The sequence below is a fragment of the Calonectris borealis genome, chromosome 7, assembly GCF_964195595.1.
Source record: "Calonectris borealis chromosome 7, bCalBor7.hap1.2, whole genome shotgun sequence".
NCBI classification, from domain to species: Eukaryota; Metazoa; Chordata; class Aves; order Procellariiformes; family Procellariidae; genus Calonectris; species Calonectris borealis.
The window spans coordinates 11,923,805-11,995,893 of NC_134318.1; the positions used below are offsets into that span (position 1 = coordinate 11,923,805).

General features: G+C 39.2%; 1 long non-coding RNA gene across 1 annotated transcript; it reads left to right on the forward strand.

Moving 5' to 3' along the window:
- The first annotated feature begins 7,805 nt into the window (after positions 1–7,805).
- Positions 7,806–21,125, forward strand: LOC142084131 (uncharacterized). The gene is made up of 8 exons (XR_012674260.1): positions 7,806–7,847; positions 8,584–8,709; positions 9,072–9,269; positions 10,664–11,213; positions 12,622–17,196; positions 17,296–17,359; positions 18,019–18,098; positions 18,339–21,125. It is a non-coding gene; the product is annotated as an uncharacterized LOC142084131 (long non-coding RNA).
- The last annotated feature ends 50,964 nt before the right edge of the window (positions 21,126–72,089 follow it).

The following is a 72,089-nucleotide window of genomic DNA, read 5'->3' on the forward strand; positions in this document are numbered from 1 at the left end:
TCTGTCCAACATGCCCACCTTTGTGTGAAAACCCTTTCAGTGAAGAATCGAGAAAATGCATGTTCATTAAAGTCAGAGGTACATCAATTTGCAAACATTAAAAAAAAATTCCCCTTAATATCCATGACTTATTTTAACAACAAGGAATATTTAGCACTTCAAGCTTCAATACATAAAAATTTACACAGGTGCTGTATATTTTTAGACCAGATGAGCTTTTTAGACAAGAGACAAGAACATATTGGATACAGCAAAACAAATCTACATTTTTTAAACTTCTTTTTTTGCAGTATGTTAGTTCTCACGAATACGACAACAGAGAATTGTGCTTCTCTCTCTAAAACAAAGGTAAGACAGACAGCAGATGTGCTAATATCCCCACTTTGCTCTGCCAAACCAGTCCAGACCAAGCCATATGGATGGATTAATATTTCTAAGGTAGCAGCTTTCAGAGGTATTCAGGCCTTTTCCTGTCAGGTTTAACACGACAGAAGAGCAACGGTTTATGGTAGTGATTTGAATAATTGTTCCCCAGGAGTTGAAATGTGACTGTCAAGAAACTATTAGTTAGCAGTAACTCCTTACCTGGTCTAGTCTCAAATCACTAACTTCTAAGTGAAGTGTATTCTGCAGCAAGTGATTAGAAGTGTTATTTAAAAACAGTTGTTTTGGGTTATATTATTCACAATTTGTAGTGTAATAATTTCCGGATGAAGGATCATCATTGTGCAGTATACCATATACACAGTATGAGAAATGACAGTCGTCTTCCCCTTTGGAAGGTGGGTTTCTGAGTGGATCACTCATTCCCAGGAACCGAGGAGTTCTCAGGAATCCTCAAATGTTCCCCCACATTCATAATTTTCCCTCCCTTATTCCCAGATTAAAAGACTATATTATAGGAAGGAGCAATTTCTGTTTTTTCCAGGAGTACCTCAGGTCTGCTTTCCTTATTACTGTGGGTCCCTGATCAGACAGCCAGTTACAGGTGTGTGTGATGAGGGATTTTTTCCAAGAAAAATGTAACCACAAACCAGGCCAGAACATTTTTTATCTTCTTTTGCCTTACAAATTGTCACTTCTCATCAGAGAACATGAAGAGCTTCATCTAAAAAAACATTTAATTGAACAGATTTTTACGAACATTCAATATAGACCGTGAGAAAGACACATTTCTGGAAATGTTTTGTTTTGTCAGAAACTCATTTTTTCCTGACAAATGGATTTCAGAGGAAATTGTCTAGAAGGCCCTGCTCATTGGTCTGTGTGTCTAGAAAAAAAATGAAAAGCCTGAACCAAGAGAAATAGAAATCCCAGTTTTTTGTCAAAGAAGTTAATGTCTGATGGCAACTGGCAAGGGACATAGCTAAGTCAGATACAGGAAGAAAATTTTGGACTCCCTAAATCCATGTTTTTTCCAAAGGAAGCTTACACAGGCACTTACTGCTTTACAATATTCAGGTCTGGTTTTAGGCATTGCTGTAGTCCAGTATGTCTCTACAGCTTGTTTTAACATCTCACTTCTAATTTTAACTGGAGTAGCAACATTTAGGAACTTAACTTTGACTTCTAAAAAGAATAAATCATGGTCAGGAGTTAAGCTGGGTAATTCTTGACCTGTTAAGGCAATTCATTTAGCCTGTTAAAAAAATCCTTCTGCAAACTCTCTTGACCAATCTTTGGTTCCTAAGTGAAGAGAAGTATACCTTGAAATTATGCATGGGCTTAAAGAGCTTTTAAAAGCATCTGTTTTTTAAGCCCTTTCATCCTGCATATCTGCTGCCCACTTTATCCATCTGTTTTGCAACAGGATACCTGCCATTTGTTTCCGTCATGAGAGGCTGTTGAAGCAGCACTGTGCTGCTGATAACTAGACTCCAGTCTATTAACCTCTTTGATTAAATGAATCCAAAAGGAACTAGAGACACTCTTGATATATGCATGCATTTGATCATAGAGTTGGATAATGCTTTTGATATCTGTTTGATCACATATGAGTTCTTTACGCACTCTTAAAAAGTAAAAGCAGCAGCAGCTAACTCAAAGAAGCAGCCCATAATGGCTCAGACTTAATGAGATCTTATTTTCTTATATAATGAAATCATCCCACTGTAATATCAGTCCTTTTATTTCCCCAAGAGAACTTGGGAAGATTTTAATATAGGCGGTTGTTCCCCATTGCCGTGAAACACAGTTATTTACAAAGCATATACCTCTCTTGATGAAGTGAATTTTTTTTTTTGTATATGGATGGGATGAAACATGCTTCTGCATGTCTTAGAAAGGGGTGAGTGTGTGTGTGTGTGTAGGAGGCTGCCTCAGTCATGTTAAATTTATATTAAGTAGCACTTCAAGAAATGACTGGAAAGTAGAGCTGTTGTTGATGTAAAAGGTCACAGACATTAATAGCCTGCAGAACAATTCCAGGGTACAGAATTATTCACAGCTGCCAAAATACAAAGGAAAAGAATGAAAAAAGAATGAGGGAAACCAAAAGGTTTGAAACAATGGTATCTCTCTGTTGTTATTGCTGTTATACTTTGGGGTTTTTTTAAAACACTCATCTTGGAGGGGAACCAGGGGGTTAATTTTGAGCTGTTCTCTGCTTTCATCTTTTAAATGGCAACAGGAAATATGTGTTTTTTGACTCTGCTTTTATTGCATTTTGTGTCCTGTTCATGTAGAATTTTTTGTGGAAATATGAACTACAGTAAATATTGATGAAATGTATGCTCTTCTGACTGAGAATATTCTCTGCTGATGCCTTTTAAAGGGAGTCCAGTCTGTTTTTTCAAAGGCTCTAGACCAAGACAGAACAGGTGAAGGGTCAGAAAAGGGAAAGGCCTGAAGGGGAGAGGAGGAAAGTTAGAAGGAAGGGAGGATATTGAAGGTTCAGAGAAGAATATGGACTATTCTTCTGGATGGAAAATATTCTGTTGCTTAAAGAAAATCAAATTCCTCTCTTTTTAAGGCTGGTCGTGTACTAGCTTGTGGCAGAGGCACAGAAGGGAAATGCTTAGCTCTTGAAAGCCATTACAAAAATGAAACGAAAAGCATCAGCAATATCAAATGGTAAGATTGTGTCTGTGCTGGTCTACCTCCCTCCCTCTCACCAAGACACACCCCCCCTCTCATTTTCCTCGCAATCCCTTGCAGGCAGCTAGGGGCTCCAAGCAGGGGACAGAGAATAAGAAAAATGTCCGTATTTATAATAATTGGTAGCTGATATGATTTGAGGTAGCCAATGATAAGAAAAATCCTCATCTGTACACACTAGCGTTTATTATGCCAAGAAAGTCACAGATCAATTATTTTCATCTCTGCTGCTGACAGATCAGGTGTAAACTTACAGCAAGTGAGGAATTGGGCAGATTAGAAGCTAGGTCTATTATTCTGATTATAAATCACCAAGTCTTTGATTTGTTGAGTAGAATAAGAACAGACATTTTCTCTTTTTTCTTCCTGACTGAAAAACAGAATTACTGTTTTATTTTTAGCCACCCTTTCCTTTCCCACCAACATTCCCCTCCCCTTCAATACAGATCAATAGTTCTGTCCTTTCCAACAGATATATTCCACCAGTCTGCATGCTCTCAGCCTGTAAAAGCAGAAAGCCCTGGTCCTTATCTGCATCCTCGCAATCTGACAACTATAGTCCTTACCTGTTTCTATCTGTGTTTCATCCATTGTTCCTCCTACAAAGAAATCTTCGCAAGGATGGCTCAGGAGACTGCCAATGGTCCGTAACATCTTTCCCTCCTGAATTTGCTTCCAACAGCGATTATTGTCTTGCGTCGTTCTGGGGAAGTAAGTTCTCTTCGTGTTCCTGGGCAGATAAGTGTCTAAAGAATAGGATTCATTGCATTCATTTAGCCTTAGTCTCACCAAGGAAGCAAATAACGGAAGTGATAAGCCTGGAAATGTAGTGATGGTGGTCTTGGGAATGTAATGAATGTGGTCTTGGCCAGCAAGGGCTGAAGGGCAGTAGGTGTTGTGATGCCACTGCCATTTCTATCTGTTTTCTGGAAATACAAAAAAGAGTCAGTCTGCTGGTCTGTCAGTCTAGTGTGAAGTTCACTTCAAAAACGGAAAGATATTTTATTTGAAGCAATGATTTTCTTAAGTGAATGAAATGGCAAGAGATGTTTGAGTCCAAGAAAGATATGCAGAGATGACAAATTCAATATTTTCCATTTTAGCCATACTTCTGGCAGGAAGAGGGAACATGTCATGGTCTTCACTTGGGCAAAAGACACATAGTCCTGCTTCCCCATCTGACATCTCTCCAAGGAGTGCTTAGAACAGGCACATGTGCAGAAGAAATCCAGGCTGGTGTGACAGTTAGTCACAGGAGAGCCGGTCATGCAAAAGTACAAGAAAACGGATGGTAGTTACTTGAGGTACTGGGGACAGCTGTAGTGTAATATGTAGAATTGGAGCTGATATTAGCTGCCTAATGCTTTGAGATATGTATGGGCCAAGTGCCACTTCCAGGAGGTATTTGAGGTTGGATAAAATTCAGTAGCTAGTGGAAAATTATTGTATTTTCACTTGTAATTTTTTTTTGTCTACCCCATACAATGGAGCTGCAGTGTTTGAGCTGTCTGTGAATTGGCAGAGAGTTTGGTGTGTTGTTAATAATCTCAGCAGATATGGAAGCATGAACTAGCCTCTAATGAGTATAACAGGGTCTCTCCAGATTTGGGCAGAGACTGAATGATCTAGTGTATGGATTCTTAATCAAGAACTTTTCCTGGGGACTTGTAATCAGATGCCTATAAAAACAAAACCAAACAACCTCCCTAAGCTAAAACAGCTAAAATAAACATTACTGCTAAGGACATAAAGAAAATGGAATAGTTTGTAATAGTTTAGTCAGTGAGTCTCTAACCTATGCTTTTCACGAGGAGATGTTCCTGCCATAAATATATGCCTAGCGGTATACATTAATGGCCCTAGCGGTATACATTAATTTATCCAAACTGTTGACATGCCACACAGAATCAAATGACTGTCACCCTGAATGAAAAAGGAAAGGAGGTGGAAATCCAACCCAGCAAATCCTTTTTCTTTTAAGGGAGAGAAAGAAAGAATCTGTATTTCTGTTATGTGACTGCTACTGGCGGACAACTCACCCATCCTGCCCTTTCCTTTCCTCTGGTCACTGGTAAACAAAACAGCCAGGGAATCTGAGACAGGCTTGATCGGGAATTAGATCACATGTAAATGTTGGCAGTGGAGGCTTTTATGATAACAGAGGAACACTATCTATGAAAAGCAAAGGAGCTGTCTTTATTTTGCAGAGATGCCATTACATGTGCTCACTTTATTTTGTATATCAGTTCACACCTTGCAAGGTAATGAGATCAGCACACCATCTTCTACAAATGCCAGATATTGTGAGGAAAGAAAGAAGCAAGCTAATGCCTTTCTGTGACTATATATTTTTGTCAGGAAAATGCTGGAGTAAAGCGCTAGGGCCAGATGATTTGTCTAATTCTGAACAGCTAGATAAAGCTTGGGTTTGAAAACTGAGATAAACAAGATTGGTATTTTATTCCTTTTGACAGCCTTGGGGGACATGAAAAGTATGGAGAGGGAAAGGAGAATGGAGATGGAGACAGGGATTTTTTTTCCTGTATACCTGTTGAAGAAGGTTGGAGAATTTGTTACTCAACTTAGCTCCTATTAAAGTGGCTGCTGTTTGTTTGAGCATTGATGTTTCAGAAGACTGTTTCTTCCTTGAATGATGTTGGTACCTATGGCGAAACTGATCTCCTGACACTAACACTGTTTGTCTTTGCCAGCTGATCCTTCCAGAAATAAGGCTGAAAAAGTACATTTGCTCATGTCTGTGGCCATAGCCCTAGTTGTAGGGGGGTGGGTGTGTGTGTGTGTATGGGACATGCAGAAGTGGTGATGGCAATCTCAGATAAAGATGGTTATCATCTAAGGAGCTGAGGAATATTCAGGGATGGTAGTCAGCCCTAACGTTTAACTTATGTGAATTAGGACAAGGAGAGTTCAACAAATCCTTGAAGATCTGTTCTCTGCATCAAGCCTCCACTGAGCTTCATGTGGGGTATGTGGATAAAGATACCTAGGATCAAGCGATAAATACCATCACTGAGCGGTAGAGATTTCACCACTGCTGGCAATTAAATCTTGGCTGATTATTTATGCAAAAAAGTTATATAAATGTTACCCATAATTCAACTGTCTCTAAAAGTGTTCTAAAAACATCCTATAAAATGAAGAAAAACTAAGCCACTTCTGCGAACTTTGTTATTGCTGCCTCTGTTGTGTATCTGTTTTTTGAAGTAACTGAGAGCTGGTTCCAGGGGAAAGATCCTGTGGCAAATAGGCTGAGGTATATCTGCACAAATGTCAGTGATCCAAGTGCTGGACTTGGTGTTATGTGAAGTGAATGTAAGCACAGACATAGCAGAGCGCAGCAGACATTTCTTGGGGGGGCAGGAACCTCGTGCATTTAAAATGGTTCTGCTTTAGCTATCGCACAAGCAATTTTTAACTTTTTACTTCATATTTCTCTGTCATCATGTCAGAAATAATCTCATAACAGTCCTGGTGTCACCACTCCGAGCTCCAGACTCAGCAGTCCCAAAATTCTGATGTGCTGTTTGCCTGAGCTCAGAGACAATGGATAAAGAAGCCCTGAGGATGTGTAGGCACCACTCACCAGGAGCGATGGGGATTGCAGGTGCTTTTCCTGCAGCAGGATTTCCTCCTTAGCATTTAAACAAGGGCAAGCAAACTGGTGAGATTCAAATGTACAGTTCAGCTGGGCTGCAAACTTTCCTTGCAATGTTAGTATTTGAATTGCTCAGTCCAACAAGCAAAGTCAGATTCCTTAAAAAAATCTTTAAGAAATTTCTGGTGATTCACCTCACTGGTCTCTCTCTTTGTCCTCAAATCTGTGGAGGTTTGCAACAGCTGATTTAGTTCTTGAAAATACTTTTCAGCATTTAAGTGCCGTAGGCTGTGCTTGAAATGGCCTTGGCTCATGCTGCAGATTCACTTCACTTGCAGGGAGAGTCCCTTCTGCTGTAACTGGGCATAGCTGCGCTTATTCCTTGGAAGGCATCGGTCATCCTCTACAAGACGGATGTCACATGCTGCATGCCCACTGCTTTAATGTGCTCCCATACATCTATATCTGAACAGCAACAGAAATACTACAGCTGACCTTTTCAAGCTAGAGTCCCATGAAGTTCACAGAAAGAAGGACCTGTATGTGACAGGAAAGGCTGTTACTTACTTTTGCATGCGTTATTGCATCCTGTCTTTCCTTGTTTTGCAGAAACCACGAGTGTTAACAAAATTTGGAAAAGGCAGAGTCTGACGGATTACATCCACCCATCTTGAGTCCTGCTGCTGCCCATCCTGTTCCACTCTTTTCTTTCCTGCTTTAGATTGTAATGCAAGTCTTTTGTGATAGTGCTTTTGAAAGACATAAGGAGGGACAAGTCTTAGGTAATGGTTTTTATGTTTAAGTTTCATTGAAGTTTCAGCTTGCTTGATTTTGAAATTCATGTTAAAGACAATCTGATAAGAGACAAAGGCATCCATTGCTTACTGTCAGTATTTCATACTACTTCAAATTATTGCAGGACAGGGTTTGAAACCCAGCTGACATCTTCCTGAAGTGTTGACACTGTTTGATAGTTCTTCACCTCTGTGAGATCAATAGAGGGGGAATAGTAATTGTATGTTTTTCTTTTTCCTCTGGCACGTTGATACAGACTTTCTGGTTTTGGAACCACGTAGTGCAGCGGGCTGAGCCACTGGAAGATGTGGTACAAGTATTTTGAAAGCAACAGCTCTCCGTAAGAGAGGTTTTGAGAAATAACCTCATTTGGAAATAGCTCCGTCTATAACATACCATCTGAGGCATTGTAGGGTTTGCATGATATGAAGGGCATTTTGGTTTGGATGACAGCCTCCTTTTGCAGCTACAATACCCTGGCTCATTTTCAGGAGCTGCATAGCCAAAGGGCTCTGAGAGACTGACCCAGTCAATGGCTATCCCATTCATGCTCTTTTCCTTGTGCACAAACCTGTGTGGCCTCACTCATCCCTTAGCCTGGCAGAGCCAGGAGCCAAAACACAGGTGCTTCAGGACGTCCTTCTCTGCCGTGCAGAAGGCAGGGTTGGCAGATGTGAAATATCTTTTTGAGATTGTCTTTCTGTGCAGGCGCTCTCTGAGATGGGTGACCTCAGGGAGACCCTGAAGACAGTAAAAGGCAGAAAATCTTTCAGCTGGTGCCATTTAATAATGAAAACACGTTTCAGCTCCTCGTTTGCAGCCACGTGGATGGGCTGCCTTTTTCACTTGAAAAAAAAATTGTCCAGAAAAGGAGAATTAACTTGATTTTGAAAGAAGAGTTTTGCCACATCAGCTGTTACAAACTGACAGCACTATAGAGCTATTTACAGATGTGTAGTCCCAGACCAGGACCCTCAATAAAAGCTGATGAAGTAGATTTATTACATGGATTTAAGTTACCTTACGTAAATACATTGTTCCTCTGGGAAGTCTGGCTCTTTTTTTCTGTTCTCTAGCAGTTCATCCAAGCAATACTTTAACACCTGAATTATCTCCCCAGAGCAATGGAAATGGGGAAGGAAGGGAGTGTCCTTGATGCTCACATTGGCACTAGATGGGAAGTGACTCTCTGATAAACTAAGGTGAAGAAAATTTCTTTGGAGTGCTCTTGTCAGTAGCATTTACAGACCCTCTTTGGCTCTACCTCTTTCCACATGAAGATACTAAACTGCTGACACACGCTAGTTACGAACACCTCACAACCTTCCCTGAGGTACATTTTGGGAATAGAAGTAGTGAGAAGTTTCACTGATTTCCCCCTCTTTTTTCCCCTTCCATCTCTGGCAGGGATGAGAGTAAGCCCATCTTCCTTACTTTCAGTACTTTAGTTTGATCACTAGACAGTGTCCAGCTGATTTAGCTGCTGAAATATGCCTTGTTAAAAATCTGGATCCCTCCTGTTCTTGAAATGGGGCATATTGGACTCTCTTTGCTCCTTTCACAGAGGTCCGTCCTTCCTTATTGACAGAGCTGGGGAAAGTCGTGCCGCTGGCAGCAGTACACGTCTGTTGGCGTGGACCATGACTGTGTAGGCGTCCCTCCTGTTCTGCCACCAAGATGCTGCATGTCCGCATGAAGATAAGATGCTTCTGCTGAAACTGCTGGTCAGCATGCAATGAGTGCCTCCTGCATTCGACACAGCGTATGTGTAAAGGCCACAGGATTTGCAGGTTGTGCATTTTGCATGTAAGGTTTTGCCCAGAGGTATAGATATAATGTCAATTCTTTCAGGAAGAGAGTTCTGTGACTGGGAAAGTGGTAAAATGATTATCTTAAATGTCTAAACATTGGGCAAGTTACTAATAATGAGATACATTTGATACAGTGGCCCACAGCATTGTCACATCCAAGGCTTGCTGTGAGTATTATAGTTCTTCCAATATATCAGTGCAGAATATCATATTTTTCTTCTGTTTAAGTGTGTGGATATAGAGAATAAAGAACTTTTGGCAATCCACTGTTTTCAACTAAAGGAATGCCATGCTATTTAGCAAAGAGCTACAGCAAACCGCTTACCCCACCACTGAAACCTAGATAATGCATTTCTCAGCAGAGGAGCGTATCTTAGTAAACTAAATCTTTCATGTGACACAGAAGCAACATTGATTAAGAAATGAGGATGTTTTATAGCCATGTCTGTTTACACAGGTCAGAGGGTCTTTGTTCAATATGGCTAATGAAGTTGATTCTTGGAAATTTAGAGGCAACATGAAAAGTATGCTTGGAGGAAATGTGATGACGAGTAACAATAATTGGGAAATTGTGCTGCACATCACACCTTTCCTTTGGTTACTAAGTGATTGGTTTTGCACAAAATGTTCACAGTGTTTACCTGAAGTGTGTGTGCAAACAAAGGCCCAGTCCTTTGGAAGCTCGCTGGAAGGGCAATTTGGATGTTTTGTTGTTGCTAAAACCCTCCTGACTGAGTTTATGATAGTATGTACCAGCAATTCAGAAAGATACCTTCTGCCAGAAAGAAACATTTGCACTTGGAGCACAAGGGAAAAATCAGTGAAAAACATGATAAAATTTGAATTGTAGAAAGACTATCACAGAAAGATTTATTTTGTTCATTCAAATCAAAGTTTTGTACTTGGTTTTGTGTATAGTTCTGTTCATATTTCAGGTATCTTAAATTCTCTTTTTTAAAAATATGTATGTATGCATACAATGGAGGTTTACCTACTTGCAACAGAATAACTATATGAGTAAACAGTTATGTGTGGTTGCCCTAGTACATCCTGTGAGAAAGATGATAGGGCAGACCCCTGGGTGAGCATGTGTAATGCTTTTCGATAAATGACCTGAATTTGTGGGTAGCCAACAATAAAAACTGGCAGATTTACATTCCTTTGAGCACTCAAGAAGTCACCAGGGAATATGTCCAGCTTAAAGCATTTCAAAATTCATGAGCCAGACCCAAAATCATTGTGGAGCTTGTGTAAAGTAGTGGTCAGAAAAAAAGTTGTGATCCTTTGCTTTCTGATACTTTAAGTTGTATATAGCCACATTTTCTCTTTTTTTGTTTTTCCGCAGGAGCTGACCACTTGCAGTTTGTCATAAGGCTCACGTCTTGCATTACACCCTATTCCAGCACCAGAGGATTTAAAAACATGAGTGCTCATGGTGAAACTCATGAAAAAGTATCACTATTTGGTCCTCTCCAAAAATTTGGGGAAGAGGTTATCTGCTGTTTTGAAGAAATAAACTCTAGAGTCAACCCCTAGTTTTAGCATGTGGCTTATTCTAATCAGTGAGACATTCATGCTTTTCACCTTTGCCTAAAGCTTGACATATAATCTTCAGCTCCCTTCTGACTACCAGCCAGTGGCAGGAGACATGACTGGAGCATTTGACCTAGACAAGTGCAAATCTTTCTGTACTAATCTTATCATTAATCTTTTCAGCCAAAATTTCCCAGAAGATCTAAGTCTATAACCATCCTGACTGTAAGAATGAGATGGATTTCAGTTGTGCCCCGGTTTGCACTACATGAGCTGACTTTATGCAGTAATAAAGGAGACAGGAACAAAGGCAAAAGCCCTCCTGGAAATCTTGTGGGCTGCCACCCTGCCTTTGGTGGCAGGTTAGTGAAAAGCTTTACTGTAACTGGTGTGATACTGCTCTGGGGCTGTTCCAGGAGCCTGCACATTTCAAAGCTATTTTGGTGTTACATTCCCTACTCCACGCCGGTCCCTGCGCGACAGCTTCTTGCGGTCACTTGCTGATCTCTCTTCTAGCATTTACCTTCCTCGGTGCGGGAGCACGCCGGCCTGCCTTGGTGTTTCCCACACGCATTACCACAAACACACACTTGAGGGCCACAGATCTTAAGTTTAGCAGCTCCTGCCTTTATCAGATTTATTCACTTGGAGAGGGAGTGGGATTGCTCTGTGTCCCTCTGTAGCATTAATTTTCAAACACAAGGCAGACTGATCAATAACCTATTCTGCTGGCAGTTTTACTTAGTTTATTCCTGTTTCAGGTATCAGTTTCCTCAGCAATTTTATCACCTGTAAGTTTGATGTTATCTATTCAGTCTGGCATGATCGTACGCCTGTCCCTGACAGTGTGGCACACTAGATTCTCCATGTGGCCCTGAGCCACAGCGTAGCTTGGCGTGGGAGGTAAGGTTAAATAATTCTGATTTGCATGCAATTGGCCATCCCTGAACCAAGCAATCATCTGTGATCCATCTCAAAGGGTTCAAAAAATACAGCTATTTCCATTTACCTGTACAGCTGCAATTAAGGTAAGGAGCTGCAGAGTGCAAAACAAGCAGTAGGGAAGCAGCCTACACACTGTGTGGCACTGCACTATAGGCAAGGAGGTGCAGGAGAAAGATCTGCTTTCCTAAAACCCAGTCATTGAGTCATTTGTACTTAACATGGAAACCAAGCACTGATGCTTCAAGCGACAGTACGTGCTGTGGAGACAAGAAGCTCAGGTCTGCTTTCTACATGCTGCATTGTGGTACGTTACTCATTTGCTGGAAGAACTGCAAGGTCAGATTTTGAGGCACTCATTCAGAAAAGCTACATAAAAAGTGTCTCGCTAGTAACAACACAGGTTTGTTTTTTGTTTTATCACAAAAAGGAATATTGTCAAAGGAAAACCACCTGAAATTAATGAAGGTAAGACCTTAGGGTCATGAGTTTAGCAATTTTCCTGAGTTAGACCGAACTCAGCAAAAGTTGCTAAAGCCAAACAGACCAAGAAGAGTTCCTTTGCAACCATCTAAAACATGGGCTGTGCCTGGCAGAGGAACTGCATGTAAATCTGCCTTACCAGCTCTGACCAGGGATGCTGTCTGTCCCTAGTGCTAGGTCTGCCATCTAATACTGTTTTAAACCACATACTGTAATATAATGTTGTGCTGTTAAGAAGCAGCAGATAGACAATGAAAGAAAAAAAATGACTGCGATTGCCTGTTAGAACAATCACATTTTTGTGGCAAATATTTTCTGTATTTCTGTTTCTCTCTTGTTTTTCAGAGTATTTATGTACAAGGAAGAGGATCTCTGTTTCCAGAGAGATCATCTGTTCCTGCTGCTTATTCCCTGTTTAATGTCATGATCTTGGTTGCTGTGGAAATGATTAAGCTGTCATCAACAGGATTCAGATGGGGAATAAGCTCTGGGAGAAGATGATACAACATTCCTTCTTTTATGCAAATATGTGCAGTTAAGAATGGCAAACAAACAAACAAGCAAAATATAGAGGCAAACACCCTTCCCCCTCCCAAATCACTATTCAGACTGAGCAGACTGTTTTAAAATAAGTACATTTTTTCCAGGGGGTGTCTAGAAAATGTCACCCACTGTTGTGGAAGTGAACATATCCTTGTCCCTTTGGTTTGAAAGGATACAAATTCCAAAGTAGAGGCCAAACTCCCTTTTGTCCTGTGCTTTGAGCAGGTCGTGGCAGGTGCAATATGTTGCAAAAGTAAGAGTAGCACATTTTTTATGACTGCAAATGGATATGCAACATGCAGAGCACCAGAGAGCAATGTCCTCTGCCCTTAAGTAGCTGCCCGGGGTTGTGTAAGCACAGCAATTCACAGTGGGAGGAGTAATGCTCCCAGACATTAGATGAGGTTATGTTGACTCAGGAAAATGAAATGCCTCCCAGAAGTACCTTTGGATTTAATTAATATGTGTTTAGAGTTGATGGCAATTCTCCAAAGAGGACTTGTGCTAACCACCAGCTGATTGCATCTGGAATTTCATGGGGTATCTTTCAGTATTTGGTGAATATACATGGGAAGTGGGTCATCTAGGTTGTATATTTGTAGTTGTAATTAGAAAGACAAACTGTATGGGAAGAGAAAGTCAACACTGATCTTGATAATTAGTTTAATACTGCTATGCACATCTGTTGTTTTTTGAAGTCTGCAATGCTGCTGTCTCAGTGGTGGGTGTAAATGCCTTACAGTAAGTCAAATCCAGTTACTATAACTTTCTAGAGTCTTGGCAGCACTAATGTCTCTAACACAGTCTATATTCAGGAAATGGGGAAAATGCCCAAGTGGAAACAAATTAGGGTTCTTTTCTTATTAGAGAACTCTCCTAAAAATGTGGGGGTTTTGCAGGATCTCCTGGTACTGTTGATCTGAAGCTCTGAGTAGTCTGCTCTTTACCTGCAGCTAAAATTATAGACACAGCATAATGAGCAGTTGATATGTGACTAAGCTGCACTCTTTTGCAGACATTGATAGGATGTTATAAGGCATCGGAAAAGATTAAGGATGATAACAGGAAAATCTTTCTGGAACTTTTTCCATTACTACTGATGCTTCATGGAACATATTGAAAGAATTTCCATTCAAAAAAAAAGTGCTGCTTTTTTCTTCTTTCTGATGACAGCTTCTCAGAGAGGGCACAGCCTGGGCCATGTTTCGAATTGGGGAGTTCATGATCTTTGGATGATGCTGTAAACTGGCACAGAGCATTAATTTTGTATGTCATTTTTGTTACCTCGTTTCTGATGTCATTTGGTGCCATTATGGGGATGGTCACAGGTTTTAAATAGCCACCTACATCTTACTTTGTTGCCCCACTGAACACTTTTTTCAGATATCTCCACAGCAACTTCTTTAAGTGCCAGAATGTTGTATCGCATAGTAGAAATAAGCACATGCACAAAGAAGAGCAGATGAAACTAAACATCAGGCTAGATTATTCCTTGCATTTCTAAACAATAGCACACAACATTGTAATATCTAAATTACTGCCTCTCTCCAGAGTTAAAGGGGACAAATTGTTTCAGTGTGTTGTAGAATATTGTAACTTGTCCATTACCCCTCCTCATACATATTCACATGCAAACATGTACAAGAGCAGTGAAAGATAGATGAACGCAAATATACAGACTCAGGAGGGATCTCAATCTCCTGACTCAGTACAGCACCTTGGTTTCTGGTGTCAACTCCTGAGTATTTTTCTCAGCAAAGCTCCTCTGTACAGCCATGTAGAGGTGACGTCTTGCTCATGTGTATGAATATGCAGTTCATATACACACAATACACACAAACATGATATTAGCTAGTTACCAGGCATCGCTGACTGCAGACATAAGAAATACATTCTCATTCAATAGCAAGATAAAGCAAACTTTCCTCTTCTTTGCTTTTGACAGAGTCTGAAAGTAGATTTAATCTTAGATTTAGTCAAAAGTGCAAGGCACTATCTGCCTTCTTGTTATACACTATACAATCTCTTCTCTTGCAAGTTTTATAGCTATATAATTCCACTGACTTCAGGGGAATTCTTTCTTATTTACGGCAAGCATAAGAGAGGCAGCAAGGTCATTCTCAGTGATATCTGGAAAAGCCAAAAAAGTATGAGGTGGGCTTCTCCTCAGGAACTAGTAATGTTTTTCCATTAGAAATATCACAGGGATTTCTTACACCACCTCATTGTTCTCATTGCCTTTTAAATGCCACACTGCAGTTCTTGGTTTAGCAATGAAACATACTTCCTCTGACATGCTGGAGAGCAAAGAGTTATCACTGGCATGAAATTACAGTTAACAAGGAGAAGCTTGGTCTGTTGGCAAGGCTACAAAGTGCCTTATGTTTTAATGACAATGGCTGTCAAACACTGCACAGATATGCCTCAGAATGAATATATTAGTAGTTAGCACAAGAGATCCTTGTCCATGACTAGGAGATGCGGTTACAGAAATAATGCAAATATTGACAGCAATTAATCGTGGGGATCTCAACGCAGTTTCCCTTTTCCCTTGTATCCTTTTTTCTGGAGGATTTTTTTTCACAATGTAATTTCTTAAAAAGATCAGTGGCTTCCATGATAAGTTTTTGGACTTGAAAATTTTATCTTCATCGTCCTTTCATCCAGTCTTTTAGACCTTGGGGGTATCATGACTGCCTTATGTAATACATGCTTCATGTGCTTTAGAAACTTTTTAGTGGATGAATTCAGAAGCATAAGTTCACAAATTGGAAGGGAGAGGTCACAACTATGTTGTCATCCAAGAGACTGAAGGACACGTAGGTCAGTTTTGATGAAGTAACTTAGGCAAAGTGGGGTGCTTTGGGGGGCTGTAGACCTCTCATGTTCTCCTCCTACAGAGAGGATCCTGGCTAATGCAGGACCGAGTTTGCTACAAGTAAGAGAAAAGCTCTGCTGCCACCCCCTTCCATGGACAGTCTATGGCCATTCCTCATTTAATCATCTGTCAGCACCCTGCCAAATGGCAAGGGGAAGTATTGTTTTTCACCTGTGAGAGAGTTGTGCCTCAACAAATGCTCATCTTATCTCAGAGGCTGCATGTTCCGAAGGAGAAAAAAAATTAGCAATGTCAAATCCTCTGCATCTACTTCTGACTAAGTCCTCAGGTCTGCATATGTATCTTTCTGGTCAGCTGACAGATTCTCAGTGCCTCAGCGTCCCTGTTCAGAGCAATGAGCATGCTTCACATGGCAGGATTACCCAAAACCAGTAAGTCTGGTACCTCTGCTGCCTGCTTTTTGCATCATAGGGGAGGCTTGATGGATTGCCTTTAATTCATACAGTAAACACATCCCATAAAAATCAGTCTTCTGAATCTAATGTTTTCCTAGTAGATTGCTTTCCTCACATCTCAACATATTTACCTCCTAGTAAAGAGTTTAACCCTCCTTGGAGACTCCCTGATACTTGGCATCTTCTTAGCATGATTAGAAACACAGCCCTTACAGGGAGAATCTACTCTACTGAAGCTGTTTTGTCAGATGTTATTCATGCCCTGAAATTGGAGGCTTGATCAGGTTTCCGGTTCTGAGATTCAGGTTGAAGAGAGGAAGGACTTAACCGTTTTCGTTTTCTGCAGTCTTGTATTTCTGTGCATTCTCTTCTGCTTGGGTTCCCGTTACCTTGCACCAGAGGTAGAGCCTGGCAGCAAATGCGCATGAGATAGGTCATGTACCAACTCTGGTAGAGCCCTGTGGGCAAGAAGCTGGCAGAGCTCCACTGTTTCTCTCTTTTTCTCGCTCTTCCCCTCCCTTGCAAGAAAAATACCCATTGGAATCCATGTCTGGCAGAGAGTTGGTGTTACCTCTGGACTAGCAAGACATAGGGCAAGGGAGATGAATTGCTAAAATACAGCCTGAAGGCAGATAGGGGCTTTGACAAGCTGTAAAATTGTTCAACATCTTGGTTGGGGCTGAGAGACCTTTAGCAACACAGCACTGGGGACTGACAGAACTCAGCAAATGCTGCTGTGTGTTACCCTGTTTTTAACATTCTTGCCAGGTAAGGAAAGAAATGTTTTGAGTGAAGGACTGGGAATCTTAGTAGTATATAAGGCAAGTAGAGACATCTAAGAGCACAGTCCTCCTTCCTGAAGCACTCAGAGATCAGCAATCATCCTCCAGAATTGTTGGGCAGGTCCTACTACTCCGGACTTTGAAAGTGTTCTTTTTTGTTTGTTTGTTTGTTCATTTTTTCATTTGAAGAGAATCTTAAAAAACATAATATTTATTGTTCTGTCTCTATCTCCATTTTAAGCAACAGCAGAGATGGGTCAATTACATCAATCCCCCTCAAAGTGTGGAGCTTACAAGATAGGTAAAGAATTATCCAAGGATTTTTTAATCAGAACAAAGTAAATTCCCTCCCTTCAATTTCTTCATTGAAGCAACTTTTTTTCTTTCCTGTGTGACTCAGGTTTACTCTGTGCTGATGTACTATTTATCTGAATCTCATCTCCATGGGGTTTCCTTGCTGTTCTGTAAGTATAAGTATGTCCTGTAAGGGAAAATTTATCCTGAAATTTGATATTTTGAAGACTGAATCATCAAACCATAGCTTCCATGTGTTCAGTGTAGCATCCTAGCCCCATCAGTGTTATGAATGCTTCATTCCAGGCAAAGCTCAAACAGAAAATAAATTATTCAGACTGAAAGTCAAAGAAGAGTAAGTTTCAAGAGTTGCCAGAATTTGATTACTTGTTGATGCCTTTATAGAGGCAGTGTTCTGGGCACAGAGTTTTTATGCAAATAGTCTCTCCTTCAGAGTGCTGGAGGCTTTAATAACCCACCTTCTTCCAGGTGAAAATCAATACATTTGGTTTCTGTTTTTCTGGTTTCTGTGGGCAGTAAGGAAAAGTAAATAGAAAGACTGATACAAAAGAGAAATGAGAGAAAAACCACAAAGGACCTCAGCACAAGGGAAATTTATGAATTTTAAAATGAAGCTCCAGATGTGTGTTTGTTGACCGAGTGAGTAGCGAATATCTCAAGAAAGCCAGAAATTCATTGATTATGTGCAGATCCAGAAAGCCCTCTGAAGTTAAAAAGGAAAAACAAAAAAAAAAAGATTAAAACATACCCTTCCCTTACAATCTTTTTCCTGGCTATTTCCACCTGTGTTTTGTATGCTTCATTTTAGGCTTACTTTCCACAACTGAAAATGCTGAAATGAAAATCAAGAGATTGCTTAGCAAACACCTTGCACCGGGTTCAGCTAAGGTCAGTGGATTTGGTGGTGTTCTGATCTGTTTTGTTGTCAACATCTGAATCTGATGCTGAATTTTTTGGCTGTTCATAATCTATAAAAATCTGCTGCATGAGCTGTGTGAAGGGGGGTGTATGGGTATGCAGGCTGGCAAATATATACATCATTTTTATTCTGCTAAGCGGATATTCATGTGGCTGCAATGAAACAACTGATAACCAACTCCCAGCTGATTCCACACTCCTACCCCCCAGGTGCCTGCAGGATGCAGTGGGATTCTGGAGTCCAACGGAAAAATTGTGGTGGCTTCTCTCATTTCATCTCATTGACGTTGCTACTTTCAAAGTTTCATCAGGCACCAGAGAGATCCCTGAGAGCAAAGCAGAGAAACTCCAGAGATCCTTAAAGAAATCATTCAGATCTGTATGCTGTGCCCAAGTTAATTCTGCATTTGGCTTCCCTGTCTGAATCCCCTATGCACGCTCATAGTTTCCTCTGGTGCATTCACCTTCAAATGACTGTCTTGATGCAAGTAAGAGAACCATATATAACCTGTCAAGTAATCTAATAGAGCAGAACATGAGCATTGTCTGTGGCATGTTTAGCTTTAACAGCCTGTGCTGAGCCTTTGTATGTTAATACACAGATAATGTTGTCAGTTAAGTTCTGTGCATTTCCTGTGTGAAGTCAACATTGAGATTAGGTGGTACTACAAAGCCTCAAAAACCAGGCTGAGATTTTTGTAAGAGGACTTATGCATCTATCTCATATTGAATTTTAGTTGGCTACAGGGACCTAAGTTCCTTAACAATCTCAGTCCTAAAGGATTACCCTTCCTCTTATTTGTTTTTTTACTCCAGGCAGAACGGATACAGGCCTCTGACAAAGAAATAGCTGTTTTTAATTTTAAGCAAATCAAACCCTAAGATATGAATAAGCCTATTTGTTGCGGATGAGTGATTTAGATCGCTTAAAGAATCACTGTCAAAGGTATTAGAAAAGTGGTTTTAATATGACAGTGCAAAAGTGCGACTTAACGAAGTTCGATGGCAAGGGTAACTCTATTAATTACTGCATAGAAGAAACATACAAAGGAAAATTAAGTTACTCTCAGGTTGGAATCATTCGCAGAGAGACCGGGGACGCAAAAGGGTAAGGAGGACCCTCCCGTTGAGTCACGAGGTTCAGAGTGGACCCCCTTGCTTTCTAAACTCCTTCTCATAGAGGAGTCTAGGTGCGGCTAGGTCCAAACGTAGTCTCAGACTTGGTCAACAGTTTATGTCTAAGGGATTATATATGCAAAATTCACATAATGTTTCATTAGCATCAATTCAGCATGCAATCAAAGTTACCAAGACAACATCAAAGTTACCATACTACAAGGTTATGCGCGATATCGGTCACTTACCAAAGATCTGCCCTGGGTAAAAGGTCTCTCTGCCTCGAGGAGCAACCTTGAGAGGTGTCCCAGCTCCAGGGGAGATCACCGCCATGCAGCCATGCTGCCTGGCAGGGAGAGCTCAAAGAAGGCTCACCTAGGCTGTCATATTTGTGGGATACAGTGGTTGGCTCGTGGTCAAATTACATGTGATGGAAAAGGTGTGCATGAGACTCCTTGTACCCACAACTTTCTTTGTTCCTTGATAAATGAGTCTTGGAAAAGCCACCCGTTATTCATGTGTTAATTGCAAGATCGATGTTCCAAGCTCATACGCACTCTGTTCCTTTGTGGGTTTTCAGAGAACAGATTGAAACTACAGGAGTTCATGGCCTGCTACAGCTCAGGCCTTTACCTCCTCCGGAGCCTGTACCAAACCACCGCCAGCCTGGTTAAGGGATCAAGTGCATCCATCACGCTATTTTGGAAGAGTTTGAAAAATTATACAGAAATGCTGTTAGGATAAATTCCTTATGTACTGGAGAGAAGCTGTTATGTTTTGTGCTATTTTAATGACTTTTCCTTTTAATGACTGAAAATTGCCTACATGTATCTTTTTATTTTAAATAATTTCTAGGATTCAGATTGGTTAATGTACCATTAAAGGAATTTATTTGCCCAGAAATCAGTAAATGTACTTTTTATTTCTTTGGAGTCATTTGGGCAAGTGCTTGATTTAAATAGATTGTTTACCTAGATACTGATCTTTATAGGTGTGGGGAAAACTTTTATCAGCTTTGGTACCTTATTGCTAACAAGATGATTCTGAATGTCAGAGCAGTTTTCCAGTTGTTTACCTTTCACTATTGTTAAGTCTAATTCCTTTTCTTAGGTACTTGTTTGCTAAATAATGTAGATGGTAAATATCACCTTTACAGTAAGCCTAAATATATGGTATATTGAAATCTGCTTCACACATTTTGATTTGTGAATGACTGCAAAAAATGCTAAAAAGTGCTCTCCCCTGAGTCACATACACTGGTGTCCTTCTGGAAAGTGACCTGGGGGCTTTCCATTACAATTCAGTTATTTTCAGTCATAGTCAAGACCTCAGTTATGATTTATCCCAGTTAATGGGTACATTAAGGATGCATCAATGGAAGGAAGCAGGCAAACTATGGTAAATTCAGGATTACATGTGCCCATTCAACTGAACCTGAGGTTTAGCTGGTTGTAAATGAAAGCAGCTCTTCCAACACTGCACACGGTGATGAAGACATTTTTCTCTAGAAGCAGACTTCTACATATTTTCAACTCTGCTTGATGTATGAGCAGGGATAAGTCACAGGTATCTCTCTAGGACCCCGTTTATGCATGCAAAACCTGAGATAATAATGCTGTCCTACTCCAGAAGGCAATAAAAAAAAAAAAAAAAACAACCAACCAACGAAACCAAAGCCTTATAATAAGCAGATATTAGTTATTATTCATTGATTTACCGTTCCTCCTTCCCAATTTTTGATTGGACATTTTATCATACACACATATATTAATTTAAAGTTATCTGTCTGCTCATTTCTTTGCAAAAATCTTTGTAAGAATAAGCATCATATTATTATAGATGCTGATTAGTGGCATAATATCTTATAATGAATAGTTTTGTCCTTTTGACCTTCTGACTCAAGGCTTTGGGTGGCTACAGTTGGGAAAGTGAAAAGGAAACTAGATTCCACTGTTTTAATGTGACTGCTAAAATATACAGCTAGAGATTAAGGGTAAAGCTTTAATTTTCTTCAGGGATACAGAAATCAGGTAGGAAGAATGAAAAGGTACTTTTCAGCTTTAAATGTACTTTTTTTGTTCTGATGTGTCATTTGACATATGTCAAAATAATGTAACTGCAGTGGAATTTAAAATCTGGGAGCCACTGCATGGTTTGGTACAGCAATAATAGTTTCCTTTTCAAGTTCTTATGGATAATTGTCATGAGTGACAACCGTAACTTTTAGCTGCGCTACCAATTGCCAGAAAAGCTATATCATGATCATCATTTGGAATGTTGTTGGATTGGTGAGGTTCCATTCAAAACAATACAGTGTAATTACCATTTTGCCCAGTGGGTATGCAGGACAGCAAAATGCTGAATGAAATGCTGAAGAGAAAAAGGGTTTTCTGAACTCACCTTCTGATTAACAGAAAGATGGCTTAGAACAAGACTGCAACAAACCACAGGCTCCTGGATCAAGCCCAGTGCTGAACAAAATAAAATCTCAGTTGAAACCAGAGATGCAGTTCTCAACTGTATGCTGATCATTGCCCTTTAAAACCAGATCCACCAAAAAAGTCCTTAGATGGAGCTGCTCATGCTTGGGACTGAGAACTGGTTGCATCTGAGTGCTGTGGGGGTCTGAGGTTAGCATGAGATCTATAGCTCCTCACTGCTGAGCTCTGAGGAAGGCTTTGCATTGTACCAACCATGCCCAGAAAAGCATTGGCTAAAGAAGTGTTCCCAAAACAATTTCTCAAGAGGCCTAAAAGTCAGGACCTATCAAATATGGGGAAAGAGAAATTTGGGGCAACATGCTTAAGGCCTTTAACAGCCCACAAAGTAGATACAGATAAAGGAACAGACTTGAATTAACAATGCTTTAAGAAATTAATTGGAATACAGGGTTAAGAGAGGCAATAAACACATTGTTTCCCAGGTGGACTGAGTAAACAGGTGAAGTGATCTGTAAAACAGAAAGTGGAGAGGGGAAAAACTCACTACACTTCAGGATTCTTCTTAATCAATGGAGATTCATTATAGCTGGCTTCAAACAAGACTGAGTTTACACAAGTAATTTTTTTTACTCTGTTCCTGAGGAGGTCTGCAATTAGGGCCTAGGGCAATATATTGGGTTTATTAGTGTGTTTTTAAGAAAGATGTCTTCTGCCACACTGCATGATTGGCTACAAGCACAAATACTAAAGTAGCATTGAGGAGAGTGTAGCATTAATGCAACAGGTGCAATCAATATTCTGCCATTTTATTTAAGTTGTTTATGAACCTGGTGATACAATTTGGGCTGGCTCTTCTAGATGAAATGCGGGGGTGGAAGGGAAACAGCTGCCATTTAGGTGATTGGGGAGGAGATAAAAGGCCAGTAGACCTCCTTCCTCAGACCTGCTGCTGGGAGGTGGCTGTGAAGGGGTAAGTACAGTTTTGAGAGGCTTTTTGGAGGTTTTTTGGTTGGTTGGTTTGTTTCTTTTTTTTAAACAACGTCTAAGCAAAAGACCAGGGATATTTACCAAGTATAAAGTATCATTAGAAGGGGGCTGAGTGTCTAGGGCCTGTCTTCTTTTCCTCTGAAGGAAACACTGTCTGCTTAAACAATAAGAGGGGCAAAATGCTAATGCTAAGTGCTGCTGGGCTGGCTCGCTAGAGTGTAAGAAGGGAGTCTGTATGCTTTCAAGAAGGGTCTGGGAGCCTCTGTTTTGCTTTCTTACTGTGAAGATGCAGAATAGTTTTCTGTCTGTGTTTCTTCTCTGTGCTAAGAAGTTGTGGTCCCTCTCTCCTCTTACATGGTAGCTATTCTTTTCTCAGTGGAGTTATTCCTAACAGCAGTGCAACTACAGAGCAGAGACTATGCCAGGCCTCTCAGCCACAAACCACTGCCATTTCCAGAGCTACTGGGATGAGGGGAAAATAGATATGGCAGTAGTTGTGGTCCTGTGAGCCATCTTTTGTTTGGTTTCTTAGAACACTTTGCTTATGTTTGAAAACATATTTGGGCAGACTTGTGTGGGGAGCGGGGGCTGCTTCAACAGGTGGAAAATACAGCCTGTTTTGAGCTCTGCATCACAGCCTCCTTGTGCAGACTGGGACTGGTGTTCTTCAAGTGCCTCCCCTAATAGCTGCTTCTGATGTAGGCAAGGACAGCTGTAGACCTAGATGCTAGCACACTAACTGCCTATATCATATTAGAGTCGCTTTTCTGCATGAAGATTTGGGAGATATATCATGGAAGATAATAGGAGAGTTTAAGAAGCAAGATATAAGGAAATTGGCATTTCCTCTAATAGAAATACAATTCTTCAGATTAAAGTGGAGAACTACAGATTGTCACTAATTTATTATCCACAGAGAGAAAAACAAGCTCCTAAATGGTGTATAGTGCAGTACTTGGCTTGCTAAGCATTTTCAGTAATGACTCATTTGTAATATTCTCCCAGTGTAAGAAGGGGAGGGAAGGATGATGTTCTTAACTAAAGATTGTCGATTGTTTCCTGCATTGGCAACTGAATCGTAACTTATAATTTGCAGATGAAGTACTTGAATTACTCTGACAGCTTTGTGATAAAAGGGAAAAATGTAATGCTTTTGTGAAAATAACCTTGAAGGTAAATGAAAACTTACATCTGTCCAGGTGTAGGTCTATTAAATGTTCCCTTGGTACACATCACAATAGAAACATTTGAGCAGGCAGTGTAGCAAAAATTGAAAGAAATATCAGGTCTCTGAAGTCACTGTATCACCTCACTACTTGTAGGACTATTTTTGTGTCATGAAGTTTGATTTTCTTTTTTTAGTTGCTCTCCTGGTAGAGAAGCTGTTGTCTTGTACTGGGGTCAGGTGGAGAAAATAGAATGAACAGCTTCAGAAACATGGAGGGTTTTGTGTGTGAGCGTATGAAAATTTAACAGAAGCAAGGACTTTAGCAGTGGGAGAGGGAGAAACAAGAACCTAATAATGTGAAACTCAATTGGAGGTGGAGTTTTGGATGTGGACCCTTTCTGTGACTCTGAGAGTGATGATATTTATATTGGTGTAGTGCCTAACAGCCCTTAGGCAACTACTGTGTGAAATAGTCTAACCCAGGCAGGTAATAGCTGAATCTAATGATGTTAGATTAGGAAACTTGGAGCCTGAAGGCAGAGATGGAAAAATCATTGCAAGTTTCTGGCTCAGCCCTGGGAAGGTGCTCTGTCCCTAATGCAGAAGGCAGGACACTTGCACAGTAATTCTCCCATCATGAGAACTGAGCTGCAGGGAAAATCTGGAGGGGTGCCTGGTTTGAAACAAGAGACTACACTGTGTTTAAGGACAGAGCCCTGTGAACCAGAAAGGTTATCCGTGTCTCAAGGTCTGAGAGCCTGTGTCAGCAGCCTGAGGGCTCCCAGAGCTGTGTGGGCAATCATGGGGCCTTCAAGGACAGAAGTATGGGGGGAGGCAGAGCTGCTTTCCTGTTCTCTGAACATTGAGGAGAATTGCTGCCAGATCAATATTGATTGTGGGTTTGTTCAGAGAAAAGGGATGGTGAATTATCAGTTTGATGCACCATCCTGGTCCTTTTTTAGCTGTTTCTTTTAGGTGATGTGGATGAGAATTAAAGAAGGCAAGAGGACAGGAAAGGGTCACTGAAAGAGCAGGTGCAGTCTGTTATGTTTTATCCCACAGCAGTGTCTCCAGGTAGAACATTATCTGTGTTACTATATTTGTTATTTCTACTAAGTTAAGCTTTCAAAAGTCTATGGACAGATGCATAGGGGCAAACATTTGGGAAGGTGAAAGCATTCTGAAAAAGAGCATGGGACACAGTGTGTGTTCTTGGGAGTGGGAATACTTTTTCTAACTGCTGTTTTTCTCCTCATTAAAAAAACAGCCCACCTCCTTTCCTGTGACTCTCCAATATGTGTGTTTTAAGGTTGCTACCAAGCCAACACAAGTTGAAGTCAGATCCACCTTTCTGGAATGAGGCTAGGTAATGCAATTGAAGCAATACAACGAAACATTTTAAATGTTGGTAGTTAGGTAATGGCATAAATCACTACAAAGTTTAAAAGTAGTAGAAATTATGACTGTCACGCAAAGGTATCACTTTAAGGTTGGATAATGGTGAAGTGAATGACTTGTGTGAGTGGTGGTAACAATACAAAAATAGTCATGATTCCATGGCAGAATCACGAGACATTTCCTTATATTTTTACTAGAAATATCAATGCATCTTCTATGCAACTAAAATGAATAGAGGGAATTACTAAACAAAACTGATAATACATATAGATCAGAAGATTTGAGATGCTCTCAAGTCCATGTGTCTTCTCCCACAGACAGTGGAGTGGTCTTACTGCACAGAACTACTAATACATATGAAAATTTCTTTTTGTTTTGCTTCTGCAAAGATCTTGAGGAATTAAAAGTGAAAATATTCTTCGTCACTGGTTCCTCAGTTCTGTGCAAATACTGCTAAGCATACCAGGTGGCCTTCGGCAGAGCTTAAACCACAGGCTTGTCACTACTTTTGACTGCATACTGGTTTCTGTTACCTAAATTAATGCTTCTGTTCCTAATTGGCTACAAATGGTCTATCTTGCTTCCCTGTAAAACCAAATATTATGACCAATGTCAGATTTTAGCAGCTTTCTGTGTTTTTTGGTGTTGCAGCTGCTGATGTGTCTAATGTGTGTGAAAGGCTTTAGAAATGTAATTTACGTTACAAGTTATAAGTCCTTTGTTCTCCTGTACCTAGTTCACGTAAAATGTCAATGGGTCTGCTGCTGCTGTCAGAGAAGGCACTTAATTATGTCAAGAGGTGTATGTAGGTGACCAAGGCCCTGTGATTTTAAATTTCCCACAGATTTAAGTTACCTGAAAGCATATAATGGGAAGTGGCATCTCTCAAGATAAAGATGAGATGTTGCCAACCTGCAAGGAAAGAATCGGGCAGTATAGAAATGGGACTTGCACGTGTTTTTGCTGTGTGATCCAATGACGTTTTGTGAGGATGTTCAGAAGGCTTCTTTAACAATATTACAAGAAAGGATTTAATCTTCAGGATGTTGTAAAGTGATAAAGTTTTGTTTCCTTTCTTTGAGAATTGTCTTGTGCTATTAAACTATGTGATACCTTTTTATTATTATTAGTGGAGGATGCTGATGCTTCACAAAAACCTAAGGAAGAACATTTTCTTTCTTTGAAGCATTTCTCTTACTGTAGAGGACATGAAAGCAATTCTGAGTTATTTCATTTGTATTTGAAGGTTCACTTTTTACCTTCTCTCTGGTATTTGAAATAGAATGACACAGCTAGAACTGTGTCTTGTTTGAAAGGTTAAATATGGCTTTTTGGTTAACAATTAATTGTTCATTCTGGTGGCGAATGAAATGGGTTGGGTACTGTTGGTGAAATAATGCCTTGCTAGAAAAAAATTGTGCTACAATTTATCAAGGACCTTGAATCTATCGGTTCAGGGACAGGAAAAGATATATAATTGCATGTTTATAAAATTATAAAACAAAGGGATATTTTTTTAGTTTATGGTTCAAATGGGAACTGTTACCTCACAATATTAAGTATTTTAATACTAAAAACTGGAGTCTGGGCTTTTTGTTTAGAGGTGATTTATTTGCAACTAGCCATTAACTGAAAAATGGGAGGGTTTAAGAACTTCATCTAGAATCTGTGCTGCAGAGAGGGTGGGTGATGGTGAGATGCTTGCTGAAATGGGACATGGCTTCAGTCCTAGCATATACTCTTCTCCTTTGTTGTAAAGCATCTCCAAAAAACTATGCAAACATTTTGTTGATCAGGCCCTACTTTTCTATCAAATTCTGTATTACTGCAGAGATGATGTTAAGCATCCATTTGACAAAAGTCAGGAAAGTAGTTTCCAGGATAATTTTATCTTGAGTCCTGTATTATAAATGGAAATGACTGGAAGTCAGGTGGTTCTTCGTAGGATAAGCTGGCCCATTCAGAGCTTTTGAAGCAGCTTTAAGGGCTCAGGATGGCTTGTTCAGAGCTTAAATGTTGCTCTGTGCCTATATATTTCTATAAGTGGACATGACCTTAATACTGGAAGATGTGGTCCAAGTAACAGAGATGAATGTTAGCAGTAAAAGTTCATTTTGTCAGTATTCAATTCAGTATTATCAATATCTTGTTGATAATATTTCACTGATAATAAATTCCCTAATAAGAACAATGGTGAGATTTAGTATGTCCCAGCAGCCAACGCTCTGTGGCTATCATTAAAGTGGCCTTGTCAATAATAATGCTAGGAAATGTTTAGAAGAAAAATGCAGTGAAGTGCAGTGAAGGGTGAAATTCTTGTATAGAGAAAGTGCTCTGGAAATCATGCAAATTTCTTAGGACAGTTTTCCGTTCTTTGATATTAGGATGTTTGGGCTAAAGTGATTCCTAGTGGCTTATGATGCCTTCTGGATCATCATGCTGTCAGGATCTCTGTTACTATGTTGACAGATTCTCCCATAACTGAGCACACTCCTAGTTTCAGTGACCTTGGACTTCTGTGTGTGTGGAAGGGGAAATGTACTTGGTCAAAATTAAACATTTAAGCTACAATATTTCTAGGTAAAAGCCCAAGATGTTGAAGCCTAGTTGTAGTACTCAAGGTGCAGTTTTCATGAAGATATTATTTTAAAATAAGTCAAGTACTTCTTTTTTCTTAAAAGCAATGCACAGCATTTATTGCCTGTTCTCTGTGCTTGCCTTTCTCAAGTGCTTTTTGCGCAATGTTTTCTGTGGAATTTAGACAGGAGGCACTTATTTTATTTTTTTCCTGTACTATTCTCAAAAAAAAAATTAAGTTTTGTGATTTAAGCTCAGGCTTAGAGTGTGACTCTCCTTAACAAGAATGAAAAATGAGATTGGGTGCAGCCAAGACAAAGCACTTGCTTCCCAGAGAGTCCACTTTAAAAGTATAAGGATACTTATGAATAGCAGATACCTGAAATCTACATTTAAATAAACTCGTGATGCGTGGCAGCTTGTATACGTTTTCCTCTGTGAAAGGTTTGATGTTAGTTTGGCTTTATCGTAGCTTAAATCGTGCAGTTTTGTGATGGAGTATTAGCGAGTACCTGCAGGAATGCTGATTTGGATGGTTTACTCGGCTATGTACAGGTTATTTACATTGCTAAGGAAGAGTGAGAGGACCAAGAAGGCTGGGCTGTGCTAAAGCCCTGAAATTAAATCAAATACAGCTCTAGTCCTCTTTTAGTCAAGAAGATCCTAAGCAAAGGGGATTGAAGGTTGTTTTAATCAGACCACATAGATATAGAGCTCCATAGCTGAATTATGTGGCGTTTGGGGATTTTTTTTTTTCACTGCCTGTATATATTTGATTTGTATAATTAGGATTCAAGTGGGCATACTTTCCGACAGTAGACTCTCCAAACAGCATTACTGTTTTGGGACGCTGATAAAAATGAACTGTGGGGATTTTTTTTTAAACTTTCTATTTGGATTTCGTGTCAAGGGGAAAGAAGGAAAGGCAGATACTCCCGGGGAGGTCAGCACCCTGCGGGCCTAGAAACATCTAAAAGAAAAACAAATTTTTTGTGTTGCACATTAGTCTCCTGCTTGGGTAAGGCAAGCCAAATCTGCTGCTTTGGCCAGCTTATGCCCGGGGCCACCTCCTTACCCTGTGTCCATCCCTGCGTGGCCGTGGGCTCCTTGCGAAGCGGCTGCTGGGGCCGTGCTGGGCAGAAGTGCCGCCATCTTCTGCTGCGGCAGTGCCTCTGTGGGGAGGGCAGCAGCTGCGCCCGCCCGTTCCCCTCGCTGAGGAGACTGAGGGACAGGGGGAAACCTGCGGGCAAGCGGGGCAAGCAGAGCCCGGGCGAGAGGGAGGAGAGGTGTGTATGCAAGTGTGTGTGTGTTTTCTTTTCTGTCAGTAGCTGACAGGGTGACCAGAGGTGTGAGCTAGCTGGCAATAAATTACACAAAATAAATGTTCTCCTGGTGGAGATGGTTCTGCCTGCAGCAGTGAAGGGCGGAGGGTGCAGGGGATGCCCGGGCCTGGCACGGCTGTGGCAGGGGTAGCTGCTGTCACCGTGGGGCTCTGGGAGGAGCTGTGTGGGGTTTGCGGGGGTCACTTGGAGCAGTGTGGAAACACGGAGCAGGGGATGGGCGAGGGCCCAGCGCCAGGGCCGTCCCCACCTGTGGGGTCCAGGAGTGCTGGCCCGGGAGCAGTGGCGGCAGCCGCCAAGCCCTGGGGCCGGCTGGGGTGCCGCTCCCCGGGGAGCAGCATGAGGCGGCAGGGTGTCGCCGGGAGAGCAGGGCTCTGGGCAGGCGGGCCGGGGCCAGCCGCTGACTGCAGCAGCTTTGGAGCCTGAACAGATTCAAGCAGTTCTTTTTATTATTTACCTCAGTTAACATCTACTTATAGGCTTCCTCAAACGCTGGTGAGGAAGTCAGTCATGACTAACTGCTTCAAGACGTAGAAACAGTATGACATACCAGGAAATACCAGTTTCTGTGACAGAAGGGGGACATAATGCACTGAAAATATAAAAAGGAAGGGAGGCTTCAGTTTGGGTGCAAAGAAGGCATCTGAATTCTTAAAGTGGCATCAAGTGTCAGCATTAATACACCTCTGAGCTTACAGCCTCAGAAACTCCTCCTCTGTAATTCAAGCTGTTTAGGATCATAAACAGTTATTCTCAGTACTGCTGAGACCAGTGTCACGCTTGTATCACGATTTTGATGTTTGATGTCTGTCATGCATCAGAAGGCAAACACAATTACATGCATCTCAAGAATACCTCAGAGCTGTTTGAGAAGTCAAGGTTAGTCACAGAATGCTTTTGATGTTCCTCTTCTCCCTCATGACTGTAGAGTTTTCCATTAAATTTAAGTGAAGATATTCTAGTTAAGGATTAAGAGATGGTTGTTGGAGAAAGGACAAACACTTCAACTTGTATCTCTAATGAATGGCACAGTTGGTGACCTCTTGCCAAACTGTGGGAAGATGATCAATAGTACTGTGGGCTCTGGGAATCTAAGGTGAAAATGTAAAATTTCATTTTGAAAAAAGTTTTTTTTTTTTTAATGAGCCTTATGCTGTTTAGTTCATGTTCCTCTGTTACCATTCATCAAAACACACTGGATTTTGTCCCAGTGACACAGCCTATTGCAAGAGATGCTTCTTAGCCTCAGTAATTTTGTTTTGTGGCTCAAAGGAAAATGGCTCCTAGAGTGTTAAAACTTCTTCCATACAAGCTAACCTATGTGTGCTGATATAAGGTAGGACGAAAACTGCCCTTTCATCTTCATTTGCTCAGCTTGAACAGTAATAGCATGTGTGCAATAGTTGCACCATGTTGTATTCAGTCTAATATTTTAAAATTCCTTGGGGGCAGAAGAAGCAAGGACAGCGATAAGTCTGTTTTGCTGGATCAAGCTACAGGGGTTTCAAAGGGGCACAAGCCTTTTGAGAACCTGGATGTGTTGAAAATCATACAGAAGTTTACAGCAGTCCTTTGCAGGTGTTACCCCTGCCTCTCTTCTCCACCCCCCTCAAAACAAAGTCCTACATCTTAGCATAAAGATCATCAGGGATATAGTAGTGTTGCTGTTATTGATGCTGTGTTATTCTGTGAGATGATGTCTCATCAGTGTGTAAAATAAGGCCACTGTCTTGCAAATCTTTTCAGCTCCTTATTTTTGTACACAAGGGTCCCTTCAGAGACAATAGAATAGCTTTGAAAGTGTAGTCAGCACATGTATAAGCACTTACAGAATGAGCACTTAAGTCTGATTAACATGCAAGATAGAAAAACAGATCGCAAAAGTGAAAGCTCAGTGTGGAAAGGTCAATGCAAGAAGAAATACATTTATGCTAAGAAATATTTCGTGCATAGGAAGCAATGTTGCATGAAAAAAAGGCTGAGACCCTAATAGTGAGACTTCAGAAGTGAAATTACCAGATATTTGTAGAAACCACAAATCCTTAACAAACAAACACAAGAAAATTTCATTAGCAATGTTGTGTTTTCGAACTGTAGTATGATGGATCATTTAAGATGCAAGTTTGGCAAACTACTTTTATTTGTGAGCAAGCTGGAATTGGAAGTGTTAATCTGGATCTTTTTGTTCTCTTGGGTTTAGTACTGTGTAGAGATGAGAGAAAGAATAATGAACTGGGTGCTAGAAGAATTTAACACTGAGGATGACTTTTTGTGGAAATGTTGAGACAGGGAGCCAATGGTTTATTCGGTTAAAAGTAAAAGATCAAAAATATGAAAAAACTGTGTGGCCAGCCTGCCAGAGGAAATCATTGAGAAGGAAAAGGAGGATGCATTGCAATTGGAATAGCAGGTTTTGAGCATGGGATATAATCAAAGCTTCCTGATTTAGTTTTGATAGGTTATTTCTCATACCTGTAGATGTGTCTCCTTTCTTGTTATTCCTTTTATTTTTATTTGCTTTTCAATGTGGAAGTCTTCCTTTTGAAATAGCAGTGGTCCAAAGACTGGACAATATCTTTGTCAGGGAACTATGAATTCACTTTGGTATTTAATCTTTTGCCCTAAAAAGGTTGTAATAGCTGTAATATTTTAAAAATAGATTTAATAATAAAAAGAAGAGTCAGTGTATCATGATGCATTTCTGAGAAGAAAATAATAACTAATAATGGTTTTTGTTGGAGACCTGGAAATGCCATTATATGCCAGTATGCTGACATAGTATGTAGACTCACTTTATGACTGTTATATTACTCATGTACATAGCAATAAAGGAAGTTATTTTCCCTGCTGTAAATCACATGTTTACAAGCACAGTACAATAATGCAGATGACTGATGGTTTGGACACAGCTTTTGTTAGCTATTGCTTAAAAATGCTAAACAAACAAAACTAAGCCCAGTCTGATTCAGATGCTTACTCTTGCAGCTGACAGGGGCTATGAACTCTTTATGCCACCATTCAGCAAGCTTTCTAGTCAACCACAAAGAGTTGAATCAGCTATGGCCAGGTTCCCTCAAGACTGATAAAAATCAGAAAAGTTTTCCACCCAACAGTAGGTTATAAGTTGGGCAGCTACAAGCTTGTCTGTTCCAACAAACATGAACAGAGGTGTTGTGAAATGGGGTAAGGAGGCTTCCTTCTGTTCCCTATTTGATCCCACAACTGTTAATGACCACATGAAAGTAAAGGTTGACTACAAACCAAATCCTGTTAAAATTGGAAATTTCACCTCACCAATGTGACACTTTTGTTGAAGCAGGGAGCAGAAAAAAAAAAACCAACAAAACAGAATAAGATTGAATTTCAAGGAAGTATTTTTGTCTGGAATGATATATGAAATATAGAAGATAAATATGAAAGGGTTAATCAGTGTGCTGCAGACACAGGTGATAAAGTAGCTTTACAATCAGCAGAACTAATTAAATCAGATTTTCACATGGAGTATATATTGTGGTTCGAATTTTCCAGTGACAACTAAAACTTTTGTTGTTTGGAGTATCAGTAATGGCTCTACTTTGCATGGACTCCAGGATCTGCGTGTCATGAACTGGGCTCACATTACAGCCTTTCGGGAGGTAATTGGTAGGAATTACCTCTTTTGCTTGCCTGTAGTTCCATGAAATGTATAAGTATTTAACCTTTGTGACTTCTGTCATGTTGTCAGATTTAACTGAAGTTGGCCATTGGATTCAAAATTACTAAAAAGCACTGACTGACAGATGTACTCTGACTCACAGTGTGAGTTTTTGCCTTGTTCCCGTAGGAAACCAGGCTCCAAACTGTTCCCAAACTGCAGAGCATCAGAGCTGCCTCGGGGGAGGCTGCACAGACTGGCAAGGCTTCCCCTGTGCGTTGCACCCAGGGCCTGCTGTCGCAGGGCACATCCTGCCCTTGGTCTTGCTCTGGAGTGGCTGAAAGCCCTTGATTTCTTTTTCTTTTTTTTTTAAATAACTAGGCAAATAGCTATAGTATTCATAGCAATATCCTGCAGCAGGTCACTTAAAGTGCCAAAAAATAACAGGCTCCATTGTAACCAGGATTATCAGTACCCATGTCCTCTACCAAACCCTGCATATGGAAGCGAATGCATAATAGGATGTAAGTTATTGTTCCAAACACCATCCTTACAAGCTGTATCATTCTATTGCAATTTGACAATTTCCAATTTTGTCTGCTGGAAGAACTTGTTGAGATACTTTCTGTTTTTGTGAAGATCCCAGGGAATGGCAGCTTGTCATACTTAAGCATAATGAAATGTTGGCTGAAGTGCTGCAGTGACAAGGACAGAACAGCCAGCTGCATTGTGTCTGTTCCTGTCTGGAAAGGCGGTTCCAGTCTGCGACCTGGTTCTTCCATAAAAGCTGAAACTACTACTGTAAAAGCAGCCAAGTTCTTTCAAAGTGCAACCTAGTTCCCTTATGGTGGGGTGCATATATTCTGTCCTACAAAGATGGCTACTGCTGACATGTCACGGGTGGTGGGGGAGAAAGAAAAAGTTGGGGTGTTTTTTGGTGTGTGTTTTTTTCTTCTTCAAAGAACCCAAAACCACAAGCACCAAACCCCCCCAAAACCAAACCCCAACAACAAATCCACAACCTTCAGCTATTTCCAGGACCATTTTTTTCTGGCAGTTCCACACAACACATAGTATTGTGAGAAGCAAGTAGACACATTGGCTGAAATTAAAGAGTTGGACAAAATCCATGCATGCTGCTCAACTGAATGTGGACACATTCAGCTTTTGCACTGCAGAGGACTGTTGTGTTGAGCCACAGCAATTTGTCCAGTCCTGACACTGAAGAGCACAGAGAACTGCAGAGACTCCCACCATTTATGTGTGCTGTACCTCATGGGGTTGTCTGGTTTATGCCACCAGATGGTGCCTTTCTGTTGTGCACGAGTGTGATGTGGGGAAAATTTAATTCTACACAAGCACCTTCAAAACTATGTAAATAAAAAACATCTATATGCCAAGGAAGGATGAGGCACTGAAAGGTAAAGTCTTTACAAAGCCAGGGGAGATTTGATATAGCAGTAAAACTTGAGACCTAGGTCCTGATTTGGTAAACAAATTAAATATTTACTTAATGTTAATTCTCTCTTAGTATTTTAAAGATATGCTGAAGTATTTTGATGGACCAGGAAACTGAATAAGAAGTGATGTACTCAATGCCTAACTTGGTGTTGAGGTTCTTCTTGCCATCTGTTGGGGCTCAACAGTTGTCAGTACAGCTTGGAAAAAAGGGAAGAAAACAAGCCCTATATATTTTTAATAGTAGGGTAAGGATCTTTTGTGTTTATGAAACATTTAATACTAGATCCATGCATTTCATAACCATGTTTAAGCCACCTCCAGGGCCACATGAAACAGGTCACCAGCACATTTAGTAAACAAAGGGAATGACAAGAGCTCAGTTATCCTGATTATAGACTCAGTACATGGTAAAACTTGAATCTATGATGACTACTTGTTTCTAAAAACAAAGCTGTGTTTTCATAACCTAGACCTTTCCTATTAACCCTGCAAAGCTTGCTGAAACAAAAAACACTTGTTATAAAATACTTATCTTTTATTTCAATCTAGCATATGAAAAATTAATTTTGAATTGCTTTTATTGTTTCAGACAAATCACACAGCAGGTTTAAGTAGGAGAGTCAGAAATTAATTAACTTGATTAACAAGGAAATATGCATAGACAGTTTTAAAGTACTTAGGTTTTGGCCTCCAGCAAAATCTTTCAGTTTTTTCGTTTGAGAAATGTTCTGCCTTAGGGTGTGGATGACTCATAGACTGACAGCAAAATGCATGAGTCTTTCACCTTAAGTCACTGGTTCTAATATGATTCAGATCAGTAGTAAGTGAAAGTCATATTTTCTAATGTATGCTCAGTGATCTGAAATACGATTCTCAGGACCAGAGCCAGCAAATGACTGAGGTGTCTAGAAACTAGTGACTTGCAGGTTGCTGCAAGACTGTAAGCACTTGGCCTTCAGAGGAGAGGTCTGCTGCTGTGCTGTCTGTGGCTCCTGGAACAGGGCATAGAGAAAACTGGGTGCCTCAACACGTGGTTCTGTGGGCCAACGTAGAGAGAGAAGCGTGCACAAACTTGCTGAGAAATAAGAACCTATCGCTAACAAGTAGGGTGTATTGGTGGGGAGGGTGTCACTGAAATTTTGTCCCATTACAGGGGTCTAGTGCCTGGCTGCAGTGTCAGCTTAACTGTTTGGTGATAATAATGAAAATGGGTCACTTCCTTTCCTAGCTGAGTACTCTGAAAATTTTTTTGCATATCCTGAGTCCTCTGTCACATAGATTACCAAATTCTTTCTTGGGATGGCTTCAACAGGAAGTGAATCTGCGCAGTTGCTCCAACTTCATTCTTCTGCCTGACTAACATATATCTTGGGATTAACACAAGCCTGCTGTGAGACGTGGGTTTGCAGTCCCTCAGCCAGGGTAGAGAACTAAACCAGGGTCTCCTTTTTCCAAATGGATTGCTCTAGCAGCTATGAAGACTAGATTATAGATAGAGGGGATATCGTTCATGCTTGCCTTCTTGCCCTCCACCTGGGCTGTTATAGTAAAATGTTAATGATGCATCTAGATTTTTAGAATTAGTCAAGAATTTCTATAGCAATGTTAGACCATTAAGGGGCAATCACAGCATTATGGTTTGAATTTCCAACTTCTGAAAAGCGGCTTTGAAACAGGAATATTCCTGGAATCTTAGGTTAAGACTTGCTTTCCACCAGATTTTGTGCTAAATAAACTTCAGCATGCACATTTGTTGCAAGTGAGCACATGTTCACTAATCACATTTGTAGCAACCGTATGCCAAAATGCATTTAGTCAAAAATGTTTTTGTATGACTTTCCAGGCAAAAACTCTTCACAACTATCAAAGATATTTCAGCCCCTTTTAAAGGATGGTATTGAGTTATATGTCATGGCTGGAAGCCAAAAAAGACAGTTGCGCTTTGTCCATCAGTGTTTTTTCTAGATACTCTTTCCTTTGTCATTCCTGAAAACACCATTTGGGGCTTTAGATGGCTTCAGGTCATTTGTGATTGGTAGGGGAACTGCTCGCTGCTCACCAGTTTCAAGTCACTCATGGAGTCATTCATCAAGGTGGCTGAGGCCTGTGGTGCTCACTGCTTTCCTTCCGAGTCTCCCAAAGACTGAGATTTCCCTTCTCAATTAAAACTGCAGCCTGGAGAAGAAATAGTGGCCACTGACTTCATGGCTATAGTAATTTCATGATTGCTTGAGGAAATTGGTGGCCAGCTGGGGAAAGGATAAATAACTGTTTGTCTCCCTGTCTTTCAAGTAAAGGGCCTATTGACCACCTACTATTAGTCTTGTTGGACTAAGTAAAAGATCTGAACTGTAACACTCTACTAAAATGGCAATTCATCCTGCAGCTACCCAGGTGTTATAAATGATCAAAATGGGAAAGGATATGAACAAAGATTTTTTTTTTTTACAAAGTAGAGAGGGAATGCATCCTTTAGAAAACAGTTTTGCCTTAAGTTTTCTTCTCCATAGCAAACCTCTGATACGGGATTACTCGGCCCTGCAAGAAGGTGTGAAAATGCATTCTGTAAACATGCATCTATTCCATTTTTTTCCTAGGCAAAATGGTGAGTTTGTTTTTAACCGAAAGTTGTACTGATTTTGTTGCCTTTTCCCTTTCAGTCTAAGGGCTTTTTTGATTGTGTATTTTTCAAACCATTTCAGTTATGAAGCAGGAGACGTTACTCTGGGTTGCTGTTTGGACAGTATGTCTCGAAGCTGCAGGAAGCCGCCTTTAAAGCTGAGAGTTGCTAAACCTTTCCCCTCCTAGAAAACTACTTCTGTTCATCTGAACAAGCCCTTTCAAAAGATGCAGCATGCACTACAAAGCAGGCTTTCCTGTCTGGAGGAGAGGGGCTTACAGAAAGGCCGTATTTTAGACTTAAATGTAGGGCAAGGTTCAAAAATCGCACCCAAGGCGTTTTCAATGCAGATATTCACAGACCTGTTCCTACACTGTGTGATTGGACTTGCCATTAAATTAGATCAATACTTGGCTTCTTTCCTGATGTACTATCACACTCTGCTGAAAAGATCTTCTCTGTGATCCATAATTAGCCTTGCTGTTATTCCAATACAAATCACTGCTGAATATCAGCCAGGTAACAGATAAAGCAGGGAGCTGGGTAATCTGAGTTGGGAGCAATCTGGGCCTGAAGAGTTTGTCACAAGTTCTTATGACTTTTCTTCATATCTCATATTCAAGATTGTAGAGCTGTGTGGTGGGGAAGGAATTATTGGGGTTTGTTTAAAAAAAAAAAATCACATTCAATAGCTTCATTTTCATTTCATTTTGAGGTAGATGCAAAATGGTACATGCTGAAAAATGAGGAGGAAGGATGGAGATATTTAAAGAATGGTAAATAGCTCTACAGGTAAGGCATTTTGTTTAGGGTAGTGGAGAGACAGCGCTCCTTTACAGTGCTTTTGCAGATTGTTCCTTCTTGATACAACAGTATTGTTGGGAACCAGAACTGCTGGGACTTGCAAGATACCCTTCCTTTTTTTCTCCCTGTATCTTACCTTTTTTTCCTCCCTTCATGACAAAATTTCTTCCCTTTATTTCTTCATTTTTTTATACTGAAAGCAGGTGCTGTAGACTTGCACAACTTTTGTCTGTGTTTTATATACAACAGGTTCTTTTGCAACTTCCAGGCATATGAACTAATGACCCTTCTCTTATTTGGGAAGCAAATTGTCAGTCAAAGCCAAACATTGTGTATATTTCATGCAAGTTCCCTTTTCTTAAGTGTAAATTACACGCTTTTAAAACAAACTTATCTTGTTTGTTATTTACAACAACCATTTCATAAGTGGTTTGCTTAGATGTATTAAGGCAGTTATTAGTAATTAAATGTTGATGTTGAACAGCATACTGAGCTTCTGCAAGTATGAAGGAGCTAGATATGGTCTGCAGGGTGTTATCTCAAATATTACTGAAATGTTGAGCACAATTACCATCTTATTAGGATAATAATGTTGAAAGAACTGTTTAGACATTTAATTGGTATCAAACAACATGTGATTGCATGTTGATTAGATATCAATTACAACAAAGTACAAACTGACATTTGATAAGCATGGTAACTGATAGCTTGCTTTTGTTATGCCAATTAAATGGCTAAATATCTCCTGGAAGGAATTACAAATCGTTAGAAAAATCACTAACATGTTTGGCAGCTTGTCAAGTAAACATGGGGGCTTCTGGCTGTGTTTGGGGAACTTGGGCATTTTCTCACAAACTGGGTCCATCTTCAGCATAAAACTTTGAATAATCAAATATTGAACTTCGTGAGAGTTATGCTTTTCCTCGCTAGCGAATTAATTTGATGAAATGGAGGTATAAATATTTACTGATTTGAGTTAAACACAGTAAAGCCAGATAATTCACAAGATCTTCTTACCTAATTTTGCCAGCAGACACTCTATCTAAGAGCTGTTCCTGGCCATGGTTTAATCTATATGCATCCATATACGTATCTGCCAACACACTGATTTACATTTCTCCATGTAAATTAAGATTTCTACCTTTGTTAAATTGACTGGTGCCTTAAGACAGAGTACAACTGAAAGACTTGGATGAGAGCAAGAAATGTCATTTTCTTTTGTAGTGCAGGCAGTATGTTCTTATGCCACGTGCTCTGTAGAACAAGGATTTTGTTTCAACCTTGAAACCACTCAGTGGATGTTGTAACTGTGGTGAGAGTTTAATATAAAAAGTAAATTAATGAGTGTTAGGAGAGGGAACTTCTGAGGGAAGGAGGGTGATCTATGTGCAGGTACCTTGATAAGGTTTCTCATCAACTGGTACAAATGAAAATGTTTCAGGAGTTGTTATGTTTCAGCCCAAGGCTTAATTGGACCAGTTTCTCTTTCAGGCTGTAGCACAGAAAGCTAAGGGATGTGTGTTCCTGGAAAACTTAACAGGAGAGATGATGCCTTGCTAACTCTGTATCTTTCTGTGGTTGTGTTTACATATGCATACATTAGACTTTTCCTATTTTGAATGAAACTCCAAAGGGAAAAGACTGGGAATACTCCTTTTCTGCCCAAATTCCAGTATAGAATTTTCCTGGATCTCCTATACCGTTATGCTCCCTGAATACAAAGGAAGAAGCTCTCAGTCCTGTGACTGAGAGCTTGACAGCCTTTCCTCTTGGACAAGAGGAAATGCCAATGATCCACAGGGACTGGTTTCCCCTTGCCTCCTCTCTGTCTGGAGCTCATTCTTACTGCCTTGGGTTTCTTAAGACAGCTGATTGCTGATCTGGGGAGCCTTTCCTCCTTCCATGTTTGCTAGCCCAAAGTAGCTCTGGCATTTTGGTCTCTGCACCTGCAGTAAAGAATATACATGGCTTATAATAATATTCCTGAGATAACTCACAAGGAACAAAGGAAACATTTCTGTCAAATGACAGACGATGGTGGTATTTGTCTGAATTTACAGTTTCCCTGTATGTGCAGCTATGCAGAGCTATCTTTCAAAATGCCTCCTCTTATTAACTTCTCAAGCTCCTGAAGGTTCTGTCCTATGGCATATTTGCTCAGACAGCCAATTTATCTTGCATATAGCAGTGAGAATAGCTGTGTGTTTAGCGTTTTGTTTTTTTTTTTCCTTTATGAAATGAAATTATATTTATTGCTTATAGAAAAAAATGATGAATTCATCACAATGCAAGAAGGCTTGTCACTGAAATGCTGTAAATGTCAACAAGTATTGTTATCATGATGTAATGTCAAAATTAACTTAAAATAGCTCTATTACGTGCAAATGAAATGTTTCTTTGGGAAATGTTCCATTCTGTGTCAACTTCATTACCTAAACTGCCTTTGATTACTTCGATGTGTAACATCTCTGTAATTCAAATACCTTAAATGAGTGCTATATAATCATTGCTGTGTTTTCAGCAGAGGGTAGATAGATGATTATGTGCTGCAACCTGTACAACATCGCAGGTAGTTCTCAGCTATTGTTTGTGTAGCTGGGTTATTGCCATTTCTTTAAAACAATCTTGCTAGAGGAGTAGTCCCATGGCTGGGAAGATGGGAGAACTGTAACTTTGAATAAGTTTAGAGTTTTTTAAAAAGTTGTCACTAGAAGAGTTGCTGATCACTTTGTATAAACTATTCGAAGCTCTACTGAAGCTAATAACAATCTTGCTCTTAGTTATAATATTGAACAGAAAGGTTGTTCTTTTCATGTGTTTGAGATGCTAAATACGTAATCTTCCAGATCTTCTGTGCAGAATGTTGCTTCCTGGTGAGAGAAATTTACCAGATGGAACATCAAAAAGTTGTTGTGTTTGGTTGTTGTTTTTTTTTTTAAAAAAAAAAGGAAAAAAAAGTCCAGGCAGGCAGGAATCCTTTGACTTGCTTTTTCATCAGAGAAACTTGCATGGAGTCTAGACTCAGCCTGTGCAGCTCTGTCTACAGTGAAATGCTCTGTGAAATCCTGTTGATTCACTGATATATCACTTCAGAAGAGAATAAATAAAAACAATCTTATGTTGCAACATTGTATTTCAATGTTTCCCAAATGGCGTTTTATTTTCTTTTGGGTGTGATTTGAATGTTTTGTCTTTAGATATATTGATACAGACTGGAGAAGTGAAAAATCAAAACAGGTCTTTCCAGTTCTCCTGAAAAAAATGCTTTGATTAGTCAAAAATGAATAGAAATAATCCCTTCTTGCCTTGCCATCTGAAATTTGTCTTCAAAATGTTTAAGCTTTCGCTTTTTTTCCTATATGACATGAAGCAAGAGATTTGAGATAGAGAAAACTTCTGAACTTTCTGCTGCTTTCTGCATTGCTTCAGCTGTGCATTTCTGAAATATGCCTTTTTGCACTGAGTGCTTTGTGTTACACAAACATATTTAAAATAAATACATAATTGCTGTTAATCTTACAACTAAACACAGTGTATACTGTAAGAGTCACAGAAGTGTGTCGCTTCTGCAGGTTACCGTGTTGCAGTGGGTAAGAAGTTGTGTAGTCCTTCATTTCTACCCCTAGACCTTTTGCAGACCAGATTTTCACACCCCTGTCTCATGGTGAATTTCCCGAGTGCTTGAAAGATGTTGCTGTGAGTTCTTTTGAACAAGGAATCATGCAAAATGGAGTAAAGATGTCACAGCCTCTCACTGACTCTTCACTATCCTAGGGAAAAATCTTCCTCTTGGAAAACTTTGGAGAAGCACTTCTGCTTGCAGCAAACACATCATTTCTTCAGTTAATTAGCTTATGTTCCTTGATATTACTGTAGCTTTGAGCAATCAGTCTCATGCTTACATTGTTGGGGTAACTTCTGTGTTCATCGGAGAATCTCAAGTTCTGCTTGTGGCTCCGTAGGAATTGTTGGGAAGGAGAGAAGTCCCATCATGAGCTGTTGGAGGTAATCAAAAGGCTGACAAGGGTAATAATTCTCCAACTGGAGAGTAGAGATGGTGTGAATAGGTGAAATTCTGGGCCCATTAGAATCACAGTTGGTGCAAGTTTATAATTGCCACAACTGTGGTCCTACGGAAACAGAAGGTGAGATGACAGAAACAACTGCCATTTCAAATAGTCTTGCTGCCTAAAAGACGAGACAGCCATACAGTGCAGTGCTTTATTAACACGCTTTTGCTTTCTGATTTGAAGATAATGAGAATAAACAGAGGATTTTAAGAGCTTTCCAGTTTGTCATTCTTCCTAACCTGTCACATCCTGATTCTCCTTAGAAAAGGAGCGCTTTTTCTGTTACGTTAACAGAGATGAATGGAGCTGGATGCTGTTGGGATCTTGGCTTACCTGTTTCAACTTGTTTTCTACAATGCTTTCTTTCCATGGGAACTTGTACAGAAATGCAATTTGCCAGCAAGTTTATTTTTGTTTTCAGTTAGCTCTTTTCCTTATACACATGATATATGTCAATGAAATAGCAATGTGGTTCTCAATCAGTAAAACTGAGCTCTTTTGGGGTGGGGAAAGAGCAATATGTCTTTTCTTAAGTAGCTCAACTGTTGATCATTTTGCTTTACCAGAAGTCACTTTTTGAGATCATACCCTGCTAGAAGTGTTATCATCTGGTTGTATATGTTCTGCTCTAGCTGTACTGTAAATTGGCTGCATAGGACATAATGCTTTAAAAGAATCCCTATTTCCCACTTACTAGTGTAAAACATGGAGTAGGGATGATGTGATGGCATTAAGAATCCCTAGTTTCTCAGCTTGTACTTGAGGAACATGTTAAGCTTCTGTTCCTGCTCTCAGTGTGGTGGACCTGACCATCTTGCCACTACAGATTACTTATTCACAAACCAAATGCCCTTTCTTCCTGGCAGGGGTTTCAACCATACCCTTTCCCTGACCAGTTCACAGGAAGAAGGCTGCTGGTGCACTGCAAGGGGGAAACAAAGAGCTGAGAAGAGTGAGAAAAGAAAAGTTGCACCTTTCAAAGTGTATGTTGGAGTATAGGCTCTGTTACTAACTTCTGTGGCTCTTGGATCACAGGTGCAACTCTGTATTCATGTTTTTTTAGTTCGGTAGTAGCAGCAATAACAAAGGGGAGAAGTCAGTAATAAAAGATGTGGTGATGCTCTGTCATTATTTGAATGATCGGTTGTAACAAAGAACGCTTGTTAGAAAATTCAAATTAAATGTGGTATGTTGAGGTGCTGAAATCTGCTTACCAGGAAAAAACTGTCCTTTTACAAAAGCTTCTTAAACTGAGAGAAGGGCAGAGAGTGGGGGAACAAGAAGTCAGCTAGACCCATTAATCTTCTTTGGATGGTAAAAATAAAGATGAAACTACCATTTACATCCCTGAACGGTATGGAGTAACACTGTAAAACACATTAGGCAGATCTGCCTGAAGGGAAGAGGAAAACAGTTTGGTAAGAGCTGGGCAAGATTTTTTTTTTTACCTGACAACAGGATTTTTTTTTTTTCTCAAAAAAAATGCTGCCCAAAGAGCAAAGTTTGGAGAAACTGCTCAGTAGGTTGGGACAGCTCTGTGCCATCTTACAACAGAGCAAACAAAACTGCAGTTCCAAAATTGCCACACTTCTTGCAGCCTTAATTTTACTGAAGTTGGGTGGAATTAGCTAGTTAAGATCTGTTTAACACAGAATTACATTCTGATAAGTATGTAAAAGCACCTTTTCTTCAACACAATCTAATTCTGTTCTCTTTCCCAAGAGAAAAATAGCCCAGGTCTAATATTTTTTTGTCCTGCATCCTCTGCAACATGTATTCCAGCACAGGAATAAATGGCGGTACAAAACCAGAGGAGGAAAGGATAGAAAGGCTTGCCATCTGAAAAGTGGATTTGAGTAATGAATGATCCTTTTCTTTTTTTTAATCAGTTGTCTCAAACCCAGTAAGCAGCAGTCTTTCTAAATAAGTTTACCCTTGAGCTGAGAGCAAGGATGATGAATTGCATAAAAGATATCTTTTCAGTTTTAAGTATTTGAAGATAAACTTTTGAAAAAATTAAGAGTCAATTCCTGAAAATAAACCAGCAAAAAAATAGACAATCATCCATAACAAAGCTCTAGGACAGAAGATCAGCTCGTTGTTCTTCTCCATGCTTTGTTTTAGTTCACTGATTATAGATTCGTGTATTGAACCTGTCATCTGAGACACTCTGAACCATAAGCACCCTGATCTACTGTTTGCATTCCCTCACTTTTTCCCTGGGAAGTGGAGTGCATGCACTGCAGCTTTTTTTATAAGTATAAGCAAGGACTGCTTAAAGAAACCAAAACCTCAGCTTACAAAAAACACCTACAGAAATTGCCTTCCAGAAACATCCACAAAAACTGGATCCCCAGTACCTTTCTTCTCTGAGTAGTACCACTGGACCAGATTTATGAAGTCTTACTTTTTCTGATGAACAAGAAGTCATCTAATTTTGTTGCATTTAATTGAGTTGACAGTGCGTGTTGCAGCATGGGGACCCAATTGAAACCTCGTGACTTCCATCTGGCCCCACTGTTGGATCCCTCTTTGGGATCTAGAGTATGGGTTTTAGTGCGGAAGGAGAAAGCTGGTGCACATTCAGGTCTTGTCTTTATATGGAATATGGTCATACCTAAGGAAGAAGTTGTATGAAAAGGGTTAGTTATAACCCTTCAGGTAAAGCTCTCTTAAAGAATGAATCTGAACTTGAATGTACAGTGTCTGGGGTGTACTTTTGCTGACTGCGTATTAATGTGTTCTGTTATGAAAATATGTATATTTTTCAGTGTAGTCCTATTAGACATCATCATTCCATGGATAAAATCTTTACGTTGTTAAAGCTAATAGCAAAACACCTACTAATTTTATTGGGTCATGATTCATTGCCAGCTTATTCTACATTTTACTGACACTAGACGGCATTTAAGACTCTTAGACTAGCTGGAAATTTGTCCAGTGTCTAGCAATTCTTCTGTGTAGTGGTCCCATTTCAGGGAAAGTGTGGTCCCCTCTTTCATGCCTTTTTTGCTAATAGAAATTGAATTCCACATGCCAGATGTTATTTACTGGATTTAGCACCACTTGCTGGAACCCAGATGTGTTTTCTCTGCTTCATTCCTCTTCATCATCCTATGTGTTATGAAAATATTTAACCTGCCATGTCCTTGCTGTGTACAAACATTACTCCGTTCTTTCAGCAGTTCTTACAAGACAGTTGTTATCCTTTGTTAGAGTTACAATTATTTTTTTTTTTCCTCCTTGAGTCCAACATAGTGTCCATTGTGGAAGTAGGGTGTTATATGGACAATTCTCACACCTATTAAAAAATAAAGCGGTAGTATTGAGGCTGCAGGGATTGGCAGAAAAAGGAGCTTATGTGTGAATTTATAAAGCCTATATTTATTATTTTTAGGCCTTGGCTTTTCATTTGAGACACTATTTCTTCCTCTGCTGTGCTTTGGAAGCTGTCCTCATTCACCTGATACTATCTCTGCCTCCAATTCAGTCTGATGTGAGAAGTGCACCTGGGCTGCAAAACTTCTGTTGAAACTTGATCTTTTTTTTTTATTAGGAAAAGTCCTAAGACATGTATTATTAATATTCCTTCAAGATCAGTCTGATGAAGTGGAAGTCTAGAGAAAGATGAAGGCTCTCTGCAGATGAACATCTTCTAATAATCCTCAGTACAACATGAGTAGTTTGCAAATGCAGCTCTCCCACACGAATGCTTCCAAGTCAAGTTACAGGTATCTCCTCAAACCCAACACAACAGTTAAGCTTGTGTTCTGACAGCCTCCCCATCCTAATTCCTGACTTCCCTGTGACTGTGATAGCTATTTGTACAAGCAGATATTTTTAATAATACAAGACAAATAATGGAACTATGTCAAACTAGAAAACGGGGGAAACAATTATTTTCATTTTTCTAGTCTCATGTTAGTACTTTGGTTCCATGAGGTTAATATTTCCCTGCACTGTGCTGCAGATTGAAGGTACCTTGGGAAGAATACCCAATGTTTCTACAATATTGAGGCCTGTTTATGGAGACTACCCCTTTGTTTTGCAAAACATGAGGTAGTTTCTCACAAAACTTTGTGTCTTGGACTACAATCTTAGCATTGCCCTGAAAGTGAGTATCTATCTTCTGGTTTCTTTGTGTAAGCCATCTATTTACTCCCCTTTTAGTTCTGAGATCATAAGAGAAGGGCTTATTGCTCACTGTGTGATGTAATCACCTTCTCTTGTTGCAGCCTGACATTTGAACCACCCCTGCAGACTTGAATTTAATTCATAAAAAAAGCTTCTGAGATGTGCTGGCTCCATTTAAGGAAAAAAAAAAAAAATTGGGGGGGGAAAAAAAGGCCAAAGGTTCAGCCTTCTCCAAGGCCACAGTCAAGGCTGTAATTCGCTAAGGGCCCATGCTGTCTGATGACCTGAGCTCTGTCCCAGACCCATGTCTTGTCTCTGATTCCAGCCAGAATGTTTTCTACCCAGTTAGGATCTGTGGTGCTGCTGGGGTGTTGAGCAGCCTCCTGTTCCTCCACTTACTTGCTTAGCTGTTTGCTTTTATATGTTCAGGTCACCTAAATATCTTCACAAGGGGCTCTGAAAGCATTCAAATGCTCAGATGCCTCCGAAGTAGCCACTAGCATAGACACTCAACATGTCAGGCAGTGGTATACCAGACTATAATTAATTCTTAAATTTCATAAAAAGGGAGTGTGCTTCCGAGTGGTTTATAAATGCAAGAAGCCATAGATTGAATTACAGCCTAGAACTTCAATCTTTCATCAGTGTGTTTGTGCTTAAATATATATAAGCAGCTTACATAACTATTTATCAATACAATGAAGGCTGCTGCAACTTATTCTTAAGTTAGACTTGACATTTACAGATAGAAATTCGCTTCTGACATAGCAAGGAGATTACAGTGTTTCTGTGACATGGGAAGAAAAGGATTACAGTAATCTTTTCTTGTTTTACAGCCTTATGTAGGAGGAGAAAGATTGTAGTATGCTGCCATAGGAACGTGGAAATCATGGGGAAATTGTCTGCAACATTTTGAATAATGACCTGGCGTACATTATAATATTGTTGCACTGCCGCTTTTGCCATGGAACCAAGTCTGTTGTGAGCTAGTAGATAGGCACAGTTCTTAAAAGGAAGGAGAATTATCACTTATTTTTGTGTGTGTATAGACAGTAGCAGTTTGAGTAAAATCAGGCATTCCAGTGGCGTGAAGGAAAAAGCCTGGCTGTTTAATAGAAATGCATGTTTTGAATTAACTGACAAAGGCATCCTATTACTTGAATGTGTACATTCCTTGTTTTTTTTTTTCCTTGAAGAAGTCAGTCAGGAAATAGGGACACATTAGCTTTAGAAACGGTATTGGCAAGGAAGGAAAAGGGCCAGAATGATTTATTTTTAACTTTTTATTTAATGAAAAGCTGTAGATACTTTTTTTTTTTTCCTCGATATTTAGTGTTGTTGTACCGGGGGCTTCAAATGAAGAGTGCAAGGTCTTTGATCAATGGATCAGAAAAGGGCGTCTGGTTTCAGAGACACCCTGGTTTCATGGAAAGCTCCTTTGTGAGCTCTGACAGCAGGGCTTCTCAGGGGATCACCCAGACTTTCTGTTGCAATTACATTAACGAAACTAATCTGAGAGTTTCCTCCAAACCTGCAGGATTGTTGCCTTACAAGTATCTGAGGTCACTTCTCTGAACAAAAATTCCCTTCCCTTCTTTGCTCCTATTCAGAAGCAAGGCAGGGATACCCTGAGCCAGAGGGTGGCAGGCAAAGCCCTTTTGTCCTGAATACCTAACAGGCAACTAGTAATTTTAAGATGATTGTTTACTAAGGTCAGAGCATAAATTTTCCCTATGTTAAGTCTAGAGGGTTTGGGTTTATTTTCTTTCTTCTTTCCCAGCTAGAAAGATCCTTGCAAACTTTTATGTAAAATTCAACAAAGTGGCAGGAGTCCCAGTCAGCGAATCCCCAAAGCAGTGAGACAACTGACACGGAAGTTGCGTGGAGGTTTTGATGATAGCTTGGTCTTGAGCTAATACCCCTTGCCTGGTGCCGTTCCAGCAGATACTTATTTGTCTTGGGGCAGGGAGGGATTTTGTTTGGCTGCAGTCACCCATGAGACTTGTTCTTCAGGAGACTGGAGCACAACGTGTTACTGCAACACGTTTACTGAAGTCTGGTTACTTCAGTGACCAAGCAATGTGGACATTGCTACCTATGCTTTTGGAGTTGGACAGAGACTAGCTTATGAAAAAATACTCTGGGGTAAAGGTCTGGCATTTGTGTATTAACATTATAAAACATTGGAGACTTCTGCTAGGTGGATGATGTAAAATTTCTTGCATTTTTTTTTCTGTTTGATATCTAAAAAAAAAAATTTTGGTACAGGAGAGAAGATGGAAATAGGAGTGTTAGTGAGAAGGCCAAAAGACTGACGGCAGGAGTGAAAAACAGACTGGAACAACTGGTGGAAACAAATTGTGAATATTAAAGAATCTTGTTACCTTGGTAATTTAGCAACAGTGAACTGCAGTACAGAGATGGGAATAAAAGTAGCCTGTAAATATGAACAGGTCGAGTCAAACTTGAAGCAAGGGAAATCTGTCCATAAATGTGGCATACCCCAGGGGAGCCTTACAATCTCCGTTAAGAAAACGGTTAATAAATATCCTAGGCAGCACAGCTCCAGCACTGACATGATACATGAGAAGTTTCCCTCCTGCAGCTACAATGCCATCTCTGCTACAGAAGGACTGGTTAAACGTGTTAAGGGCCTGGTGCTGCTGAGTGGATATGTGATGCCTAATGTTTGTCCATGGTGGGTTTCCCTTTTATGTCAAGCTGAGAAAGAGGACCTTTGAATCTCCAGTGTCACAGATGTCAGGTTTGCTCTTGGGTTCCTTTCATAGATATTTATTAGGTCTTTTGCGTTACAGAATACAGATATAACTATTCCTTTTTTTTTCCTTTTTTTCATTTCCGCGTTATTTCTTTACTTCTCATCCCTCCTCACTATCTTGCAGCACAGGTAAATTAGTATTTTGCTCTCTAGTGAAGATCTAGTTAGTTCAGACACTTAAGGGAGTGAGAGCCTTGAGATTATCCTGGAACTGAAGTCTTCGATGGAAAAATCATTCATGGCTCAGAAAATTGCAGGTCAATTGTGTTCAGTAAATCAGACTGTCTTACACCAATTCTTACCCTGCGCAAAATACCACGAGCAGAGAATCCAATCAGAGGTGTTTTGTTTTCTCTGTTCTGCTTTTCTGTCATGTTGTGTTCTGCTTCTATCAGAATAAATGAAATCTCTGACTGAGCCATTCAAGTAGCAGAAGTAATAGGTTCTCACTAGAACTAGGGACATTTTGTGGAAGTTTCACTAAAGGATGTAAATTTGACTTTTTCCTCGAAGGATGTTTGTCCGCAGATTTTTAAGAGTTTCTGAGACTGCCTTTTGCTTCCAGTTCTTACAACCTGTTTCAGGACAAAAACCAGACACCTTTGAACTGCAGAAGATTCTGGGCTGCAGAAATGTTCCTAACTATCACTGCGATGTCACAGCTAACATCAGTACAGGCAGCAGTGAGACTAGCTGCTTGCTTCTCTTGTGTCTTACCTAAGCTAGACATCTCAAACTTTCCTTGGAGTGTAGTAGAAAGAAATTATTTTCCTTTAATTTATTTGAAAGAGGAGACTATTTTTGCAAAACACCCTAAAAATATGCTCCGAAATAGATTTCTTCTACTTCACAGACCTTTCTGTGATGGAAATGTGTTTTAATCAAGTCCCTGTAGAAAGAATATTTCCTCTGCTGAAGAGGATGGAAAGATCAATGTCCCGTTTCCATTCTTACAGCCAAAAGTTGATTAAAATTGCCTTGTATACCCTGCTAAAGCTGAAGAACAACAGTATCTCCTTTTAATTTGGAGATGCCAGAGGCTACATCATCTGTGATGGACAAGGATGGTCTCGGAAGCTGCAATTTCCATCATTGCATTCATGTTTGCTTTTGCCCTTCAAAATCTCAGGAAGAACAAGAAAAAAGATGCCCTGAAGACACCAGTTAAGAGTCGCAAAACATCATCTATAATTTAAATCATTAATAGGCATCTCCATTATTCTGTAATTATTTATTGATTTTTATATAGTATGACCATTATGCACTTCATTCACTGAACTGATGCGGTAGTCAGCAAATTTAAAAATCCTCTTATCTGACCTATTTTCATCAGCAGGAGCCAACTGTATAATAACAATGAAATTCTAAATTGTTATAAATGAAAATAAAAGAAAGAGGAAGAGTGGGCAGAAATAATTGCTAGAATGTGTTGTTTTTCCCCTGCACTCTAAAAAAGCATGTGTGAGCCAAGCCCTACCAAAAAGCCTCCATAATATTTCTATTTCTTTACAATTGCTCCGATTTCCCAATAGCCCATCTAATCTTATATCCTATCACACAGAATGGCCATTACACAGATGCATCAGAGGACAATTCAAAATCTGTGTAATAGAGATAACCAGTTCATAGCAGCTTTTCATCTTGTTCAAAGGCAGCTAATGCTTAGAAGCAGCAATTTTTTAGGCTCACAGGGTGAATGTGAAGTACAGCCTGGAAAAAGGAGAAGAGCTGATTTACCTACTAGTTTGTGGGGTACATAGATTATCACTGGCTGAGTACTTCTTATTTGCCATTTGAGTTTGACCCTAAGATTTTCACCCATTCTTGCTTCATATTCCATTTCTGCCATGATACTTACCATGCCATTAAAACAAAACAAAAAAAAACACTTGGAGAAATATTTGAAGAATATTTTAAAAATAAATAATGATAAATAGGGCAATTTTGAAGGTTTGGTTGGCTTTTTTATTATTATTGGGGGGGGGCAGTTAGTGCAACCATTTTTCTCCACTGGGCAGGAGATTTTGTAGTATTTCATGTACGTATGCAGACAAATGTGCAGAAGAATTTTATGGATTGTTAAATCAAAGTAAGCCTTGGTTTATTTCATTTTTGGAAATCTTAGGTTAGAAAGAAAATGTGGGTTTGGTATCTAAAATTATTTTGGAGAAACTATGAAATAGGATTGAATGCTTATGCAAAATAAAACCTGTTAATGAAGTTGACAAATTCCCATCACCATAAACTGGGGTGGGGCAATTATCCTTTGTGAAGTTTCGATAGCCCTGGCTCATTGCTCCCACAAGTCTCTTGACAGACCATGTGGCTTTATAGAAACAAAGCTTGCTCCGCCTTGTCTCTCTCCTTCAATGATCTTTAATCAAATAGATGAATGGACTTGAGGAACTTGCAGGTCTCAGACTTGTGGACTTGTTTTACTTTCTCTTTAGGGTAATAGTGCTGTGACTAAAGCTACCCTATTGCTCTCTGAGGACCCTGCACAGTAACTATAGTCAGAGACCATTGGCTGTGTGACTTTTAATGTAACTGTCATACACGCTGACTTTTGATGCAAATCTCTCGTAAAATTTGCAGAGGTGTCCTTTGGGGCTCTAAGAAACCTCAAAACAGAAACAGAAGTAAAGTGTTGTCAGGGCAGAGGTCAAAGCCCCTCCTCTTTCCTTCTACTGTGTATATAGGGCAAATATATGTTCCTTTACATTCTCTGAAAACTCAAACTCTCTCCTAGGCAAAGACAACAGCAGTATCCTTGTAGGCTTTTACCTCCAGAAGCTGTCATCGAAGACAAATCTACAGGCTATGAAAGAGAGAGCACAGGATCAGCCATCCAGTGTCCTTGGGGAATGACAAATATTTTTTACTGAGGAGGAGGGGGAGGCAGATGAGGAGGACAGGGATTGCAGAAAGCACATTTTTATGGTAACTAAAGTAATGAACTCAAATGAAAGGAATAAAATAGAGGTTTAGAGTGGAAGTGCCGTTTCAGCTTTAACTACAGTGTTGCTACTGCAAAGCTATAAATTAGAACAGGGTAGTTAGGTAGGAAGAAATAAACCAAGAAAGGCAGAGTCCTTAGTAATAGAAAACTCGGAGGAGCCCAACCTCTAATAATTGAAGTACATCCCACACTGGAGTTGTCTTGCCTCTGCTCTCAGCTGGTAATTAACAGGGTTGGCAGAAAGATGCAAGGAGCAACTTGTACAGGAGGGGGTGCACTTTCCTAGCTCAGCAGGAAACTTATTTCTGCTAATGTTTAAATGCCTGGTTCTTCAATCTTGGACTGGAGATTTGTAGCGGATTCCTGTGGCATGTTTTTTTCATAGTGATACTTAGAGAAATCCATAGGTCACTATGCAGTCTTCTCTCCAATAAACATTTCTCATGTTTTTTACTTATGTTTTTTTTACCTTCAGCTACTCCAGGCCTCTATACCCATCTTGGCAAGACAAAGTTGTTGAGACCCTGAAATTCTTGTTCTGAATTCTTGTTCTGCCCAGGCAGTGAGAACTCTGTGGAACATATTGGCCTAATCAATCTCATAATATAATCTTTTTTTTTTTCCTTCTGTTTTTATTTTCTTGCGGATAGAGATTCCTTTTCAAGAATCCATGGAAGGCTGGGGGATGCTAGACTGAGAGATGGAGAAAAAACACAGAAACTGTTGTTAAAAAAAGGACTCAAAAAGAGAGAAAAATGAGTATGGGTCAACTGGTGTTTTACTAATGGCTTACAGGCAAAGGATAAATGATGGGCAAATCCCACTGAGCAGAGAGAATCCATTTCTTTTTTGATTTAGCATTGCAGTAGATGGAACTGTAAGACATTCAAATACAACCTCACTGACTTTTTGCTGCTCTGTAGTTCATTACCACTGCTTCATTGCTAGTGCTCAGAAGTGGCCAGTCTGGCCAAGAGGATACCTATAAACATTAAAAAGAAGCTGAGTTAAGGAGCTGTTAAATCCCAGGAAGTAATGCACATCATTAGTTTAGAGCTTGCACTGCTCTAGTATGTAACAAAATGCTATATTTTCTCTAGAAATCACCTTTCATCTGAAGCACTCTCATGTATTTCAATTGCTCTGGATGCTATAGGCCAAATTTCCAGCTTGCGTGTGTTCATGTAAGTGTCTCAAATGAGAGCACTCTGGCTATTTACACTTGGTGAGAATGTGTTCCTCTATATGAAGTACCAGCTACATATTGTCTTACAACTGACTTGTGGCTAATACACAATGAATGGAAGAATGAAAGTGGAACAAACTGTGATAGCCAGTATTATCTGAATATCTGTAATGCTGTAGGTAAAATTCAATGAGCTGAACTTGGTCAACTTTTGGCTGTTTGGCTGGGTAGCTCAAAACCTGATGCATGTAAGGATGAATGTCTATCAGACCTGCTTCCTTCCTGTGGCGAAACAGAAATACTTCTATAGTTCTAATGTCACAAATAAAACACGCGCTGCTCAAGGTCAAGTCGTGCTTGTCACAGAAAGCTGCTAAGTATCTTGTAAGTGGATGCAATTGTAGAATTGATTTCAAATAACTTCCTACAACTGCTTTCATTCTGAAAAATGCTAAGTCACTTTGCAGACAGAGGTCTAAACTGAAGGAACAATGAGGGGACTTTAGTGAGTTTCTGGCTAGAATTTGTCATCTGTTGCTCATAATCAACTCAGGCAGGATGTCTCTGAATGACTTGTAGTCACCTCGTGATACAGCACTTATTTTGCTTGCAATGGGGACAGTTACAATCCTGTTCCTAATCAGATACCCATACATCTGTTCTCAACACAGCTTGATTTCTGTTTACTTTTAAGGTAACTAAATGGAGTGTCACAAAATAAGCATTTGTAATTTGTTAGATTTCTTTTCCCCTTTCCTCACCCCAACCTGGTGTAATGCTCCTGCCTGGTGATTCTGTTCAAATACGGCCTGAGATTTATGAACCTGATTCGTAATAGCTGTTCAGCTTTATCCTGCAACACATCATGATAGAGCAATAAACAAGAAACATTTCTTGTATTGAAAGGGACATTTTTTGAGGCAGAACTTCTGTTCTAAAATTTGTTTAGAATGGATAGCTGTTTCCCAAAAATTCTTAGAGATTATAGATATTCCAACAGCATATCTCTTTGCAAATACGGCACCTACTCCATGGCAACATCTTCCATTTACTTTCATATCTCTTTGCAAATACGGCATCTACTCCATGGCAACATCTTCTACTTATTTACTCAGCATAGGGCCCAAGACATCCATCTATTATGTCATCCTGATACACTTGCCTGCAGCAGAGAGAGATTTCTTAGAAGTCCCACACGTAGTCAGCAATGGGACCTCGCTGTCCTTCCTTTGTGAGAGCTAACAGGATCACAGCCTGGGATCAAAAGGCTACAGTAAATCAATAGTCACAAACCTGCGCTCATAAATCTCTGTGCAGAGAACAACTGCATAGGGGCCTCTGTGCAGGATCTTATAGATAGGTCTCATTCATAAAAGATTTTGACCTCTTATTGCGGTAGAGATATTATTTATTTTGACAGAATATCAATGCTATGGCGAGCAACCTTTATCAAGCTGTTTGCGCTGAGCTTTCTGGAGGTAAGATGTGCACCTGCCCATCACATTGCCACAACTTCTCCTCCCACCAACTCTATTCAATTTAGTCTTTATATTAGTTCTCGAACAAAACAAAAGGGGGGAAAAACCCTGTCTATCATCGCAGTGGAAGGAATTGCTGAGAAAAGTGAGAGAATAGTTTCTTTTGCCTGGTCTCCTTGAAGAATTCAGATAGCAATGTATATCTCTTTTCAAGGGATAAAGATCTAATGTATGAATGCTTTTTTCTGTGGAACCTCATCTTTTATGGCAGAGGGAGCAGATTTATAGGGACAACTCACACATGGATCAGGTTCACTCTTAGAAGTAAGCAAATATCTTGTGTTCAAAAGTTAGCTGTCTCTTCACATCTCCTCTGGTCCTCTTAACTCTTCTTGCAGAGCTATTTCCATTTAATTCAGAGACTACTTTCAAATTATTTGCCTTGAATCTTCCCCAAATTATTCTCAGCTGCTGGAAAGCAAGCAGACAACGTTCCTCCCATGCTTGCTGTATCTCTGTCAAAAGCTTTTCTCATTGGGTTGCAATTCCAGATTTATTTCAGCAAGGGGTCTTGGTTTGTCCTATTCTCTGCACGGCAGAGGGGTAGAAATTGCAGGTGTACTTCCTATGCTATATGTCAGAGTGCCTCCCGTATTTGGAACGTGCTCTTTGCAGAGATGTAGCTCATCTCTGAGGGCAGCGATAACAAACCTGGTGTGACCAAGCACAGGTCAGTGCTACTCGGGGCACTGCTGTAACAGCTTGCTGGAGTACATCGCAATAGATCATCCTTTCTTATCTGCTCTATTTTTCTTGAGTAAATAAATCAATTGGTTGTAGGTGAGAAGCCATGTGGCTTTGACACATACTCACTTCTCTTTTCTTCTTAAAATGAAAAGGACTGTGCTTATAAAGAGATGGGACAATGCTGTGCCCTTAATTTGCTATTGAATGTGGAAGTGATTTAAAGTAGGATAAAAGATGCATTTATGAAGTGTACAAACGACAATGCTTAAGCTAATGTGTTTTAAAACTGGAATGTACATAGGGCAAGTTGTACTTCAGTACATGTTACTCGGTGATTATGAGCCCTTGACTCAGGTAGTTTTACAATTCACTTGCCAGAGAACATGCATGAAAAGTACACTGTTTTTACCTAAGACTAAAATCCAGTAAGTCACAGCAAATGGAACTTCAGTTTGGTTTCTTTGGAAATTTTTGTGTGAGTGTAACCCTTGAATTTCTAGAACTTTATCTCCCACTGTGATTTCCCCGCTTAGTTCTTGGCCTGGATCTCTCCAAGGGACTCAGGCTGAGACCACGTGGAAACCTCAGGTCCAATAATTGGTGAGCACTAGATGACAAAAGCCAAAGTGTCTAAAAGACTCTGGCACTGTAGTCACTGATAAGCCAATGTACAGAAAAAGGAAAGTGGAAGAGAAAATAGTTGATTATGTGTTACCTAGGTTCCTGATAAATGTAGGGTTTCTTTATAATCTGAAACATAATCTCTGTAGTCTCAAGCAGGTTTCTTTTTCTATATTGAAAGTACTCTTACAACATGGCAAGGGTATCCATTTACTCCAAATTATCTGAGTCTGACCGACCTCTCTTGGCCAGCCTTTCATTACTTCTCCAGATTTGCCATGTGTTTCCAGTATATGCAATTCAGAGTTGGGTTTCCTTTTCAAAGCGAGCACTGCACTCAAAAGTTACGTTATACACTAGAAACATGGGGCTTCTAGAATTCATTTTTTAATTTTGGTTTTGTATTTTTTCCCCAAACTCTTACAGGGATTGTGTTCTTATTCTACAATAAATCAAGTGATCCCCACCTGAACAGGATCCTCATTACCTGAATGCTGCTTATAGATGGTTTTGTTTCTTGAGTTAGTGTAGCTCCTCTTTGATATTTTTTTTTCTTTTGTCAGTTTAAATCATGTCATTTACAACTACAGAAATCACTTTGTTATTCCCTTTTTTAGCTTAAAATGCTATTGGAAACAGAACTTTGTTTTTACCTTTTAAAATTATATTAACATCTTTTTTCCACATGTGCCTTTTGGCACAGGAAGAGTCTGCCTTCAGTGGCTTTAGAACAACTGGAGGTCTTGTCCTATGAAATTTCTGATTACTCTGCCTAGATTAATCGTGAACTCATGTCAACCAATACAAATAACTAAAACTGTGAAGGGGAATTAAGGGTGAGAATTAAAGATGCTCAGCACTGCAGTGACTAATGCTGAGTGGCTTGACTCCCCAGCTAAACCAACAATCTTGGGTTTGGTATGCAAGTTCCCTGGAGGTGAATTAGAGCATATCCATGCAGTCAAGTGCAGAGTCATGTTTCAGAAGCAAGGACAAGTTGTGCCCTAGCTCTTACTTGGTGGAGCATGAATGAACTTGGGCTCCAAATCTTTATCACTGTTTTATTGGCAAAACCCTGTGTTAAGCCTACCTGAGTGGTAGGGCTCACTAGTACAGCAGCCACATCAGTCTGGGATGTGGGTTCAAATCCCATATTTGGAACTGGCCCTAAATCTTTATGTGAATCTAACCACTGCGATCTTGTAAAAATCTGGTTTTGTACCTACTGATTCCACCAGTTATTTCTACCTTTAACTGAACTTTGGTCTTTTTCTTTTAATTGCTTTTCAATATTTGTCAGAAGAGGAAAGGAAAATTACAGGTTGCTGAAAACTTGCTGAAAATCTACTGTAATTAGATTTTTTTTTTTAAGGGAAAATTATTAAACTTTAAGTGCTCTTGTAATAATGTTGCTTGTGTGGTTTTTACAAATCAGAAAATTTTAAAAGTCAAAGTAGTAAAATTATAACAAATAGCTGTTTCCTGTGGTTACATTATTACAACATTGGGACATAGTTTACAAACCCAGCTGCTGCATGGTTTAGCTTTGCTGACCCTAAAGGGCAGAGGCAGGCTGCTTCAAAGGGTCTCTACCAGATGTAAGCAAATTGGGTGATGATAGGAGCTTTTCAGGAGGTGGCATTTGTGCCAATTAACTGGATATAAATAGTGCTTTGTTTCAACATGTGAAGATGAGCTGATATGATTTACCTTTTTCTTTTTTTTGATTGACTTTTCTCTGAAAAGCCAGGTGAACTTTATGTTGCTTTAACTGCAAAACCTAACAGACTTATACAGCAATTCTAGTTTCAAATTTTCTTTCATATTTAACTGAATTTTATTTGTGAGATTTTACTATGCTGTGGCTTAGGCTATGGAGTTAAATTACCTCTGTATTTATTGCCATGCCAGTATGCCACCAATTTGGAGTCTGCACTAACTTGTGGGATTACTGTTTCTGATAGCTAACAAGTCCTCTCCATTCACCTTTTCAGCTGTTGTGTTTCTAATAGGTGAATAAAAAAATCAGGAAGTGTGAAATAGTTAAAATTGAGCTTCCTCAAGAACTACGGAGCAGAGAGGGAGGAGAAAAAGCTGCTTGTATTCAGATGCTTCGGGCACTACAAGTTTTATGTTGGTATATCTACATACATGCAGTATTTGAAATACTGCTCTGTGTTTATCTTGGATCCTTCTGACGTTATTTATAACATGAGGAAAACTCTTGTATATCTCTATTTCTGTCTTTACATTTAGGATTAAATTAGGTTTTACTGCTCTTTGTTACTTCAGAGAGTTAACAGGACTAATATGTATTTAAAGGACTAAAAAGCCAAGATATTTCACTAGGCAGACAAATATTATTCTTCTTATTAAAGAGATACTAGTTAATAAATAAATGAATGTCTTTGCAATAATTAATTTATTAATGGACAGACCTATGAAATCAATCGGCCTAAGTGCTAGTGACAGATGTCTTGTCTTATACATTCACTCTGGGTTGGCTGACCCATGTTTGAAAATGTTGCATCTTCACTTGGGACAGTATTTTGTAGTCAAGAACATCTTACAGTGAAATAGAATTTTTTTTTTTAAGTCCCCCCTGCCTTAATTAGTCTGGGAAATAGTTGTTTTATGATTGTCTGGTACGGAGAGTCTCTTTGTACACCCAAAGGCTGGTCCACCCTTTTCTTTGAGTTGTCCTGTAGCTGTCATAAATGTGTCCAGCTCCTTTTAATCCTCTTTTGCAAACTGCTCTCTCTGTTTTTTATCCTTTTCATTGTTTTCCTTTGAACTCCTTCTGATACATAGTTATCTTTCTAGTTAAACTCTTAAAAATTAATTCACTAATAAGCGTGTAACTTCACTGCTGGAGCCTGGAACTTTAACTTAGAGTTCAGACACAAACTGGGACCTTTGGCATAAACTCATGGGTAAAGTTTAGTCTGTATTATGAAGCTCATTGCACTTACATAACTTTCCTTTAATCTTAAAGGCAAAGTAAATTTTATATAACATTTTCTTTAAAGAACAAAATCAGTTTTGAGAAATTTCCAAATGCTTTCCTGAAAATGTCCATGTTTTCCTATCATCTGTAGTCAATTAGAGAATTCCTGCCTGTATCTGGTCTCAATATATGTATATATCAATAGTATGCACATATATGTCTCTCTATACAGGATTACATATATATATGTACATATACTGCTTTATTACATTATCAAGTTCCAGTTTTCCCTACTGCTGAAAATGTGTAGGCCAGCTATTTGGATTATTTTGTTCCAGATGTCTTAGTCTGTGACTTTCCACATTGCATTTTGCTGGTAATTCCTGCTCATGTTTCTAATCCTTCTAATCTGGAGATTTCATTACCGTGCTGTTTACTGTCTTCCTGATCATTATTAGAAGTATTAAATCGGACTAACAATGATGCCTCCAAACCTCATATGCTTGTCATTTAATATTATCTTTTGTTTGCACCTCTCAAGCCATCTTTTACTCTGTAGGGTAGAACTCATCTCCAACCTGATAAGAATTAATTGAGAGTAAATTTATACAACACAGTTTAAAATCTCTAAAAGCCACAAATTTTAAATCTGCTAAGGGCCTCCATCTACTAGTTCTGTTGTTCTGTCAATAAAAATAGTTATGCAATCAACAGTCTCAAAGAATCTGCCTTTTACAAGCTCATTCTCTTTTCTTCTAGAATCTGAGTGTTGCGGATTCTGCTGGTTCATAGCCATTTGTATCTGTTCGTGGCAGTCTGCTCAAATTAAAAAATGAAGCTATGCCTCAATTCTCTAATAACAGAATTCTGATCTAGGAAAAATGTATTATGTGCTCTAAAGCTAAACTACAATTATTAGCTGAGCCAGTGCATAAAATGGCATGTTGGCGGGTCTCTGAACTTGTCAGGAGAGTTACATGGAGAGGATAGAGACCTCCACAAGGAATACAGGAATTTGAGTGTCTTCACTTTTGGTGAAACAAGAGAAGCTTGGTCTCAGAGTATTCTTTCCAAAGCAGCAGATTAATTTCAACAATAGTTGTGAGTTGACAAGAACAATGTGAGATGCTCGGAACTCTTATGAAAAGGTCATAGGGAAAACTTTATTCCTGCTCATGAGGATTGACACTCTCCCACTCCCTGTTGTGTTTGCCAGAACTATCCCATGCTGCTGGCTGTTACTGGTTTGTGGAGATCTGACTTACAGAAGGCTAGTGTTTATTTTTGAGACCTCTTGCTGGTGGTCCAAGGGGTTATTCTCTGTTCATGCAGTGGATAGCTGGTATCCTCTCATTCCTTCAATAGGAAGAATTTCAGAACTGGTGTATGTGAAAATCATAAAATCGTGGAATCATAGAATAATTTGGGATGGAAGGGACCTGTAAAGGTCATCTAGTCCAACCACCTTGCAATGAGCAGGGACATCTTCAACTAGATCGGGTTGCTCAAAGCCCCGTCCAACCTGATCTTGAATGTTCCCAGGGATGGGGCATCTACCACCTCTCCGGGCAATCTGTGCCAGTGTTTCACCACCCTCATTATAGAAAATTTTTTCCTTATATCTAGTCTAAATCTACCCTCTTTTAGTTTAAAACCATTTCCCCTTGTCCTGTCACAACAGGCCCTGCTAAAAAGTTTGTCCCCATCTTTCTTATAAGCCCCCTTTAAGTACTGAAAGGCTGCAATACTCTTTGGGAATTCAGTTTTTCCTGCCTCCTTGCTTAAGACGTAGCTATGACAGAGTTGTCTGTTTCTGAGAAAAATGCCATGAAGCAGCATGATTTTTTTGATTGTAGTGGGCAGATTTTTGAATTCTTAATAAAATGTAAAAAGACGTCTCAATTCTGAGTGGCTTTACTTTTCACTGAAAAGCATTTGCATTGCTAGTAGACCACATTTCTCAGGACAAGGATTTCATCAGCAGTATCCATCATAGGGCAGCAGAAAATGTTCTTTTCGGGTCTAGGTTTTCTAACCAGATTACACTGAGTTAGTGGGGACTTTTGTCTCCTTTTCTAAATCTGGATGTCTTCAGGTGTGTTGGATCAGTCAGAGACCTAGAAGCAGCCAATCAGGACAAGGCAAAATTACTGTTTTCTTTGTCAGGAATGTCTTTCATTCCAGTTATGCACTTCTGAGGCCCATTCCCCTTCTCACAGTCACAGGCATCCATTACTAAATTGGAGGGGGAATCTGGATGTTTTGTAGCAACATGCACATCTTTCACATTGAACAGCCACGGAAGTGGTAAGACAACTGTAATTGATCCGTAAGACTGATCAGAACATATAGCAGATGTAACCTTCCGTAGGATTCGACCAAAATAGATGTGGAAAAAGTCCTCCAGAACTTTTCCATAATGCAGTTTCAGGCCTTTTCTTCTAGATTAACTGGTTGTTAAGAAAGGCTAGAGACAAAGTACAGAAAGGAAGGAAAGCACTGATGTAGCCTATTGCCTCTCTTTGCAAACTACAACTAAAATCTCATCAGGGTTGCAATTGATCTTAAACATTTTTTTTCCTCCTTTGCTTTTCACTGACTGTGTTTAGACACTTCATCTTGTATAGAGACTCTAGTTTCAGTTATTTTCATTTGTAAATTTGGAGAAGAGGTGAGCTTTTTGAATAATTAATGTGTTACCCCACTGTAAAATTAAGATGATAAAGAGGTGCTTTTTGTTCATATCTCTGTAAACTGGTTTAACTAGAGCTTATTAGTACTAATTAGAGAGAGAAAATCAGGTTTCATTAAAGCAAGTAGTGATAATAATGTGCAGTTAGTTATTGACCTTTTGGGACAGCAGTAATTTCAGAAAAGAATAGATTAATTTTTAAAGAGCTTCTGATACCCTACAGTACACAATTTTGTTTCAGGCTCTACATCTGCCTGGATTTGCTCCTGCTTTTGTTAACACAATTAAAATGCTATAGTCAAATAGGGAACTCTGTTTCTCTAGCTGGTACTATGGCATATCCCTATTCTTAAATTTTTCCCTTCCAGGAAAGGGAATGGCAATGCATGCCTGCATTGTTTTAGAAGCAGTGTGCAAGGCTTTTTGAACTTTCCCTTTCATGAAATTACTCACCAGCTAATTTTCCAGGTTTCTTTTACACTTATTTTATTTGCAGCTTTTAACATATATGTATTGGTGTTCTCAACAATGCAAAAACTATGGAAAAAAAAATAGTATGGTTCCTAACAGTAGCTAAGCATATTTCTTACAGTCCTCAAGGGAAATGCTTTTAAAGAATTGTCTTTTTTTTTCAGGTTCTGTGGGAATAAAGCAGTGTATGGAAAAGTAAACCAGAGACTGACTGACTTCAGCTCAAACAAGGTACTACTTTGCGACTTACATGAGTTAAAGCCATAGGAGAAGTTAATTTTTGAAGATAAAACACTTTGTTACAATTTTTGGTATGCTACTGAATTTTGTGTGTTTGAAAAAAGTTTGTATTTTTCTTCATGTTTTCTTTTGCTGTTCCAAGTGAATTCAATGAGACTTCTGTTTATTTTTAAATATTTATATTACAAAGATGTCTGACTTAAAGGTAAGCATTCTACTAATGAACACAAAAATGCAGATTGCAAATATTTCCAAAATGCACAGGATTCAAATTGTTCCTACAGGTATCAACGTTCTACCATGTGTGGGGTAACAGATAAAGTACTGTCTTGTCATGTTGCAATAGTCACATCAAAATGACCCAGAATCACCATAATCCAAAGGAACTTGAGTCACAGAGTGTGTCTCTCAGAGAGAATTATATCAATGTTACATTTAATTAATTTAACTTTATTCGTACTTAGAAGCCTTACTTATAAATGCTAATATGACCAGAATACTTTATTACAGTGTGTTTTTTGAGTCCTACTTTATCTTGCTAAGTTGAAAGTTACCAATAGGAGGCAGAGCGCCATGGAGGTGGTGGCATAAAACACGATGCTGATGGCTTGGTAAAAACACAAGATAGTCTTTGAAATATGCTAACAGTGTTCACAGATTTGCTCTTCCTGGCTTTGTCTGTATTCATCCTCAGAGCTTTGGCTAGTTGTATAGATTTTAAGCATGCAATTACTCCTTTAGGTTTTGTGCTCCAAATACACTTACTGTCTTAATTCAGCCTTCCCAAACTTTAAAATTAACTTACTCTTCAATAGTTCCAAACCCTAAAATAGCTAATTAAATAGGTCTGCACCTTTTTTCAGTTTGGGTTTTTTTCACATGTTTTTGGACAGTACTGACTTGGAGTGGATGTTAGTCTCTATAGATCTAGAGGTTATGGCCCTGCATGAAGACAAGAGAAAGACTGCAATTCAACGTGAGTGGATATTAAGCCAAGCTTAATTTCATTCTCTCTGTTGTGTTCAGAACAAGTACAGTGCTGGCAGTTGGCTGAAAAAGAAAATACAAAAATCATGGTTGATATTCCCTTTATAGTCTTTTCCAAAATTGTGATGCAAATCTGTAGATGCAGTCTAGAGTAGCAATCAGTGGATATTTTCCTTTATTCCATTATTCATCTGTTTCAGAAGATTTTTTTTTTTAATGCTAAAGCCCCCTAACTCTTCACTACGAAATGGGATGTTAAGATGAACTCCTTTACAAGTCTCAAAATATTTTGGAAAGCTGTGTGTCTCAGTTATTTTGGCCTTTTTATTTTTTTAAACAGGCAAATGAAAAATGACCTTTACAAAACATTACTATACCCCTTTTTTAATTTTAGCCTTGTTTACTTTTGTCTTGATATATGCTTCTTCCTCATAGGTATAAAGTATGTGTATATATTTTAGCAGGTCTTGATATGACCCCTATGATATTACCCAAGTAAATGGAAAAATAGCTTATAAGAAATATGGAAAAAAATTGTCTACATAAATACCTGTGGAAAAGGTTTGCAAAAACTAGGAAGGATAGAGCAATAACACTGTAAGATATATCTATGCCCATATAGATGAGCTCATCAAGATATTTGAGCACAAGAACAGAACAATGTATAGAGTCAAACCAAAGGTCCAGCTAGCTTAGTATCCTTTTTCTCAAAGGGAAACCAATATTACCAATATCAAATGGGTGTAAGAACAGAGCAAATCCATAATAATGGTGTCTGTGGATGGTCACCCAGACTCCAACAACTTGCAAAATAGTGACTTGGTTATTCAAAAGTGCTCAGTGGATTTTTCTTCCATGAGTTTCTACCTGGCTGTCTAAAATATGTAATTTAAAATTAATAAAGGTTTACGAGATTTATGTTAGAATATATACACAGTTGAAAGTGATAGGAGTAATTCACTGCAGTGTATATATATTTACCATGGTCTTTCCCAAATTTCTTTTTATAAGTAGTCTATCCCTGCATTTATACTTTAGGAATGACAAATAGACAGATGATGATGCATGAAAGCATTTAATTCTCCAGGTCAGAATTATGCTGTAGTTTTCCTAGACTTGTTATGTTCTTCATATCTTGTACCTATTTTCAGATCATGAATGGATTTTTTTGCGTGGACCATGTTTTGTGGTGTTAATTAGAATGAGCACATACAGCAAGCAGGGTAATTTAGCTTGTATGTACACTCTGAAAGCAGATTTTTAAGCAAATGACTACTTTTTTTTTGGCATGGAAAGCATAGGAACATATGGCCATGTGACTGAATGTAAAAGAGCTAATTTAGTCTGTAACTTTTCTGACCTTCTCTTAGAATTAAGGTGAGAAATAAGTCATAGATTTATATATATTAAGGCCATAAATTACTACTGTGATTATCTAGTCTGACCTTTCATGTTAACATGAGCCATTGAACTCCCCTGCATGCTGGCTTTAAATCCAATACCTTTGCTTGAAGTAGATTAGGTATTGTGTTTTGAACCTATCCAATCATGATTTTAAAGTGTGCAGTGATGGAGAATCCCGGGTAAGCTATTAATGCCTCTTACCATAACAAATGTATCTCTTATTTCTTATTGGAATATGCCTAGCTTCAGGTTCGATTATTTCAGCCTTGTTCTGTCTTTACTTACCACATTGAAAAGCTTTCTCTGCTATCAAATTCTGCTCTCCCTCCAAGTCCCTATACACTGTGATGAAATTGTCCCTTAGCTACACCTCTAGGATAAGCAATTTTTTAAATTTTTAATTTAAAATCTTAAGTAAATTGTTTTTTATTCCTTTCTAAATCTTTTCAATTTTCCACATTCTTATTAAAAGCTGGGCATCAGAATTGTATGTAGTGTTTCAGCAAGACTTTCTCTGCAGACATGTACAAAATTGAAATACCTCTTTACTCTTAGTATTTCTCTGCTTCAGAGTGTGTAGCTCTTTCAAGCTGTCACAGTGAGTCTGCACTCAATCTCCCATTTTTGAATGTCTGATACATGCAAATGAGTATGAAAATTCTGTTCTTATCTGCAGCTTCGCTGCTAAAGAAAGATAGGCACAATTCATTGCCTTAATCAGAAACTTCAAGACATTGGAAACCTGCACCAACATCTGATTAAAGATTTGTTATATCTATGGTTTTGGTCACAGGTCTACAACGGTATTACGAAAGATACAGTCTTGCCAGACTCTTTTAAAAAAGAAGGCAAAAAGGGAAGTAAAGTAAAGGGAAGGAGATGTGAAAAAAGTTGGTAGCAGGGATGCAAGTGTCATACAGTGATTAAAGTTTGGCAAAATGTGATGGAGATGGTGATACAATTCTGCTCTCTTTGTCTCCATTTGATTACATGCTCTCAGGATAAGTGAAAGCTTGATATCCTGGTGGACTTTGGGACAGCACTAGATCGTAGATCAGTGGCTTTGATGGTAAATTTTGCTCCTTTCAATCCTGTTCTTTTCATCTTTAGCGCACATTAAGGATTGCAAAGCAGGGATAAGGGATGAAAAAAACCATTTTCTCCATATTTTATTCACACTTTAAACTTCATCTCTGCCCTCCTAGTGTTTCTGTATTGACTTGTGTCCCTCTCCCCTGTCATTCACTGTTCAGAGTCTGATTGGAGTCCTGGACTGAAGTCAACTGTTAGGGGACAGGGCTAGTTCAAGCTCTCATCTTCAGGTTTACTGTCTTTAAAAACCATGCTATATAAGAGACAGCAGCGGTCCTTTAGCATGTTGAGCCATGTGGAAGAGGGGCTCTGCATGGCAGGCCATGTGGTTGTTATTTTTCTGACTCTCATCTTGAGCCCAAGAGCTGCCCTTTAAGAGAGTTTTCTACTCAGTCTGTGCCATAACATTTTATTTGTTACCTTAGCTATGTTTCACCACATATTGTCCTAACTTCTGCTCTGATTCCTCTCTATGACATTTCATCATTTACCTCTTCCATGTTTTTGTCACCTATAGTCTTCATGATAACAACTTTATGGATGGCATTTTATCAAGTTATTGATAAAATTTTTAAATCATAGGTGTTTATAAAGCAATCTCTTTGGCATTCGCACTTGAAACTCGGCCTCTTGACAATTATGATTCAACAATTAAAGTTTTATTTTGAGACTATTATAATTGGATGGATTTGAATTAATTTATTGCCAGCCACATACACTTTGATATAATCCTGATTTCTGGCTGTATTCAACTACTCTTACAGGCTAGAGCAAAGCTTATATTGGATACAGCAGAAGGAAAGTAGGCTTATGGCAAGGGCTTCTGAAAACCCTCCATCATAAAGAAAGTGTAAGTGGCTAGAACTGTTGTTTCATTTAAATGGCAAACACAAGAAACTAATAAATATAGATTACCCAAATAAATCAAAGTCAGGATGCTTCTGTTGAAGTGCAAATCTGCTGTCATAAAAATTCCTATAAAATTATCTAATTTCCATAAACAGGTTTTCTATTGGATAATGATTTATGCATCTAATGTTTCTCCAGAGATCTTAGCTAGCTGCAAGAGCAGATATCTTGAATAAAAATAAATCCTTATTGTTTTTAGTTTCTGCAGAAAAGGGTGATATTATTCTCTAAATTTTTTATGAGAATAAATGTTTTCTTTCTATTGTACTTTTTTGTTTCAGAAAAAAAATGAAATGTTAGAGGCAGGTTCACCATCCTGTTTAATAAAACCATGTCAGTTTACTCTGCAAACCAGATGCACGCATGCTGAGGCAGGCCTTTGGAATGTCATCAAGCAATTACACAGGTCTTGAACTCTTGATCTTGGCTGTCATCTTTAAAAAATGGATGGCTTATTGGACACGTTTTCATTCTGGAGGCAAGGCTTTCCTAGCTTTTGCCATCTCCCAGAGCCTCCTGGCCACCTGCTCTCTCCCACCTGCACCCTCCCTGCTGCACAAAGTCCAGTTGTGCTTTTCAGTAATGAGAGGGGCTGCTGGACACCCTGAAATCCATAATGTGTTCGTGTCCTTTTGAACTCAGTCTATTCAGCTGTGTGGTCCACGGGTCATTAGCTGTCATATATTCATTTATGTAATTGTTTCATCTCTCCTGGGTGTGAGACAGGGACCTTTTAGATGTTCTGTAAAATGTCCAGTTATAATTGTGTTCCTGTAAAACTATCAGACTGAATAAGAACTGCTCTTTTCTTTCATTCTACCATTTCCTCTCCTCCAAAGAATAATATTGCATAAAATAAGGGGCAGGTAAATGTTTGAGTTTGCTACTTGAAACTGTGGTTTTAATTCTGCAAGTCCACATCATTCTTACTGAGTGACAGAGGGAAGGACAGAAAAGTATGCTGCAATGAAACCACTGAAAGTGCAAGTAATAGTTGTGCTTAGGACAAAAGCGTGGTTGTAGGCTTGAGCTGTCTCTGCTATTGCCTGCAATAAAAAAAAGGACAGTTTTTCTTAATTGTGTTTGCATTTGATTTTTTTGTCTCTCTATTATTCTCCTGATGTTGACAGTGTACATTGTAATCCTTTTAGTAGACTTCTGACTAGATGCTTAAGTAAAGCTTTTACAGTTCGTAAGTGGAGACAAGAATGAGTTAATCAGGGTATTTCATCTCTCAACAAATTGAAGGTGTGCTTCAAAATGATTATGAGGAATATTGGTGACATGTTAAGTTTTCATGCATTTGAAAAGAGGGAAGATTCTAATGAAAGCACTAAATACTCTGCCAGATGTCATCCTACCATTTTATTCAACAAACTGCAAACAACCCCTGTTTGCAGGCAGAATATCATTCCAGTATTTCTAGGTGGCTGAAAAAAAGCAGAAGGCATATCCATAGGTCCACTTCTTCAGGATGAGATAATGCACTTTCTTGTTAAAGCCGCAAGTTGTTTTTTCAGAGGACTGTTCTGGAAAGCGGCACACGGTTATGACAGATGATGAAACTAAGTAACTGTCTTCGTTATTAAGGTGCAAACAATATGTGGAGGATGATATGAGTATACGTGGTCACTGAATTGTGCAGTGTAACTTGCACAGCAGCTGAGGTAACCGTGTCAGTGAGCAGTATAACTGCTTATAAAAAATTCCCAGCTGCTGCAGACTGTGCTATGAATATGGCAGAATATCAATAGCAGTTACTGAAACAAGACTTCAAATAAGATGAGCCTGAGGCTATAACTACTCATTGTTATGGTCATCTTTCAAATTTGGCATTTCAAAAAGTTACTGCAAATATTTTTCTGAGAGCCCTTGGCTAGCTGGCATCAGGCAGTGCAGCACTCCAACAACACAATCCAGCTCATTAATTACCACAAGCGTGCTTCAGACTGCTGTGTCTTAACTCAAATAAGTGACTGATCTCTTTTCTGGAATGTCATGTCCAGAAAATGTTTCATGATGATACATTTCATTTCCATAGAATGTTTGGATACCTTGTCAAAGTAGTGGTCTTGCTACCGTGGGCAATGAAGCTCCAAGTGATTAACAGACACAGCTTTTTATACTAGGTAAGGGCAGAGAAGCCACCTGAAAGCTTGTGTCAGGCATTTGGAGTCTTGCTTGTGAAAACCAACCTCTCCCTCTGAAATCTTGGCATGGTGAGAAACATTTGTACACTTTATACTCACAGGGATAAAAGTTATTTTTTTCCTTTTTTATGCTTTTTTAAAATGTTGCAGCTTCAAAACTTTTGTCACAGATTTTTAGATGCTTTTGAAAGCTAAGTATGGGATGTTTCATGTAATTGCTTATTGTTTCAAAGGTAATATCCAGGTTTATGTGGAAAGGAAAGGTTTATTGACAACTTGTGTTCTAGTTATGCAATGGAAACGGAATCTAAGTGATGCATATGCAATTGCTGGAGCACAGGCATATATTGAAAAAACACGGCAGATTATTTTCTTCTTGCACCTGAATCTTAACAATAGGAAGACATTGAACTGGATAGCTTGCTGCTAAGGAGCATTAAACTGTTAGGTCATACATGTATTCTTTTTTCATTATTTCTTAAAAAAAAAAGAAAAAAAAGTAAGTGCTTTGTTGTATAAATCATTTAAAAGAAAAGAAATGAAGTATGATCAGGCTTCATGGTTTGAATGCTATGAAAAAAAATCCCAAGTGATATTTGCAGTCGTACTCAACTTAGAATGTGGTGTGGTGGGCTTTTTTTTTTTTGTATATTTAGTGTTCAATGGATACGGTTGGAAGTGTCTGACATTATGTAGATTTAAGTATGTAGACAATATTGAAATGAAGGAAGAAGTTGTTTCCCACTGTATTTTCCTATTAATTGAATAAGGGCACTGTTGTGTGTGGCATTGTATAAAATGGAAAATATTATTTAAATGGTGTGCTTCCTATTGTAAAATACAAACATTAATGTTACCTACGTGACCCTCCTTCTAATAAAACTTAATTTTTAGAGACAGACTTGGTACAATTTCTCAGTATCTTTCATGATATTGTTAAAAAAGAGTTTATACAAAAAAAATTTCTTACTTCTAGTGATAGTAATAAATTATATTGAGTCATACAAAATGGAAACTGATCTAAGGTTGTGAAGTTTAAAATGTAGCTTTGCTCTAACCAGTTTTGCAAGGGAGTTTTACATCAACACCCTCTTTCATTGAAATGGGTGGCTATTAGCTATACCGGTTCCATAAATCCCTTCAGAAAAATAAGCATCCTTTCTGCTAATTTTAAATTGTCTTTGTATTGGTCTGTGTCTCTGGTGAATATGCCTGTGGGGAAAAGGGGATATTCTGTTCTCTGGCTGGTGTGTGCAGTGGCTGGATCAAAGCTAGGTAGCTGCTGAAGATGACTGAGCAGTAGCACTCCAGGCATGTGGCAGAGGGGCCGCTGGGCACACCAGCCTGTGACACAGCTCACTAAAGGGCAAGGATTGGGTCTCTTAGGCACAGCTGGACATCCGTGCCACGTGAGGGTCACCACTGCCCCATGGAAACATGTGTAGGGAGTCTTTACCCCTTTGTAAGGGGTAAAGAGCACTGATGTAGTGGAAAGAGGCTAAATACTCCTTTCCAGTTGCTGAACAGGGAAGCAAGCAATGTAATTTTATCTGTTCTGAAACAAAAATGACAATTCTTTATTTAGCCATATGCCAATATTCTTTTCACTGTACTACTAGTTTTGAGGAGGAAAGATGCTGGAATCTGTGCTGATTTCTAACAGGCTGAAAATACCAGAAAGGATTTGGATTAGCTGTGGCAAGTTGGTGCCTGAAGGGGAGGTTTGGTTCTAGTTCTTGCTTTCTTCTTAAAAATTAAATAAGACTCTTTGCTTAGCTTGCCTTTTTTTTTTTTTCCTTGAAAAGTCATTAAACTGTTGATGTAATAGAATTTAGCAAAAGTTATCCTCTGTAGAGCTAGATAGCCTAGATATAATAAAATATAAATCTATTATCTTTACACCAAATGGGAGAATCTCATACAGAACTGATCCTCTGTGTGCAATAGTAAATAAAATGAACAGTATATATTGGCTGCTGGGGAGGGGAAAAAAGCGTGGAGAGGGAAAGTTTGAGATGTTGATTTTAATCCTGTGTGGTATACTTGGTTTTTCTCAAAAGGCATTGACCGTCTCCATTTCTGGATATATGGTGTCTTAAAGATAGGAGCCATCTAGCTAATAAGCTTTAACTTTTCACCGCCAAATTTCAGGCCTTAAGATTGTTTCTCTCTGAATTTCTTTTTTTCTTTTTTAATCCCCTATATAGTTTTCAAAGAATATATAGAATGTTGTTTAATTCATTGCAGTGCATAAACAGTTTATGGCTTCTTAATTGATTTTACTGTTCTAATTAAACCTATTTCTGAAATTGACTGTATTAGTATAGGCCACACAAAAATGAGAACTTCTGAATTACACTTCTTTCCTATCTCATATCTCTTGGTTTTGGTAAACGAAGGCTCAGACTAAGGCATGACTATGGATGACTCGGAGCCAGGTAATGTGACAATAAATCAGTCAGCTCTCTGCTCTGCTTCACCTGCCTTCCAGGTTAATGATGAACAAATCCACAACAATCTTCCTGGTAGCTTGAGCAGAACTGGTGTACTCCTGTTACCATGGTCATACACCAGCTGCCATAACACATAACATATGGATTCCTTGGTGAATCTCTGTTTTCTGTCAAATTGTTCCCAGAACTGCCAAGTTGTAATGACGATGGGACAGTCTAAGAGAAACATCATGGTTTTGATGCTAAATTCTTATCTTTTTGTGTGCCTTTTAAAATCAAAGGGTGAACATTATGGAAACCGCTATTTTGCATGTCACATTGAATACCTAGTCTGGTGACTTAGCAAGCAAGAGAGCATCTGGTACTATGTTCATCTGAGAAAGATGCAAAATCATCTGTACTAGGCAACCATGAAAGAATCAAGCCCAAGAGAAAATGTTATTCAGAGTCCCAATGGGAAGTATTGATCAAGGCTACTTTCTCTTCCCGTCATCATCTGTTTAGTGCTCAATGCTTTAGCTCTCGTGGTTCAGATAAGTAATACCAAACACTGTTGCAAACCTTGCTGTACTCTAATTGTCAGCAAAAGTTTGCAGTAATGAGTTGGTTAACTGTGAATAGTACATGAACATTACAGAAAGCAAAAACAGCAGGAGGGGAGACATGTTTGCTCCTGTTTCACTGAAAGCATTGATGAGCACAGTGACTATGTTAGTGAAGGAGCAGCATTGGTCAGAAGGGGAAAAAAAGATATACTCGTTACAACCTGTTTGGAACTGATGAGATAACAGGTAGGAAAATGCATTATTAAATACCATTTTCAATAAACACTTTTTGGGTCTAGTTTTACTGTTAGAAAGTTGGCTTGTATATTGTAGAGAGTCCTTTGCTATAACCTAGAATTAATAATCTGTTCCTTGGAGCTATTGCACTAAGTACAAAAATGAATACACAAAAACAGATAAAGAAATATTGGCATTCATAAGTAATGTATCATGCAGTTCTTACACAGCACCAATAGCAAAATTCCAGCAATAAAACCTTTGGTGCCTCTGAGCTTCCTATTATCTCTGAGGGAAATTAATTGTGGTTATTT